Consider the following 62,576-nt stretch of genomic DNA (forward strand, 5'->3'; position numbering starts at 1 on the left):
TCGTCCAGGTTAGTGCTATACAGGCAGGCTGGGGTGGGGGAGTGGAGTATAGGAGGTACTTAGGTGGAATCGGTGCATTGCCATGTGTAGGGGTAGACGTTGAAACCTGCGGCACAGAAAGGGAAATTCACAGTGTGACGTGTGTAGCACAGTAAAAAAAAAGTGTGCGCATAAGTAGTCACTCTGCTAGCCGTTTCCGTTGGTATCATTCTGGGCGAGACAAACGCAAGATACCTCAGTTCACGGAGAGATGAAAGGAAGGCAATATTTTAGGTCAAACTAAGACCCATAGGTGTCCTCTCCTTTAGGTTACGAAGGGGGGCAGACAGATAATGGCGCAGTTGAGGTACGGGAGAAGAAAAAAGGATGTTCTCTTCTTTTGCATAATAAAGGCGGTAGTTGGGAAACGTAATGCAGCGATGTAGCAGAGGTAGAGCATCCGCCTCATGTGCAAGATGATCGGGGTTTGAATACCGGCGCAGAGTAATTCTCCACCGGATTTAAAAACAAAATCTCCACATGTCGAAGGAAATGCATAACCAGGTCTGGTGTACAGCCTGATCTCGGTGCCCAGAACCAACAACGCACTCCCTCACTAGGACAGGATTTGGTAATCCTGGGTTTGTACTTGGCCACAACATCCTGTGTGAGTAAGCCAATTTTCCTCGGCCCAAAATTCCCAGCAGCTGAGAAGCAACTGACCATCGCGGCGGTCAGGCGTGTAACGCTGCGGGGAATGTTGAGAACCTCTGGCTTAGGACAAGCCGCCATTGAAAAATTAAACTTCCAACCTTAAACGCTACAACCTTATCCAATGGGGTTTGTCTACCAGTGCTGATTGAAGAAAGAGCGGGTATTAAATGGGATGTCACAAGGCTTAATGAGATTAGGATGTATGAAGCATGTACACTGTTAATGAGTGGGCACGCACTATTCTATTGTGGATTAGCAGACAGGAGTGAACTAGGGGTGCGATCCCCCATCAGTCAGGATTAGCTGCTAACATTGAGGAATTGTATACTCTTAACGAGAGGGTGGTATTTATCGTATTTAGGCTTATTAAGAGATACAAACTGCAGATGGTAAAGGCCTAGGAGCCTAGATTCAGCCATGAAGAGCAAATCGTCGAAAGATTGTATGAAGACTTGGAATCGGCAATTACCAAAGTAAAAAACACAGTAAACTCTACTGATGTACGACTTCCATGCCAAGGTAGAAAAAAAGCAGGCTGGAGGCCAGGGAGTAGGCCACAATGACGTATAGTGTAGGAATTACGGGGTGGAGTTAGTAGTAGAATCCGCAGAAACAGCTTACCTATCATGAATACCTTATTCCGCAAAAGGAAAAACAGGAAGTGGGCACAGAAATATTCCAATGATGAGAGTAAAAAGAAGTAGACTTCATACAATGCGCTCACTATGGCATCGTGCAGTATTTAGAGGTCCTCGAAAAGGTGGTTGTAGCGACGACATGGTGGTAAGGGCTCGAAGGATCCTAGACTTGAACAGGTAACGGAACAAAAGTAGTGAAGCGGAGGCCTATTAAATAGTTAGGTGTGACAGAGAATGTTCAAGAATTCGGGATAGTGGCTTAGAACAGGTATTCGGGTTTAACTGAGGACGACATTATTATTTATGTTATGAATGATAATCTCACTGTTATCATTACTGAGCGAACAACAGAGGTAGGTGGTGCGATGGTTCCACACAGTATAGGCAAGGTCACTTAAAAGATGAAAGATGCATTTAAGAAAGCCGAAGCTTGCAAGCATCAAATCGCACAGACTGAATAGAAGTCGCGGAGCTTTCAAATTTACTCAATAAGCGCTATGTATATAACGTAAAAAAGTTTAATATCGATGCAATTCAGCACGCGCAAAAGAACGAAGGTAGCCTAAAGGTAGGAAAAGGAAAGTAGGCAGAGGAAAAACAGAAATGTGTGCGTTGAGAGAGGAAGAGGGAAATGCCATTAGCAATTTGACTAAGATTCTAAAATTACCGAACAGTACTACGGAAAAATATTGAGTACCAAATGCTATCAAGGCGTTAATGAGGTAGCCAGTGGCGCACAGTAATGGGACATTACGTCTGTGTCGAAAGATTTATGTAAAAAAGCCTTTGGAGCATTTTGCAAAGCTGAAAGCAGCGGCTATGGAGAAGGTAGCAGCAGAACTGTTGAAGGACGGAGGGGAGATTGTGGTACATAAAGTAGCCACCCTGTATGTGCGATGTCTAATGCCCTCAAGCGTACCATAAGCTTGGAAGAAGGCTCAAAAAGTGTTATTGAATAAAAAATTAGATGTAAAGGGCTTCAAAAATTGCAGACCGATCAGCTTAACGTGAGTTGCCTATAAGATATTTACTAAGGTAATCGCTAATTGAACAATGAGAACCTTAGACTTAAATCAGCCAAATAATCCGGGAAGCTTTCGTAAAGGGTACTCGACAATACACAGTATTTACACTGTCATTCAGGTGTACTAATATAACAAATCCAATATAATCAATATACCATATGCATATACCATATACCAACATACATATACTAATATACCATAAATCATAGGGATAGATTGTATTCAGCATATTTCTCTCTCAAAATATTGATAATATGAATGTGGTCTATTGTCGAATATTCTAAAAGTAACCACATTACAATCTTACCATATTATCTCACACGTTTTCCTTGCCCACAGAAAGTTTATGGCCCCATTTTTTGTCCTTTTTTTAAGTCAGAGTCTCCTACTGCGCTTTGGCAGCGAAGGCAAACGCATCAACGATGCTGCAACATTACATGTTCTCTCTGGATTTGATAATCGTTTCACAGCCTACCATCATACTGGGGGCCGCAGCGCATCTCAAGGCTGATCACGGGATTGCTCTTAAACCGCAAAGGGATGATCTTACCGATGGCGGCAGATTCGTTGGGAACGATGTGCTGCTTGGTTTTGGTTTTATGGGTTTTAACAACCCAAAGCGACTCAAGCTATGAGAGACGCCGTAGTGAAGGGATCCGGAAATTTCGGCCACCAGGAGATCATTAACGTGTACTGACGTCGCACAGTGCACGGGCCTCTAGAATTTATCCTCCATCGAAATTCGACCGCCACGACAGGGATGGAACCCTCGTCTTTCGGGTCAGCAGCCGAGCACCATAACTATTGAGTCACCGCGGTAGCCGCGGAACGACATGCTGCACAAGGAAAACTGGGCTACTATGCAGGTGTTTTAGGTAATGCGAACATTGGTGTCAAACGAGTCGAAGCTTTTGCTGTGCCTGTGTTTACGTAGCTTCTTTACCGCAAGTAAGCAAGCAATAAAGCTTATATTTTAGCTCTTGGTGGAGAACTTGGAGAAGTTGTGGCTCTCCGTAAGGTAAGGGGAACCCTTGCTTTCACCTTCCGTGTCCTTTTGAGTGCTGGTGCTCTCTAGAGACTTCTCCACGTGAGTGAGAAGCAAATCGCGCTGCCTGGTTGTTTTTGACAGAAACAGAACACAGCGATGCGTAGGAAGCATACGATTTCTTGAGTCGTCCCGCGCAAGTGATATTACAGTGCCCAGGTGCCTTCCAAACGTCAAGCGGCGTTTGCTTCTAAAGAGTTGAATCCAACAGTTCAGGCTCATTCGTTGGGAAACGCTCCGTAGAAACACTAGCATTTTCAATACTCGCCTCCGTGGTACGATGAATTTCGCGCAAATTACGGCCAAAAGCTTCAGAACATTTCCGACCACGCTACACAAACGCTAGGTCGCCGTGGTAAAACCTGCAACACGCGAATGTGCTTCCGCCCGTTTTTGTTTCGTGGTTCGTGTGCGTAGCAGGACACACATGTTGAACAATGAACGGGTACGTACTTGCTCGAAGAAGACGGAACACAGCAAAGGAACACACACGACATATACAGAGCGCAAACAAGAGTTTTACTTGAACATGTTGAACTAGGGTATAACTAAAGAGGTGCCTTGATAAGATCATTCGGTAGACAGGACGCGCGACAGTATCCATGCAATATTCAGTGATTGTTGTATTCGGGTCAATTTTTCGTCCTAATATCCTCTCCATACGGCGTTGACGGCTCTTCGAAGAATGCGCGGTGGAGGAAGATTCCTCGGACGGAACACCGGGGGGCATTATCTAATCCCGCATGACTCTTTGTGGAGGAGCAAATGATTTGATGGATTGGAGAGGAGCGCTAAGTTGAGGGGTGTTTTTTGAGTACGGGTGTAAGGCCGTGTGCGGTTGAATTGATTACGCACTGTACGACAATTTTCAACGTTTGATGCTTACAAAAAACTCTGCCAAATAAATGTTCTCCATAAACTAATTTACACCCGTTTAACTATTCGTTCTGTTGCCTCTTTTTTAGGGCTCATATGGGCTTGAAAACTCGTGTTTCTGAAGTTGCTCCGTACGGTAGCTTCACATGGTCTAATTCGGAGGATGGTGAGGTCAGCCACATATCGAAAGAAAAGTGCCGAAGTAATCCCGCCTTCTCGAGCACTCAGAAAACGACAGGGTGTGTTAGCGCCTATGACCGGGAGTCGCATACATGTTGAACGTGACATAATCAACGCATGCAGGTCTTATTGTCTGGCGACAACACTATCTAGCTGAGAACACAAAGATACAAGAGCGTAATCTGTAACTCTGCACTATACTAGTAGTTCGGTTGCATTACGGCTGCCTGGCCCGTCGGTCGCTGCTTGGTTGCTTCGCTCCGTCGTTGGTATGGCTGGTGTCATCAGTGGAAGCTACTTATATATGCTAAGACACTGGCGATAATCTAAGAGTGTTCTCAACGTGACTTCCTTAAGCTCAAAGAGGGCAGTTATGCTACAAATATACCCTACATAGGAAGTATTACCAATAATTTATGTTTTAAGAGGAAATAATAATGGCTATGGGCTAGTATCTTCTTGTGCGTAACAAGAGAGAGGGTTTTTAAGCACTGAAGCTTTGGCTGGCTTGCACAGAAAAGATGTAGAACAGTACAGCCGGGTCTGAAAACACTGAGAAAAAATTGATGTTCGCCCACATAGAGAGGCTAGTGCATTCTTAAAACAAATAGGCTAATTAAACTGAAGCTCTTATTAGAATGAAAGTGTCAAATGGAAATTTAGATGTCGCCACCACCCGCTGTTCTAGCATGCCAACTATTCAATCATCACGACAGTTTTCTTTTCGCCGATATCTGACTTTTGGGTAGGCCACCACTGACTTTGAAACGAGGACTAATTCTGATGTTTAAGAGTTCTGGGCAGAGTTTAAATGGAGTGGCAAAAAGAATGCTCCTTTTAAATGCAAAAATCTCAGCAATAAATAACGCTTTTTCCGCCGAAGAATTTTAGTATCAAAAAGAAGAATGGAATAAATTTCTCGAAAAAGCAAAGAATATCTCCAGTGACCTAGTAATGCTGCGCTACCCAGACAAACGAGCCATTTTCGAACATATGGGGGCTTCACTGAAACGTCATACATTGCGTTGTCTGTTTAATTGAATTTTTTTATTACAGATCCCCGATGCAAAAAGAGCCCTCGTGTGATATCGACTCCTGGTTGTCTTCCTTCTGGTTTCCAGTTTGATAGATCTTCGAGAGTGTGCGTGCCTAATTGCAATTCCAAAGCACCTTTTAAATCCCAAACGGATTGCGATGGAGCTTGCCGTAGTAGTAAGTGAAAACATCCTGGCGTCTTTCTTTACGTTTCCGGCGTCTAGAATAGGTATCCAGAATTACTTCTTTTCTTTTGTACCTAATTCTTGTCCCGTTGATTGCAGGAGGGCTCACCTTTCGTTGAATAGGCCCGCACCTTCATAACTATCAAGCTTCCTGGGTCATAATCTGGAAGCCGAAGAAGCTATTTTGGAGAACGGATGCGGTCATTCCACAATAAGAATGCTTCATACACTTGTTGGAGTAATACTGCACAGCCGTTATCGGAGCAATGTTCCGAAACGTGCAATCTTTTGTTTAATCCACTCATGTGTAAGGAAGCATGAAAGATGACGCAGGTGCATTTGGCCACCAACCACGAAGGAAATACAGGAGAGGCGAAAAACCAGGAAATGAGTTGACAGAGAACATGCATATTTCAACACAGTAGGAACATGAGTAGGGGCATTAATTTTAAGCAGCCTTTTCTTAAGAGATGGAAAAAAAAGTGTTAACATCTCTTCTGATGCACGTAAAATGTTTGTGTACTGATCACCACGGCGGACGTGCGGATTATCCTGCGTTGCATCTGGAAAAACAGGGACAGAAAACTGCTGGGCAGTAGCACTCGAACACTTTTAGAGCGACTTCCTCTGCACTGATTTCCGTATTAGTGCTCAGTGGCTGTGTTGAGTACTATAAGGACAGAAAAAACGTCGTTAAAATTTTTCTCATCATTCGGCTTTGAAAGAAGAGGATAGCAGTCAATAGTGATGGGCAATTTTTCCGCAGACCGAACGCTCGCTAGCGTCGTAATGTTAACCCCAAGTCCAAGGATGTTACACGCACGGCTTTGCCCATTTCGTCCCCTAGCAACCTGTTGCATATGGCGCGACCCCCCCCCCCCCCCCCCCCCCCCCGTTCCGTTGCCGCTGCGCTATGAACATGCATAGAGGAATAAAAACACAGAGCAGTTTGATATCGTATTTTCCCAGCACGCTCTATAATAACTGAATCGAGAATAAGCACGAACCTGCATTTCAGAGGTATCTCGGAGGGATGCATGACCGTCCGACATGCTGCCCTATTATAAAGCGCCGTTCTCTATATTTTTCTCTATCTATTGTGTTTAAAAGAAGACATTGTTTATTCAAGGCCCCCCTGAGCTAGGTTAGACAGTCGAAAACTCCATCTTCACTGTTTATTGTAGCTGACAGTTATGACCGCGGTCATTTCAGTTTCTTCCTTCACCATGTAGCTGGAGACAGGAACTTTAAGTTGCGCAATTCCTAGTATCTTTAGGCCGGCCAATAAGCAAAGGCTTAACTGCGAAATACTGCATATTTTCAGCGTTCAATTATCATTTGAAAAAAAATAAATGACGGCAATCAATCCAAATGGCATTCTTTCTTAATTCGTTCTGAGTTTCGCTCAGCTGCGTAGCATCGATTTATTATGCTAGGGAGGTCGTCAGGCGCATTGATAACGCGCGAAGAGAGATTACTCGTAGCGGTGCATACGCTGTAACTCGCACTAAATATAGGCCTCTCTTGTGCGAATTTACACGGCTATAGAAACAGGAGTATTTTTTTTTGTCACACTGACTTCAAATTAGACGAAACGCTATTTTTCGGGCTTAACTATTAAAATAGTGCGCGCTTTTAAATAACCTTTGAGAGTCTGAATTACTTCATTACTTTCTTAATGCGTGGAAGCCCTCTCTGGTTTCTTTTCGTCTTAAGGCCGTGCACTTCGGTTTACTACGCCATCCTGGGAGTCATTAGAGATGAACGACAGCACAGAGAAAATTTTTTAGTGCCTTTTCTATATCTGGGCTTTAAAAGCTAGTATTCTTTATTTCGAAGCGAAAATCACTCATCATAGTAAACTTGTTTACGGTCGAAAGTTGCTCCAGAGATATTTCTGCGAAAAGTCGTGGAAGAATAAAAAAAAAATACTGAGTTATTTAAAAAGTCATAAATTATTGTCAGTGATTTTCCGCATAACGGCTCCTCCGTACACGAGAAAAAAAAAACGTCGCGTGCCATGTGAAGAATATTTCCTAAGCTCATAATTCTTGTCAATTTCAGGAGCCGTTTGCACAGCTCCCCGAGGGGTACCAACGTGTGAGCCGGGTTCCCTACTGACCGTGTTTTATTATGACACGCACAGTAGAAGATGCGTTAAAGACACGACAGCTTGCTCATACGTTGGCAATAATTTTCCATTCAAAAAAGAGTGCCAGGACACTTGTGAAAGCCGTAAGTAATTTTTTTTTATCCTGCAGAAGCTGGGCCTAACTTCTGTGTTGAAGTTTTGCCTTCATACGCGTTAAATAGAGCATGACTTGCACAATATAAAACGGAAACACTGAGAACTGTGCTTTTTTCCAACAACCGTTGCGCAGTGTACACTCACTCTTGCGGTTGCGCTCTATAATCATTCTTAACCGCCACTTTTTCTCTCAGGTCACACATGGTTCGTACCTTTATATAGAAGATATGCTAGCATAGCTCAGAAATAGGAAAGACTACAGATGAAAAGTCTTCGCAAAAATCAACCACTGAGATGGTGGCTATCTTGTACTTCCACAATTTATCAGAAAAAGCCAAGAGCATGGCTTGATTTTTTAAGACTTTCTTGATGTTAACGCTGCATTCATTAAAGCAAATAGCGAGTTGTAATGGAACACAGCCACGGGGGAAATCGTGACGGTGCAATAGGCTGTTTTCGATGGAGGCGTACCTAAGTAATAAATCACACGCTGTCTTGTAAAGGGCAAGAATAGGCTGACAGCGATTGCTGGGAAAGTACTTGAAAAGAGAAGTTGGTACATTATCATTACAAAGCTAACCTTTCCTATATATAACAAATAAAGAGTAGTCACATTGAAGCATGCAGCACTCGTTTTTCGTACCTGAAAATTTAATGCAGAAACATTGTCTTTCTTCCATTTTTTCTCCTTTTCCGTAACACTGATCCAACGTGGCACATAATAAATTTTTGCGAAAAAAGCTGAACAAGAATGCGCAGATTACATGGGTGGAGCAATTTAGGCTTTATTTGCTGCTCCCTGCGAAAAAGGCGTATGCGATAAGATTCACTTGAACGTACGAAGGCAGAGAAGAGTTAAGTGCCAAATAGCTGTGTACCACCACTCAGAACGGCCTGAAAATAGCGCGCCGAGTTTTCTGATTCCGCCGTCTACTAAAGTACTAAGAAATCAAAAAGACTAAATTCTTCTTTGTTCGTCCAGAAACTCTATCAAAGCCAAAAAACTCAATTTATCCACCAGGCCGTGGCCATAAAACCACTCTCACGGAAACATCTTGCTGCTTCTTGCGGTCACAACTTCATGGCCGAAATCTGAAAAAGTATATACCATGTGCCGGACACATATATCATATATTTATATTTATAACGGATAGCTCACTTTTTTGAAGAAAATAGTTGTGAACCTCTGGTATATGGTCCTTTAGTCTAGTTGAGAGACAAAAATAAGAGAAAATGATAAAATCACATAATGTCAACCACTGAGGACAACGCCAAACAAAACATTTTAAAGAACCAATAAACTACGGCAACACATGCGAAAAAACAGCGGCAAGAAAACATTCATCAGATGACATGTAGCGTATAGGACGTGCCAGGCCGTGCTATTTGCAAGTGCTCTGTTGCAAGACAGAAAACTAATCACCGTTTGTCCTGCAATTTACCGTTAAAAAGGCGCTGTCATCTCTATTTCAGGTGTTGTAGGTTGTGTTGTATATATGGCACTATGAAATTTCAGTTTCGCTCTGTTAGGCACTATGTAGGAGCAGAATTTGCAACTTGGGCGCTTGCGAGGCGATTTTAGCCTATTAAACCCAATGCGGCTGATGCCTAGACCTATCTCACACTTGATAAGTCAACTGGGATGTTTTGTTTTTTAGAATCTCTCAGTGGTGCTGATTTCTATTCTGGCGTGCTTGCCCCAGACAATGTCGGCGTATTGTAAGAGTGGCTGCACGAGAGATGTGTATGCTACCAATTTATTCTTTAAGTGCTTAGCCGGTGTTTTGATAATCAGACACTGTTGGACACTGCCTACACTACGGCCTTGATATGTACAGAGGGCAAAACGCATGCCTAGAACAACCAAACTGTGTGTTCCGGAGCTCTCAAAGCCGCTGCGACCAAGAAAGCAAAAAAGGATGATGAAATTCTGTGACTTTAACAGCACATGTTTACATCCAGACCATTTTTAACCAAATCTTATCGCTAGTTATCGCGTGCCGCGCCCGAAATACGCTCTGAGCGTGTTCTAGACATGCGTTTTGCCCTCTGTACGCCTCAGTTACATGGAGATGGTTTGCTCTAGGTTTATGGGTGATAAAGACCCCCAAGCCACCCCGGCTATGAGGTAGGTCTTAGTGAAGGGCCCGTAAAATATACACCAGCTGTGGCTCTTTAACCTGCACTGACATCGTAAAGTACACGGCCGCCTCCCGAATGTCGCCTCCATCGAAATTCGACCGCCGCGGCCAGGGTCGTACCCGCGTCTTTCGGGCACCTTAGCCAATGAGACACCGCGGCGGTTCCAGTTACACAGATATGTTTTATCTGATCATCTAGAGTAATCGGAAGGCAGTTTATTTGGTATGTCTTTTCAAGTCACTTTTGGTTTTAACTCGCAGTCATTTTTCTCGATTTGGAGTGTTCTATGACCATTTTCCAACTGTGCAACCAATTCAACATCGCAATTAGATGGGCGCATAAGTGTGAATGATCTTGTGTCGATGTAATGCTTAGGTATATAACGCAGTCGACGTCTAAGAACCGACCGCTTGCCCGGAAACTTAAGGACGTGTCATTAAAACAAATAACGACGAGAAGCAGACTTACGACGGATGTTTAGGGGATTCCTGAACTTGACTGTTGCTGTTGGGGAGTTAGAATGAGATATCCGAACAAGCTGGTGCAGTTGTGAAATGCGGGATTCTAAGTTTGTAATTGGCCGTTTATTTAACAACAGCTTAAAACTTAACCGCAAGTCAAGAGTACGATAACCGTTCAAACACTGTTTAAATAAAAAAATTAGGTCCTAGTATCTGGCCTGAACTAGTGTCATCATAATTTCATTCGAGATATGAATTAGCTGTGTGGCTGCCGATCGACTCTGTCTAACCTTACGCTGAATGGCCAGAGAAAAGCCGCTGCCCTCAATAAACGCGCCTATCTGCTTGAAGAAAAAAGAAACTTCGGCTACTGCAGTGCAAAAACATAGTGTGGTTTTGTGAATGAGGGTGTGGAGGCTGTCGGTCTCCATGGTGGCCAAGATCGACTCGTGAATGGTATCGTGCAGTCAATATACTATGTACTGCCTAGCGGCGGGCGTGGACCACAAGATGTTGCAGGCCTGGAGTAGACCTAGATCCACGTAAATGTAGGAGGTGACGTCACCATATTGTGTTTGGAGCAGTGATCGCATACGCACAAACCTCGCGTCACGCGCACTGGGGAGTGGGGCGAAAGCGGCCACGAGGGCTGCTGTCCAAGCCGACCAGGTGGAGCAGTTCTGACCATCGTATAGGTGCCAAGCCTGAGCGGCACCACAAAGGCTGTCTTCAGCAATGGCAAGAGTTGCCTCAGAAGACCAGGCAGAACGCCGGGCAGCCGTTTCGATGGCCTCAACCAACTGCACCGGGTCCTCAGGAAAGCCGCAGCATTCCGGCAGCGACGCTGCACGGGGGAAGGCACCGCCGGGCGGCCAGGCGTAGCTGTGACTGAGGTCAAGAGATCGCGCAGCTACTGGCAGATGGCCGCCATGAATTCGGGAAGGCGGGCCGGCGCCGAAGCCGTGAAGGATTCCACCGAGGAGGCACGCACTCTAAAGCTCATATTTTTATCGCAACTCATGCTTCATAATGGAGTGCGCATAACAATAGAAATGAAAATGAAAACCAGGCTACTGTCAGCTCCAGTGTAATTAGCATCACAATATACGTCGATTAACCCTTTCTTCACTGATAAGTGGCGCCATTGCCATTTTGGTGACGTCGCTGAGCTGTGCGCATTGTTTCGTATGGTGCGAAATTTTTTCTTTTGAAAAATACTGTCCGAAATTACGTGGCCGAGGCATGGATTGCATGCATTGAGTTCCGGAATCATGCTGCAGCCAGTATGCATGTAGTTTCAGGGGTAAAAAAAATAATAAAATAAATTCACAAGCAAATCTTTTCAACTAACGCAATGTTTTAAATGTGCCTTTTTTAATGGCTCAGTCGGGACGGCTGTATTCTAACTTGAAGGAAATGTCAGGCTAGCTTAGCTGCTTTACATTAGCTAACTTCCGTAGGTCTCAGCCTACCGCAATCCAAAACTCAAGAGAGAGGGTTTGCTAGTTTTAATGCCAGTCAGTTGCGATGTACTTGAGTCTAGAATTCGTGGGAGTTGCGTAGCGCAATCACCGTTGAACTTCACTTGCCTCATACTTCTGGCCTTGAAATTGTCTTTTTATGCGTCTGTTACTTTGATGTGTGTTTGCAGCAATTATCGCAATGAAGCGTCACTAGATCAACACATGTAAAGAGGAAGGAGCCAGAAAAGTTCGTTTGAGCTCGTGAAAAAATTACGTTTTTTGTTATTCGCGCTGCTGCGAAAACAGGGGCTTGGATAGAATGCGCTGACTGAGGTATGTTAGCGGCTTTGCGCAACTCAGTCTGACATCCACACCCGTAATTTCGCCTAGTTGGAGTACTTGCTCTTCAGACATCATTTTCAATGGATGGAGGATTCATTCTTGGATTGGTTGAGGTGTGCGGTTGCGTTAAGGGCTCTGGGTAGCAGCATAGCTGGCGTCGTAGTGGGCGTCGCTGTTCGTGAGCGAAAATTCTACGAAATATCCAAGAAGTAGTAACCTAAGGGGCAGGTGAGCCACTTTGGTTACATAATCTTGTGACGTCATGTTAACTTGCCACCAGGCTGTGAGCGAATCGCCCATCGTAAGAGGTAGGAACTAAATTAATGATTAGTCACGAGAAGTTTCTCTGAGAAAGCAAACCGGGTCTCACAAGCCCCATCTGTGGGAGCACCTGCAGGGCTGAGGCGCCTCGTTTATCCGCTGCACCACTGCGTCAGGAGGGGTATATGGACTTCCAGGGATCAATGAATGTAAAGTAGATAATTAGAAATTTCTCAAATATGTACATTACACCCATTAACGCTGTGGCGTCATACCCTTAAGGCGGATCCTAAATGTCCCCTTCTGTTTTTTTTTTCTGTAATATAGACTTTCACTGGCTTTGACGCCTTCGTTTTGTAACTGCGGCATGTTTTGTTTTCATTTTTTCAGTTTCACTGGTTCTGCTTGCTTGAACACCAGTGCGAGTATGCCTTCTTAAGACCTCTCCATTCCCTCTCCCTTGAGGGCGCAAATGTGAAAAACGTTTCCTCGCTAAAACGCGCACGACTCTTTGCTTGTAACAAACTCGATTGTCACGTCTGCAACAGCTGTAATGACCACCATCCTTTTCAGCCTCAGCCGTCAGGAACTTCGCTGCGCGGGCTGACGGCGAACTGGTGGCGCGAACTGGTGGCCGCTGCAGTGAGTATCCTACCCAGGGATACCCCTGCCCCCAGGCACGCCCATCGTATCGCTTTTTCTACCACCCAAATACTAACCGGTGCTACTGGTTTCCCTTCTACGGATGCGGGGCCGGACGGAACAACTTCCTGTCCTACGCGAGCTGCCACATGCAGTGTGCGCGCGGTGAGTCGTGAAAACTATATCACAACCACACTTAATTACATATTGCAGCTGAACTTAATGACCTCCCGACTTTTGTTGAAGGTCATCTACTCAGCAGCTACCAATCATGCCAGAGAGATAAAAATCAAAGACGTTTTTCTATCTTCGTGATCACGCTGTTTGTTTACCTCAGCGATTTGAGTAAGATCTCTTGTAACTGGTCGCAAGTGGATTCGGTAGAATAATCTTCGACTGCAAGCATGCCTTCTCTAATCATTACCCAGTATCCTGGACTTCAGTTGTTTCGTTGTAGAGTATAAATCGCCGTGCTTCGATGGCTTATAGTGGCATTTGGCGTGTTCGTCCCCCTCAGGAAAAACAAATAAACACCGTAGTGAAAGCTTCCCCTCCCCTCCCCCAGTGCCTTCAATATTTAAATGCTGCCTGTTTCAAGGCCCATCATATTAAGAAAAGAACAAAGGCGACAATCTCTAGAGCACTGTCCCCTAAAAAACTTGGATGGAGTCAATTTATAGCTTCTGGACACGAAAGTCTTCTGCCAGGGCGCAGTACGGTGTCGACATCTTGTAATGTGCAGAAAGACGCCTCGGAAGCTTTCTCTGCACAGCTTTACTAACAATAGGGCCTACCTTGAATAGCAATCATTGATAATTAGTTGTGCGTAAAAATTTTGACTTCTTAAAAACTATTTCACTTACCGTGTGCATTGCACGTCAGAGCTCCCTGAGCAGTTGGAACGCACTTATCTGTAGTGACTACTTTGCCCCTGCTCTTGCTTCAAAATCCCGGAAAACTGGAACCATGGCCATCTTTGCTTAAATTTGCAGAAAGCGCTTTAGTTGACAAAACTATACTGTGCGCGTGTGATAAAGCTTTGTGATAGACTTTCTCTGTGGCAGAGAGCGTTGGCCGGTAATGTTTGCTTAAGAAGATTGCTATCATGTTTTCTTGGTTCCAGAACACGACGTTGTGGTGATGAGGCTGTCTTAATGAGCGTCCGATAACAGCAGTAGGCACACTTTGCGGTGTGGACATATAGCACTCTCAATGCGTCGGGGCCCGATGCAGTACTCCTTGTCAGTTCTTGGTGCGCGGGAAAAAAAAACGAACGATTGTTTGTGAAATCGGGGACTGTGATGTGTTGTGACCATTTTCACGCCAAGCTTTTCCTTTTTAACTCTAACAACCAAAATAATTCAAGAAAACATACTGTAACTACGAAATTTACATAATTATCACAAATTTTTACATGTAGTCGTAATACATACTGAGATTGTATATTACTTCATTGATGTTTTAATATAATTAACACGAAAATTTTAAAAGTAAAAAGCTGCTTTTGAGGGCGACTATCTGTTAGTGCATGTCATTCATACTAAGAAGTTAGAACGTGCAGAAATTCGCCGTATTTACTTTATCCGGTACGAAGTAGCACACTTCAAATTGCTTGAATTTGCTTCGTCCAAACACAAGCAAAGTTTCAATATTAATAGTGAACGTGCGCTAACCACCGCGTCACAATCGTCTTCGTTGCCGTTGCTCTCGCCGTCATCTAAAAACGCCTGTAGCGAATGTCTGAGTCACTGTCGCCAAAAAATTCTACAGCGACAGTAGCGCTGTTGTTGGAACTGCTCCAAGAAAAAGCGCTTTTTTCTCTGGTCATCGCCGCCACTGGCATTCTTCATGGGTGACGGCATTATGGATTGAGCGTTGCCAGGCTTAAACGAGGCTCTAGAAGGCATGAAACGCGTTTTTTCTTGGGCGGCTACGGTCCTCTAGTTTTGAAAATATCATGTTACGCAATTGGCCACCGTAGCTCTTCTTTGGCAATATCGAGCCAGTACCACAATACTGCAGTCATGAGCCGCACGAGTGTGATTCTTCATGAAGCTATTCGTAGTTTCCGATAACGACTACAGCTCCGAGTTGGCTGTTAAAGGTTTAAGTAGCTATCGTAGAAATGGTTTGGTTTTATGGGGTTTAACGTCCCAAAGCGACTAAGGCTATGAGAGACGCCGTAGTGGAGTGCTCCGGAAATTTTGACCACCTGGAGTTCTTTAACGTGCACTGACATCGCACAGTATACGGGCCTCTAAATTTCTCCTCCAAAGAAATTCAACCGCCGCGCCCGCATCGTACAAATGGGTACCTTCAAAACTTCTATCTGGACAATTTTTGTTACTTATGGACGTCCACAGTTTGATACCTGATTTAAAAGTCAGTTGGCTCTTATTGCTTGATTTCAGTTAGCAATGACTATATGATTCCGTTGATTCCTGTAATAGTAAAGACACAGTAGTACAGGGGAATAATAAAATTTGCTCTAAGAAGTCAGCGCGCAGTCTGCCCGTTGCTAAGGAAATCACATCGGAAAGACCTTATCACGTCGTTATCGTGCATTCGGTAGAAATAAAATATCAAAATTGTCGTATTGGTACTACGCTCTGTAAACGTCAGCACTAGCCATGGCAACGCAAAAAAAAATTCATTTTTGTCAACGGGATTCAGAAAAGAGAAGTGGCGAAATTGGGTTCTCAAAGGTTGTAATTTTGACTTAGCTTAAGTAGGAAAATGCGCCACTTATAGGTTGCAGTTCATGGCGAGTTCACTCCGCAGAGTGGTCTGTTTGCTACAGTTTGATTCACAAAGCAGGTTCTATTATTCTGGGCAGTGTTGACCGTTACCACCGGAATTGAAGGCAAAATCAAGAACAGATGATTCTACACGAAGAAAAAAAGATTACCCAATTGTGTTCACGGTCCCTATCACAGTAGGGAGTTCGAAAACTTTTTCAGACATGCCCAAGTCCTCCCAGCAATCTTCCCGCACATTCACTGTTCAAAATGCCCAACATGAGGACCGTTACGTTTTGTTTTATGTTTGACTCTAAAATCATTTGACGCCTGAGCTCGTGCAATTTTTTTTTGCACATTAATGCTTTTTTCCATTTACATTGAATTGAAACTCTGGCGTTATGCCCGGCGACAAGGTCAGAGGACATTCTATGCCAAAGCGCGATATGTTCGTACCCGACACGGTAACCAAAGCTGGTACTGGTCTCGGCGCCCTGTTTTCTCTGGTACTGTTCAAAAGGCGGGCCTTGCCCTTCGTGTTCGCCTTCGGTTGCGCATTCGGAATGGGCTACCTCAAGTATCAACACACTTTCAACGAACCCGCCGTGCTGCGCAGGTTCCCGCTAAAGGATGTTGTGCCAGCAGCTGACACCTCAAACTGATCGCTTGCTGTTTGTGTAGTATATGGATTATGGAACTTTACTACCTTGTTTCAATACTAAATGATAAAGGCCTCAAGGGGCTTTTATCGAACGAGGAGGATTTAGCGTTTGTTGTCGGCGGAACAAATCACTGGCCCGTCAGTACAACTCTGGTCCAAAACCCTTTTCCCAAGCATCTCATTCTAGAAGAGTCGAGCACCAAGACGGGGGAAATCTTGTATTTATTAGAAAATTGGTGGGCACTCGGTGGCATGGCGGATAGAACCCAAAATCTCCCGAATGAGAGGCGGATACTCTACCACAAGATAATCCCTTCCGGTCGAAGGGCATCGAGCACATCACAGACTCACAGACTTGTAATTGCTGTGTTGCGTGCCGCTAGGAGCCGCTTGTCCCTCCAGAGGCTTATAAGGTGCTAGGAGCCTCGCACGTATTTAATAGGCTAGATACTCGTTTGTTACCGGAATTAGCGAGACAAATCACTCCACCAACTAAGAATGGTCATGCCCCACCAACTGCTGAATGAAGAAAGGCCGCTCAATATTTCGGCCCTTTCTTTTTTGACCTAGTGTATTTTTGACCTATGAATAAACTATGCCCTGCATAGATGATCATAATCATCACCACAACTCTAAGTAACGAAACTTTTCTGACAGACAAAAGCTGTAGAAGATTTTAAAAGCAGTGTCCAAATAAGGCTATTCTTTTGCACCTTCAACATTCGAGCCGAATACAATATTTTATTCTACGTTAGTTTTACCAAACGTTGAACGGATAATGCAGGATTTAATGTTATGCATGACGTCTTAACAGCGATTTTCGCTCTCTAGGTTGCGGATGGTACAAACGAATCTAACGAGTCCTGTGGTTTTCTCTTTCAGGCTGATAAAGACAAAGCAACAGCTGCGTCTATTGAAAACCGCCTTAGGGGAACTACACTTCTTTGTACGTCTTCTCTGTGAGCGCAGTTAAAAATAAAATCGTTGTTAAAATGCATCACTGATATTGCCTTACTATTTCTCTATTGCATACCTGGCGGTAATGTGCTTTCCGTGCACACAGTGCAAAAGATTCCGTGCCACTGCACACTATGATACCGGAAACATTATATTCAGAAACACCCCGAAGCTACATTAAGTAGCAATGGTGTCCCGGCGTAGGCATTAAATTATAGAGAAACTTTTGCAGAATCTTAAAAAATTTTCCTGCGTAAGAGCTCACTCGTCAGACGAAAAGCATCAACCACAAAACTACAAAATCTTAGAGTGTAAACTTGATAAGTTTGTTGATATGCCCAAAGATACGCAGTTCATGCTTCTGAGAGCTTCACAAAGAGCTTCAGCAACGTGGGCACGCTATGGCCATGTTTTCATATTTCCTGATGCGGTCCTTTTTTGATAAGCTACGCACCTTACTATTTCTTCCCAGAGGCTTGTCGTTCCACCAGGTGTCCCTAAATATTGTTGCTGAGTGGGTTAGGCTGGATTTCTGCAGAAGAATTGGTGTATTCGTGAGGATTAGGGGTGGAATGAGGTGGATTAGTTGCGATACTATGGAGATTTCAATTGAATTGCGCTCAGCTGAATTCGACGACTTGGTTGCCCGCATTGATTGTCAAGAAAAAGAAACAAAGTTGCTAAAAGAAAGGGTAAGCATCTTGGATACCAAATGTGATTGGAATGAAGTGCCACAACTAAAGGCTGAGCTCAACGAACTTGAAGGGCGAAGCCGAAGGCTTCATCTAGTAGTTCATGGCATCCCTGAATCAGAAGTTCTTCTGAATTAAGTCATTGAAGTTGGTATGACTGTGAGTCTCAAATCCCTCGTGACGCAAGACGTCACAGCTATTCACACGCTACTGTCAAAACAAGACAAAACAGCCGGCATCATCATTCGTTTTACCCACCATGAGCAAAGAGACAAATGGCTTGAAATGAGACACACTTTGAGTGCTGAGAATATTGATCAGTATATTGTCACGTCGTGGTGACGGCAGTCCAGCGTGAAGGAAGACAGCGAATAGGGCTTCCAAACGGAACTATTTATTATGCTGACTTGCGCCCACAGAGACCTGAATCATTCGGCGGCTGCTAAGAAACAAGCGTGCTCGGTGGTGGTCCAACCGAATGCCTACCGTTCTCAGCTTCAGTGGATGTAAAGCTTATACCGAGCTCTCGAAATAGGGGCGCAAACTTACTACAACATCTTGGAACAATGTACAATCAGCTCTGCCTGCATGCGATCAATGCAGATAAATCCGGTCGCCTCTTGCATCACCAAGCGCTTTTGCAGCATGTCGTCGCCATGAATACCTCAAATTCATGTACAGGTTTGTCTATTCACCTCATTTTTCTTCGCTAGATAGTTATCTCGCATGTTATGAACCGCCATCCTCAAGGAGCCCCCATGTCATAAATATTTAGCCCCTTTATGTCCGAGCTAACTTATTTAAGTACAGCTTCTTCCCTCATGCCATTGAACTTTGGAATTTCTTAGAAAGCAACATCCTATAATTGTCATTACAAGTTTTCTTATCAGCCTATTCCTAAGGTTGTATGCTTGGAAAAGATGGCACCTGGCGAATCATGGTGCCTACAATACAAGCAGGTCGTAGTACGGCTTGATGCGCTGTCATGCACAGTCTCGCGGCCACAGCGGCGGAGATCGGCAGAGGGCGTGAATGGCTTATAGGGATGTACGTAGCTGTGCATGCCCGCTCCAAAACGCGGTGGGGGCCTTTATATTTGGAAATAGGCTTGTTGGAGAGGACGGGAGTACTGGAAGGTATCCACAGCCACGCAGGGAACCGGGTGGGAAGGCCGGTGCAAGCTGATCTTCGTAACGGCTATGTTGTGACGCCCCTGCGTGTCTGTCGTGAGCAACCGATCGATCTGGCGGCAGTGTTCGGCGTGCTGGGGAGCTTCAGAGACAGTTGTACACTCAGACGCGGAAAGGCGCTAGCGAACTGTGTCGATTGGAGCGGTTTGATGGCGGCCTACAGCAGAAAAATGAAGAGAAGCCGATGGTGGACTGTGTAGCAGTGTTTTAAGCATACGTTATATAGGGGAGAACGAGCTCCCACTTCGTGTGGTTGGCAGCAGCGTACATGGCCAGCATGGTCCAAGGGTGCGATTAAAGCATTCGGTTGGATCATTTGTTTGTGGGTGGTAAATGGTACAGGTCCGATGAATTATATTGCGCTCGGCGAGCAGAGCTTCAACGACGTCCGACAAGAAAACGCGTCCTCTGTCACTGGGGAGTTCACGAGGAACACCGTGGCGAAAAATGAAATGCTACATAATGAACGATGCCATATCACGAGCTGTAGCAGCCAGGAGCACAGCGGTGTCAGTTTACCTGGTGAGATGATAAATGGCAATATTGACCCAGCGCCTGCGAGCTCCAGCGTATGGCAGAGGGCCGCATAAATTGATTCCAAATCGGTCGAAGCTGCCAGACGGACAGGATAGTGGCTGTTAGATGGTTAGAATGCTTCCTAACTAACCGCTCTCAGTTCGTGTCAGCCAACGGCTGCACCTCACCTCCTTGCACCATTACGTCAGGCGTAGCTCAAGGCTCTGTTTTAGGTTCTTTACTGTTTCTTATCTATATTAATGACCTTCCTAACGGTATTAACTCTCCTATCAAATTATTTGCTAATGATCGCGTTCTGTACCGAGAAATAATGAGCCCACACGATTTCTGTCTCCTTCAATCTGACCTTAACAGTACCTATAACTGGTATGATAAATGGTTAATGACTCTAAATACTAACAAATGTAAGGCAATGAGAACCTCGCGCTTTTCTAATACCCCTGATTGTAGCGGATACTTCATTAACAGCGATAAATTGGAGCAAGTATCCTCGTACAAATATCTTCGTGTTCACATAACCAATAACCTCTCCTGGAACATGCATATCGATTTCATTATTGCCAATGCCAACCGTACTCTTGGCTATTTATGCCGAAACTTCGCTGAAGCCCCTTTACATCTCAAACTGATAATGTATCAAGCTCTAGTAAGGCCTAAACTTGAATACGCGTCGGAAATATGGCATATAGCTCATACGTCAATTGACCTCATTGAATCTGAGCACAACCGTTCCGCTCGTTTCATTACTTCCAACTACCATCGTACGGCCTGTGTATCCTTAATTAAATCAAATCCTCGGCCCCCAGATTTATCTCTCCGCACGAAATTTGCTAATCTTTTCCTGCTCCATAAAATTTTTTTTTTTTGACCATCACTGAAAAGCGAGCTTCTTTTTCAGCCTTCGTAAGTATCACATTGCATTGATCACCGGTTTAAGGTCGCCATGCCCTGCTGCCGCACCAATGTCCTTTTCAACTAATTTTTACCCAAAACTTGCACAGAATGGAACCGCCTTCTCCCCTCCATTTTCTCAATTGTGGATCCACTCTCTTTCAAATCAGTACTTATTGACTATGTTTTGTAATTGCACCACTCTTATTAACAAATCTGTATGTTGTACTTTTGTATGTGTTTTTTTCTTTCTGCATTGTAACCCCCAACCCCCTCTGTAACGTCCTCGGGCCCTGAGGGCATTGAAATACATAAACAAATGCCCTATGCTTCTGTGTTTCTGTGGCTGTTGGCTTGTGTCAAATATATAACGAGCTCCTCATTTCCCTTCCCTTCATTGCTCAACGAGGACCTCAGTGGTGGCCACCTTGGGGCCATTGGAATTGTAAAAGGGTTCTCACATAGCTCGGCCCTCACCGTTCGATGGTGTTCCACGGCACACCAGCGGTGACACAGGACCTGCTACGTCCGCTGGTTAGGATCGCGGGCGCCGCTGGCAAACTCACAAGGTCAGGACACCCGTAAAAATTGAATTCTCCCGAAAACAAAATAGCTGACAGCCGTTGCAGTAGCTCAGTTGGTACAACACTGGACGCGTAATTCGCAGCTCCTGGATTTGGTTCCCACCGGTCGCATGTGTTTGTTTTTCGTTTTTGTTTCTGCTTTTCTAATCAACATTCTTTACGCGATAAAATATTTACTAGTAATCTCCATTAACCAACAACAAGAATTAAAATAAATGAATGCATAAACAAATAACATGCTGTATGCTCGTCAGAGCCTCCGCCGAAGGCCAGACCCTGGTCGAAACGTTCCATTAAAGTGGTTGTTTTTCTACCGTCTGTCAACCGAATTACGTTTATATATATATATATATATATATATATATATATATATATATATATATATATATATATATATATATATATATATATATATATATATTTATATATATATAGTTTTAGCGGGACTTTAGGGAGAGCGATAACAGCTTTCAAAATTTCTAAATGGCGAATGCGCACTTAGCGCTGTGGTGCAACAAATTCCTTCCTTATGGTAACGTTACACCAAATCCGCGGCTATTGCAACACGAGCCAGCACACGTCATTGAACGACGCACCAAAAAATTAACACATGCATTGCATTTCCATTAGTAAATAAAGATTACCGGCTAAGCGAGCTGTAAGAATCATTGCTCTACACCTGTGTATTGAAGAAGTGCAACAATAGCGATCGATGGCGCTCGGCGAGTCTCAAAGAGTAGCGCAGCACAATAGAAAAGTTTCAAGTCCAGTGCATCGATGACCTGTTTGGGGCACAGGTGTTCCAAGAAAACGGAGACAGCTGCTGGGCTTTTTTAGAAGTATTTAGCTTGAAATTGCCCTCGCTCTTCAATTTGCTCAGAAACAGTTATGTTTCGGGGGACTAAACGAACGGAATGACGCTTGCTGTCCCAAAAAAAAAAGTTTTGTTACCTCCTTCTACCTAAGGCGCATAAGCATAGCGATTATGGAAGTTTTCTACGAAAACAAATTGAGGAGAAATATTAGGCGAGCAAAGCAGAAAAAATAGACGGAGCGTTTTAAATACTTTTGGGCTTGAATTTCGTCGTAATTGTGATGAACAACGCGTACAGTGTCATTTATGCCTTCTGTACTTTTTCCGCATGGCCAGCTTTGCCGAAATAACTTCCTTGCGCTGACCATTGCTGCCATATGGTTTGTGATTTCATGAATAAATGATAGACCTTAGGTAAATATTGACGCATAAAAAGCTCTAGCTTGATTAGGCTGCTATCATTACGGCTAGTTTTCTGATTTGACAGCATATATGAGCCGTTAACACATACCAGGACAGTGGCACACATATATACAGCTTGTTCGCTGTACTTCAAGTGCCGCTGAGCGGAGAGTGCGGCGCATAAGCACCGTATTTTTGCGTGCTGCAGTTAACGAAACTGTCAAAGAAAACTCTTTAGCATGTTTTAATTTTCGATAATGGGTGTCTTCGGTGGTCTGATTGTTTTTACAAGCGCTGTGATTGTTCGTCTGGACCAACTTTGGAACGTAAAAAATTTTGAAAAATATTTAAACCTTCCAGCCCTTTTCAATCGTGAGCTATTAACAATATTTCTTGAAGCAATTTTCACCTGTAATGTAAACCCTTTATACGTATATAAAGAACAGTGCTCAAATACATACCACACATGAGTTCTCGTTGCGACGTTCATGCTACAAATCTCTTCCACCTTTTTCTACAAGGCCAGTGTTCAAAAACGCTGCAAGCAAATGTCATTCAATTTTTTATGTGAATCTGAGCACAATTTTAGCATTTTTAGAAATGTGAGGAACGATGAAAGTTCATGCCTCGCATAGGGCTTAACTGCCTTCGAGAAGCGCATGCCTACTATTATAAGGAATCATGCCTACTATCATATCAGAACTCTTGCATAAGGAAACAAATACCGCCTGTCGAGGTAGAAATACAGACCGCACCATTAACGCTTCTCGGCGTTGGTCTTCACGCCACCTAATTGAAAATCAGGCGGCTTAGGATTCAGCCAGAAATAACTTTGTTTTTGCTTTCCTGTTCACAGATCAAACTTCTTTTTGGTGTTGCACTAAACGCTCTCGGTACATCTGCGGATACATACAGTTGCTGCTAGAACCATAGAGCACGCTTTACTATTGTAACCATTTCTGCGTGTTACGTGGAGAAAGTGAGAAACTGTAATCCGGTTATGACAGGGCGCAGAAGTTGCATCTTTCAGGATTTCAACTGAGTAGGGCCTCACTTGTGCTGACTAGGGCGCAAGCCAACGCTGTTGATTTGGCGCTCAAAAAAGAGCTACTCATATATGAGCACCATCAAGTGTGTGTAGCCTGTTGCAGCTATTGGCGTAATTATTTTTAGAAATAAAATACGCAGACTTTAAAGGTGCCTATTGGAACAATAAGGTTGGTCATCTTTTCGCACTGTCTCTTGCCAGTTCAAGCATTTTTGGTAGTTCATAATTTTTTGAATAAAAATTATTTCTTAGCGCAGAAGTAACATCAAAAACATTAATCAGAAAGCTGTAGACCATCGCAAAATAGCTATTCTCGCTGTATTTTTGAGTACCGAGAGCAATTCATAGTGCGAAGCAAATAGATCCTCTGGCCGCATAGATAAAGACAGATCATGACGCGAATGCCAGCAATGTGAAAATCACGCACTATAGTGGACAAAAGCAAGACACCCCCTCGAAGTTCCGAGCAATGCAACTTTGAGTGGGGGCGCCTTCTGAAAAAGCACTTGTGGTGTAGAGACGGGCCGGCTGCATTGGCCTCGATCACAGAAGTGACAGAAGTTATGTGGCACGTGGCGCCCCCACGCACAGTGGCATTTGTCGGAACTTTGATGGGGGGATGAGGGGGGGGGGGGGGGGGCGTTTTTTTTTCTCTTCCCTTGTCCACTGTGCTCACTGGCGCGTAACAGTCACTGAACGCTGCTCTTGCAATCTCAAGAAATCATTCTCTCAAGTAGGGCTTCAAAAACTGTGCGATTTGTATTCGTTTTAATGTCCTGCATTAGCCGAAGTGAAACGTTTCCTGCATCTGACGAGTTAAGCGGTGTAACTGATAAATTTTGAGATAATAACGTTGTTATCGGAAAAGCCACCGTTTGCGAAAATAAATGCAGAAAATCGAGAATATTTACCTAAATACTACTTTCACTGAACTGGCACCAATTCTCTTGGTGCCTAAAATAACAAAGAATTATCGCCCTGAAAACAATGTAGAGAGCTTCTGCATCAGGATTGCTGGAAGGCAAAATTAAACATCCTTGGGCAATATAGAGTTTGTGATGAGAAATAAATTACGTCAGCCATATTGATAAGTGAAATAGTTAACAGCAGATCACTAACGTTTTACCGCTATACTCTGACACCCCATATTGCTGAGATATCCAGAATCATCGGTTCGACAAGTTGCATATAAGTGCTTGGATATGTAGAAATTCGGTGTTTTACCAGAGCGTAGTGCAGAAACAATGTTAGGCTGTATCAAACGAAATAAATCTTCAATATACTCAAGGGTGGAACGCGATTTATACGAACACTTCTCCCGTTCAACACTGAAAGCCGAAAAGGAAAGACAAAAGCTGAGAGATACCATATAGGCGTGAGGATGGCACTGTTGTTAGATAATCACATTGCTTGCAAGTACGAATATACACTGGCATAAAGAGATTCATCGTATATGTCCCACGACAGCATTCATAACAGGCGTCAAGGCAGTTTTTAAAATTTGAAAAAAAGCTAGAAAATTACTTCTGACGCATACCGGTCTTCGTAACGCTTAGCGCACTCTTAAAAAGAAATCTATGCTAAAAGAGCAACAAGAAAGGCCACTCAAGATAAGCGTGCGCTTGGCGAATACAAAAAAAAAAAACAGCCCCAGACTGCATGAGAAGCTATTCCCAAAGGAAACTGAAGAATACCGAATGGCGCTTCCTTGCGTGGCAGAATGGAAATGCGTGAGCGGTCGCCTCTATGAACTACGCTCAATGACCCGGACACCGATTTCTCTTTGCTCCACTTTATTTTTGTTCTTGGGTTTTCCGTCTTCACCTGAAGCTAATATCGTCGACTCTTTCCGATTACTTTCCGCTGTAAACGCTCTGCGATGGTGATCGGTATGGTGCTGCTTACGTGAAAAACGCAGGACTTTTGTGAAAGTGAGCGGCGTTTTGAAAGGAACATGAGGTTGTAACATTACACACAACAGTAAAAAAGTGTAATAAACAGTATGTGCCTTCAAAAACAGAACGTCCATGTTTTCACATAGTGGGCACCGAAATATGAAGTGACTGACATCCTACCACTCTTGCCCGTATTCTCAACATATTCATTTATAAAATAAAACCTATAACCATTTATTTGCCCGACGTGCTCAGCGACCTGCACACACTGATGGGCTGAGTTCAGAAGATTTTATGCGAAGCATATTAACGTAGGTTTCGGGCCTTCGCGCGACGCCCGGCGGTGGCCACCATTGACCTTAAAGTGAGATCACATGATGTGACGTCATGTGATGACGTCACACCGGCTGCAGATGGGGCCTCATATCGCGCCGTCGGACGTCGCCCGGCGGAGGCCTCCACGCTTCGGTTCGCGCCGTCGCGCGCGACGCGGCGGCGCCACCATCGCTACATCACGTGATATGTGACGTCACGCCAGGGATGAAGCGGCGCGCGCCCGCCGTCGCGTCAGTCTCTGTGCCCGCAACCGCGTCAGCGACTTTGCGCCGGGCGTGTAGGCGGTCAAGATGCCTCCAAACGCTAAGGACGTTAATAATAAGAATGCAAAACAAAGGCTGCTTCGCATCCACTGGGCTTAACCTTGATAAGCCTCCAACTTTTTGAGTTCAAATTAGCAGCCGTGGAAACCGATTATCAGGAACTGCTGACGATAAGAAGGAACGCCGACCCAACAAACACAAAACCTCCTCAGAAACTCCAAAAACGGATGGAATGTCGCAGTCCCAGTACAGCATTTATCAAACGTTTCCAGACCATAGAGGCAAGACATAGAAACACAAGAAAAAAGGCAGTGCTCCCACATTTGCTTGCAGCGTTTTTGAACACTGGCCTTGTAGAAAAAAGTGGAAGAGATTTGTAGCATGAACGTCGCAACGAGAACTCATGTGTGGTATGTATTTGAGCACTGTTCTTTATATACGTATAAAGGGTTTACATTACAGGTGAAAATTGCTTCAAGAAATATTGTTAATAGCTCACGATTGAAAAGGGTTGGAAGGTTTAAATGTTTTTTCCAAATTTTTTACGTTCCAAAGTTGGTCCGGCGAACAATCACAGCGCTTGTAAAAACACTCAGACCACCGAAGACACCCATTATCGAAAATTAAAACATGCTAAAGAGTTTTCCTTGACAGTTTCGTTCACTGCAGCACGCAAAAATAGGGTGCTTATGCGCCGCACTCTCCGCTCAGCGGCACTTGGAGTACAGCGAACAAGCTGTATATATGTGTGCCACTTTCCTGTTATGTGTTAACGGCTCATATATGCTGTCAAATCAGAAAACGAGCCGTAATGATAGCAGCCTAATCAAGCTAGAGCTTTTTATGCGTCAATATTTACTTAAGGTCTATCATTTATTCATGAAATCACAAACCATATGGCAGCAATGGTCAGCGCAAGGAAGTTATTTCGGCAAAGCTGGCCATGCGGAAAAAGTACACAAGGCATAAATGACACTGTACGCGTTGTTCATCACAATTACGACGAAATTCAACCCCAAAAGTCTTTAAAACGCTCCGTCTATTTTTTCTGCTTTGCTCGCCTAATATTTCTCCTCAATTGTTTTTCTCAGAAAACTTCCATAATCGCTATGCTTATGCGCCTTAGGTAGAAGGGGGTAACAAAACTTTTTTTTTTAGGACAGCAAGCGTCATTCCGTTCGTTTACCTTCCCAGGTCTAGAAACGTTTTTTTCGAGAGTTTTAAGCAGCAACAAAAAAGAATTAATGCATTTTGGTCCCAGAATGGTAACTGGGTATAACGTGTTCGGGACCAATGGTTTTCAACAAGAAATACAAATTGACAGCTCGCTCTCTTTTCTCTCTCCCTCGCGCCACAAGTGGCGGGGAGAGAAGGTTTTCCTCTTCCACTCGCCGTTTTGAGAGATGAAACAGCAGTTTCATTCGACCAGCCGAAGGAAACGGTAAACCCCGCATCTCTCTCGGCGCATGCGTTTCTCGCACGTGGGCCGTCGGCTCCACGCTGCAGGCAGGCGGTGGTCGTCTACATTTTCATCGCGCCGCCGGCAGCGGCAGTCACCAGCTTGCGCCCACCTTCAATATTATGTGGTGGTCCCTCCAGGCGTCTCCGACTATCGGCACTACTCGCTGCGCCGCTGTCTAGCAGAAGTGCAGTAATGGCCTCCCGTCGCTCGCCCGGCTTTCTCGCTGGACGGACGCCATTTTGCGCGCGCTTATTCGCGCTGTGTTCGAGCACAAGCCCCAGCCCGCGGCAGTTCTTGCTCTCGTCACTGCGCCAACTGGGCTGTCGTGTACTTCGAAGCTACGGATTCACGGAAGTTTTCCCGAGCACCTCTGAGTGCCCACACCATTCCTATTGGAACTGATGCCGCGGCGGCGCATCGCAAGTCCTTTGCGCAACTCCACGGCCCTACTGATGCCGCTGTTCGAGGCGGCGTTCGCGGCAGGGGAGTTCGTGGCAATAGGTGACTCCTCGCACGCACCCTGCATTCCTCAGCGCCTCCGACGACTGCAGCACGTTGGTGGTGGCATCGTGGCCGTCTACTACGGTCTGAGGCGGGAAGAACCTGCGGACACCCACCACTCTTTTTCTGCGAGTGCCCATGTGCTCTACCTACTTCGCCACCGCGCAGCCATCCTGCCGCAGCGGTATAGTTTGTGCAGTGTTCGCGTGGTCATATTGACTCTCTCCCACTGGATTAATCGTGCCTTGATCTCGACTCCCAAGCTGTACTGTGCCGCATGCGCGGTCTGCCGCACCATGGATGCAGCGCGCCACCGCACGTACTACCTGAGCACGTTCACCTTCCCGCCTGGCTCCAAGCAGTCTTATCCCCACACTTAGTCACAAGAAAATAAAACTCCCAGGATCGTTACGAGGGTGTAACGCGTATGTTTGAGCGCTCGCTGGGCTGTGAGAAGGCGCAGGACAGAAGCCTGCGTTTAATTTATGGTTTCAGCTGTTGCAGCCTTGCATTTCAACCCTGGGTTTCCGTAGGCAACGTCGTCAAGGTATGTTGGTTTATTTTAATAATTTTATTTATTTCTTTATTTATTTAAGCATACTGCAGGCCCTTTTCGCACTTTTTTTATTTGCTAGTAGAACTAATATTTTTTTTATGTTTTGATAACACGTCGCTGAAGCTAGCTCCGAGTCTCTAAGCGTGAGGGGGGTTTCAACTTGAAGAAAATCCGTGACCTGAAACTGCGTGTCTGCAGAGTACGCCCATCTCGTCTTTTCTTTTGTCACCCAAGTTGCTCTTTACATACGTTTGCTTTTGCGTGTGCATATCTGCTTTTGTAGGCCTAAGAATGCTCGTTTAAGGTGCATCAACTTTCAGCCTGTATTCTGTTTTACTTGCTTCATATTGCAGATTTCTCAGGGCTGGAGAAAAAAGTGGCCATCATTATATGCATGGCGCCGTAGTGTTATGTACACTTGTGTATTAAATGGTGCATACGTTTGCGTCTGCTGTTTGTATTCATTCAGATTTGCGCCGTTGAACGTAAGTAATTTGTTCGGCACGGACTTTCAATTCGGTCTGTATTGTTTTTCTTTGACTGAAACATGAATGCATTTTGATTGTGGTGGTGTATGGTGCGGTCGCCGGCATGGACGACAGGATGCAATTCGTGCTAAGAGCTCAGCTAGTAAACTGAAATTACTTCTGTATGGCGCTGCTATTTGCTCTTATATGGGCGAAATCGGGTGACTTTTTGAGTTCATATTTCTTTTGTGTGCAAAATGCTAGGACATTTCACGTAAACGGATAAGTGCAGAACGGCCGAGCCAGCACGCATTCAGATGAGTGGAAAAGTGGGTTACACCACCTGTAACGTAAGTATGCACCTGAAATTTGGCACATATGTGCGCTTGAATGCTTGCAGGCTGCATAAAAAGGAGGAATTACTTTATTGAACCAGAGTCGACAAATCGAGCATTAACCTTTTGGAGCTTTCCATTTGGCGCACAACTTTTTGGACATTGCTAGTTGTGGGGACGTTTTTTAGATGTGTTCGGGAAAAATTAGCACCTCCTGGGGAGATTCCAGATGTCCCGATGGGTCATTTTTGGGAGATTTTGCGGAGGTTTTGTGTTTGTTGGGAAGAAAAAACAAAAAACAAAAACAAACGTCTCGGCTCCCGTTCGGGTGCCTTGTTCACACTGAAATGAAGCAAGCAGCTCAGTGGCATTACATATGCTTGAAAAGAGGGAGCAGGTAGCGTGCGTAGATTAGGTTAAGATTTCCATCGTTGCGGTTGAGGGTGTGACTAGCAGTTTGGATGATTAATGATTCCAAGTGCAGGTGAGGGCGTCGCTTCTTTTCCGTTGAAAGCACGTGTGCCCGACCCCCAGTCGATGTCATGGCCTGTAGATACTGCGCGCTCGGCGATAGCATTGGAATCCACTTTTTATGCGAAGCATATTACTCGCACAACGGAGCTCTTCCTTGCTGCGCCGCGCACGGCCGCGTAGCTACCACTTGACCTTCATCGGCGCACCACGTGATATTACGTCACAAGAGCTGTGAAAGCTGGGGCCTCGTGCGCTCGCTTGCGGACGCGCAGCCTCCGCCGGCGGCCTAACTCCCGCTCCTACCGCTAGGAGATACTGACGTCACGCAAAAGGCGACGCACTCGTTGAGTCAGTTGAGCAGCGAGATGTCGGCCAGGGAGAGGGCGGCTCGCCAGACCGCAAAGCGCAAGTTACAAAGAGCCACGGGAACGGGAGAAGAACGAGAAGTACTCTTAGCTTTTCTTTGCATTCCAGTATCTTGGCCTGAAGGAGTGACCGTTCGGCTTTGGCGACAACGCTCAGACCAATGTGTGTACAGACTGGACGGATCTAACGGAGGGACCGTGGAATAACAGAATAGGACTGGCATGTCAGTTTTTGTTTTTTGTTTCTTCTTTGGTCGGCGTTCCTTCTTTATCGTCAATATGTTTGTCCTCGACCATACGAGTTTTCGTCGAACTCTTGACTTCATTATCAAGAACAGAAATTCGTGCCACTTAAGAAGTTTTCAAGACATTTCCGATTCCGAACACTGCAGCATCTTTCGTCGTATATAAAAGAGTACTACTGCTATTGCCAACAGCAACTTCTGCCATTCTTCACGCGCATTTGCTTGCCCGCCGCGGCAACATGGTGATTTTTCGACTGCTGATTTCAAGGTGGCGAGCTCAATCCCGACCGCAGCGGCCTAAGTTCGACGGAGTGGATATAAAACTCGGCAGAGCTGTGAGGCTTGAGCGTATGTTGAAAAAGACCATGTGGTCTAAATTAGTCTGGAGCCTACCACTGCGGCCCCTCTTATAGCCGATGCGTAACTTCGGGGCGTTGAACGCCACAATTTTTAAATTGTTGCATATATGCTTTCAGATATATAGGAGGCGAAATCAGGTGTGCACAGAAGGGCAGTGCCTTTGATTCTGTATGGGTAACTGGTCACGACGCTAATGGTTCTCCGAGTTTGGAGGCTGTGTCGGGCGCCAGATTAAAAAAACAATGCTGGAAGTATACGTACAAAATTGCGAGTCGTAGTGAATCTGCAACCGTTATGATAGAAACGCGGCTATTCAAAGCGGTAGCACTGTTCTAACTGCATCAGTCTCAGAAAGTTCGAGCCTTGCTTTATTATCTTCTCTCAATTCTCCCTCTCGCACACTCGCACATCACTAAACCCGCGTTCGGGGCGCCGGCACATAACGAAGGCTTGCCTCATCTTAAACACCTGTGACTGCCGCTAGTTGTTTCTTAATATGGAACTGGAGAGCGATTGTTCTTTAGTTTTTTCTTTGGTCAAGGTAGAAAGCATAAATTTGGTGAGCGTGGAAGTGTGCGCCGTGCGTGAAGAGATAAAATTTTTCAGCCATTGTTAAGTTTGTGAAATAAGAAGTAGCAAATATTCACAGGTATATTTTTCGATTATTCTCAATAATAGAAAGAATACTTCTATTGAAGGGTTATGTGAAATGTATAAAACGCCAGGCTGTTGAAAAGAATTGCTAGGTGTAGTCCATACAAAGAAAACAAGTTGTAGGGCATTTAAATCATCGTCAAAAAAATCTAAGAAGGCGTTGGCAAAGACAGGCATATTGATATTATTAGTGAACTGCACTACCCCGATAATAAAGTTTTCTATACCAGCCTAAACGATCTGCGAGGGACCCCAGCAGTCGTCGTCTCAGCTTTCTAAAAATGCGATGCAGATTAAAATCGCGAATTTAAAGAGCGCTGAGGCGGGAAACAACGAGCATAAAATTGCAGCCATGAGCTGCTTAATAGTAAAAATCGTAGGACGCACTTTCATAACAGTGATCATAGGGAGGAAATGAAATAAGCTATACGCAACCCTTGGTTACCGGGAAAAGGAAATGCCCTTTTCATAACCAATAAATGCTTAGCCGTGCTCGATAACACGTGGCCAGCAGGCAGAGGAACTGGTCCGCCATTCTAGACGAGGAGCCCATTGTACTTAGTGGCACGGGATGGGAGACTTTCATAATAAGGCGTAAGCCTTACTTGCCCCTTGAGCTAAATCTAGGCTCTGTGACCACGTGTGTGTGTTGACACTTGATGGTACGCATGAACGATCACGTCCTCGTGCAACCTCGCAGCTGGTAGTTAAATTCATCATTGGTCACGGGAGGTTGCTCAGGAAGAGCAACCTGGATCGCACAAGTCTTACCGGTGACAGTACTTGCCATCCCAGTGCACTGGCGCGCCGCTTAATCGCTGCACCACTGCGCCAGGAGTGGTATGAGGACTCCGAGAAATCTATAAATGTTAATTAGAGACAGACCAATTATGCATATATGGGCATTAACACACTAGCTATCACATCATACCCTTAATGTGGAGCGGGCCGCTGTCGGGTGGCGAACTGCATTCACAAAGTTAGCGCGCAGAACAGGAGGGGTGCTGCAGCGGTGCCGCAGAGGCTACGTAGAGCCGTGCAGAGGTAGAATTGCCACCTGCGTGGCATCGGGTTACATCACGCCGCGCAAAGACGGCATGCTCGTCTCGCACTCCGAAGACCGGGGTTCGATTCCCGAGCTCGTCAAATTTCCTACTCGGTTTTATTTATTTATCTGGCCTGACTAGAAGGGTTAATTAGACTAATTGGGCAATTAAGCAATTAACTAAACTCAGTCACACTTACTTGGAGCATCACTATACGATCCCTTTAATTGGTTGCATGGCTACTAGCCAATTTATCTGGCCTGACTAGAAGGGTTAATTAGACTAATTGGGCAATTAAGCAATTAACTAAACTCAGTCACACTTACTTGGAGCATCACTATACGATCCCTTTAATTGGTTGCATGGCTACTAGCCAAAGTACAACTGGCCCCGTTTGAAATTCGCGCACTGTGACGTCACGACCGATTCGACCAATTGAAAAGCGTGACAGTTCTGTCGACAGCTCCTGCTTACAACGATGAGGCATTAAAGGCTTCCGCCTTAATACTGACTTTTTCACGTAAGTATATTCCTTTAGTATAGAAAGAAGTACTAAATGAAGTCGCTGGTAACGACAAGCAGCTACTGAAGTGGCGTGGTGTCCTGTGCATAACTCCAATAGCATATGCGATTTGCGTATAAGTTGATTTGTCAGCGAGGGTAAAGCATTTCTGACAGCTTCAGAAATACCTTGTTAAGACACCGTCTGTGCACTTTAGGACGCAAGGTTGGGAATATGAATTGTTGCCTGGGATGTGTTGCTGAGGAAGCAGGCCAGTCCGGGAGCACAGTCTTTCAGTGACACTGTTAATGCTTCAGTGCTGTTATTACACAGTTCCTTCATCTAGCTGCATCTGTCCAGTGTTTTCTGAGTGCGCAGAAAATAGTGTGTTAGGTAGACCTATGCTTTAAAGATGTACCATCTTAACCAAGAGTAACCGGGAACAGTGGTTTGTTTCTTCGCCGCGTAGCGAATCACTTATTGCAGCCCTTAAGCTGAGAATATCCATAAAGTGAGATGAACCCATGTCCTCACGTTTTGACACCTTTCGGTGTTTGGTGGTGCCGTAATGGCTGCGTTCTGCGGTTCAGAAGCAAAAACCTTATGCTCGGTTACTTTTGGCAAAGAATGGGTACCATCTTTCTGAAAAACAACACATTTAGCCGTTATGTTGTGACCCGTACTGTGCCATATGAGCAATGAAGTTTTTTCTCGCACTATCTTAAAGTTTGATGCTGTGGGGTCAATGTGAAAATGCCTCGTCTCCTGTCATAACTTAGGTATGTGTTAGAAAACCTACAAGCATGTGGACAGCTGACAGTTGCTCGTTCAGTAAAAAAGGAAGGACGGAACAACTGTCTCTTTCAGCACGATAAATTGCTGCAAGATCACAAGGGTATAGCTTTGAAGGCAAAGGAGCGTGACGCTCCTGGGGAATTGAGAATGATGGTCACTTTCGCATATTGCCTTTCAAAATATTACTAGGATAAAGGGCAGGCGAGAAACCAGTCGGCTCTCGTTGTTTCTTGTGTTTAAGTTGGTTTTGTTTTCCATATCCCAAATGTGCTGCGAAGAGCTTCACTATAACGACACCTCGTTGCGCTACTCCTGGCTGGCAGTTTAATCAAAACTCAAGGACATGCGTATCCACGTGCAATCCAGCTGCGCCGTTTAAACACAAAACACTGTGCGATGCAACTTGCCGAAGCAGTAAGTAAACACAGATTAGAACCAAATAGTTCATTCTTTTGCGCGCATTTTCACGGCTTGACATCATTAACATTTACTTTGATTTACAGACTTCAGCACTAATTTTATGGAGCTGCGAAGCATCGCTAGTTGGAGCCTTGGAGCTAAAATCTTTCCTTTATTCCGCTTCTAAGCTTTCCATGTATCTGTTACACCATGTTTGTTTCGCAGTGTGAAGGTCAGAGGGGAAAAGTTATCAGCAACATTCCTCTAACACAGTAGCATGTAGGAAAGGCCCGATGTACGAGGATATCATGAGTGATAAGCAAGAAAGCTGTTATAGTGAATGCTCTTTTTCGCTATGCGGAAAAAAGCACGGTCCGGCGTATATATTAAGGAACCTACTTTTTTTGCAAAAAGCGAATAGGCTTCGCATGAGCCTCATCGTGACAACTTGTCTTGGAAACATCATACGTGTTTCATCCAGCCTATGACCGAAATAATTCCTCCAGAAGTACCTCATACAGCGGCTCATATCTAAAACATCGCATACGTGACTTACGCCTGCCTATCCGATTATTGTAAATTAGACGTACAATTTAAACTTTCAACATATAACTACACCTTCTGGCAGCAGTAGTGTCTCTCGGGGTGTAGAGAGGTTGATATAAATTTTAAATTGTTAGGTCAGTAATTAAACTGACATATCTGCAAAACAGACAAAGTGTTTATGAGAAGCAGACTCGTCGTATTCGAGGTTGCATATTCAGAAAGGAGTCCTTGTAATTTTATCTGCAAGAACAACACACCGGCACCAGAAAAAAAATACTCACAAAATTTAATCAAATTTTATGACTTGATCTACGCCTCCTTGCGGCAACCAAGTCCTAGCGGTAATGAGGATAAAAAAATGCTCTTAAAGAAAGCAACTATAATCTCTATAGGCTCAAAAAACTAAGCTATCACCTTGACCAAAGTACTGACTGCCAACCAAAGAGCCTAATTTTTATGATGTAATCGAGACTTGCCGCAAATTGAGTACAGTAGGCTCAACCACTGTCTTTCTCATTGTGCACAGTTTTGCCCTAAGTTCCATTCTTTCCCGGCACAATCACTGACACCAGTGGCAGTAGTACAGCCAGCGCACTTTGCACTATGCGGGGGAAATCATCGGCTGTGTTTTATCCCTTCGCCAGCCATGTTATCCCACGACACTTGTGGTTGCAATGGTTGTTGAAAACTGTGCCCTTTAGAGCTACCCCTGGTTCTTCTCATATAATCTGGATTTTTGTGAATAGCTTCGTTGCGTATTATTTTTAAATGCCGTAATCGTTTCATCAACACCATCATCATCAGCCTGACTACTCCCACTGCAGGGAAAAGGGCTCTCCATGCCTCTCCAATTAACGTTGTCCTTCGCCAGTTGCGACCACCGTATTCCCGCAAATTTCCTAATCTCATCCGCCCACCTAACTTTCTGCCGCCCCCTGCTACGCTTGCCCTCTCTTGGAATCCACTCCGTTACCCTTGAGAGAGAGAGAAACAACTTTATTGCCATAGATTGGAGGGATTTAGGGCAGGTGGGCTTGGTGTGGCCCCCAGGTGGGGGCGACTTCCTGGGCCCACGAAATGAGTGCCAGTTGGATGCTCTTGTCTGGCCTTTTGAGGAGTTGGTTCCATCCTTCTTCGGAGGGAGCTGGCAGTAAGGTTCGAGGGGGCGGATTTCCCGCGCAACCCCAGAGGATGTGTGCCTGGGTGGCGATTTCTCCCTGGTAACAATTTTGGCAGACGTGGTCATATTCCCGGGGTGATGACTGAACGTCTAGAATGGCTAAGGATGGAGTGCGTCTGCAACCTGCGGAGCAAGCTGGCTTGCGCTCGATTCAAGTCGGGGTGTGGAGGCGGGAACTGGCGTCTCATCTCTCTGTAGAGGTTGGTAATTTCGGCAAAGGTCCGGGGAGCCTCGGCAAGAGCGTCTGGATCCGTGGGGCCGGCCGCCCGGTTGGTTAGTCCTCGGGCTAGTCGGTCGACCCCTTCGTTTCCAGAGTTTCCCGCGTGGGCGGGTACCCAGACCAGGTTGATCTTATGGTCGAGAGTGCAGCCGCGAAGGATGCGTGCAGCGGGGTGGCAGATAAAACCTGCCGAGTAATTTTGTATCGCTCTTTTGGAGTCGCTTAGGACTGTGCGCGTACGTGGGTCAGCGATGGCCAGCGCGATGGCGGTTTCTTCTGCCGCTGTCGGAGAGTGAGCTACTACTGTGGCGGCGGTGACGAGAGTAGATTGTGGCGTGGTTGCACAAGCCACGTATGTGTTTGCACTTTGCCGTGCAGCATCTACGTATATTGCGTGTTCGTCGGCAAGGTATGTGGCATCTAGTGATTGGGCTTTCAGCTGACGGCGCGTATCATGGCGGCCAGGTAACATGTTTTTGGGGATTGGTTTTATAACTAGGCGGCTATAGACCCCTATCGGAATGGGCGTCGTGGGGTGGACGTCGCCTATGGGGTTGATGTTGAGACGGTCAAGTATGAGCCGCCCGTGTTTAGTGCGGGAGAGGCGGTGGATTTGGGCGGTCTTGTGTGCCTCTATGAGTTCTGTGAGCGTGTTGTAGATGCCGAGTTGGAGGAGGTGCTGTGTGCTGGCGTACTGAGGTGCCGCTTTGTACGCTGAACGTATAATGCTGTTCACAGCTTCCTCGTCCTTCCGGCGGAGGTGATAGTAGGGGTAGGAGTAGGCTATCCTGCTAATGAGGAAAGCTTGCGTGAGCCGACAGAGGTCATCCTCCTTCATACCTCTGCGGCGGGTGCTGATGCGGCGGGTAAGGCCGTTGATCTGATTGGCTGTGGTGCGGAGGCGCTGAATGGCCTCCGAGTTTTGCGTGTTGTTCTGTATTAACATACCCAGAACGCGGATGGTGCGGACCGGCGGTATGGGATGTGTGTCGACTTCAAGCACAATAGGTTCTTGCGGGTCGGGGACTGGCAAGCGAACTCGTCTGTCCCTGATGACTAGTAATTCTGACTTCGTGGAGGAGCATGTGAGCCCGTTCGCCTGTACAAAGGAGTGTACTTTATCGATTGCTGTTTGGAGGGAGTTTTGGATTTCCCCGTCCGAGCCAGAGTTGGTCCACAGGGTAATGTCGTCGGCATATATTGAGTGTTTAATGTGAGGTATCTCTTCCAGGAGCGGAGGGAGGCCTCTCATTGTAGTGTTGAAAAGGAACGGAGATAGGACTGCTCCTTGTGTTGTTCCTCGGGTGCCTAGTGTGATCTTCTCGCTGTGGAGGTCTGCAATGTGAAGTTCTGCTGTACGGTTATGAAGAAAGTCGGCGATGTAGTTGTATGTGCGAGTGCCTACATTCATTTGTGAGAGGTTTGCCAGGATGGAAGCATGTGACACGTTGTCGAAAGCCTTGCTGACATCTAGGCTTAGGATAGTTCGTGTAGCTCGGATGGGTCTCGGATCGAGGATGTCGTGTTGGATTTGCCACATAATGTCTTGAGTGGAGAGGCCGGTCCTGAAGCCGATCATAGTGGGGGGAAAAAGGTCCTCTTGGTCTACGTGAGTGTGTAGTCTATTGAGTATGACGTGTTCCATGACCTTTCCCAGGCAGGACGTGAGCGAGATGGGCCTAAGGTTGCCCAGCTCGAGTCGTTTGCCTGGCTTAGGTATGAAAATCACTTTGCCATGCTTCCAAGTGTCTGGAAGGCGACCCTCATGCCAGTGTTGGTTGAAGAGGTCCGTGAGTGCCTCGACGGACTGATCTTCGAGGTTACGAAGCATCTTGTTGGTTATGTGGTCGTCGCCAGCGGCTGCGGTGGTTTTAATCTGGTTGAGGGCGGCGCGGACTTCTCCTGCCGTGATGTCGGCGTCCATTTTGGTGTTATGAGCACCCGTGTACCCTGAAGGGATGGGAATTTCAGTGGAAGTATTGGTGTATTTGTCTTTCAGGGTAGCGAGGAGTTCCTCATTTGTGCCCTGAAAAGCGTGTATGACACGGGTGAGGTACCCTTGAGGACCAGCAGTTATGTTGCCTTCGCCTTACATGCCCTGTCCAAGCCCATTTCTTCGTCTTGATTTCGACTAGAATGTCATTAACCCGCGTTTGTTCTCTCGCCCACTCCGCCCGCTTCCGATCACTTTGCGTTACACCTATCATTTTTCTTTCTATAGCTCGCTGCGTTGTCCTTAACTTAAGCTGAACCCTTTTTGTTAGTTCTGAGTTCTTTCCTCCTTTCGCTTTGATTGCATGCATGTGTCTTCATCGCCACGCAACTGCGGCGCCGCGTCGCGTTCGCTCTTATCTCGGAGCGGAAGCGACAAGGGCGCGCCGAAAATGACGACGTGCACATAACACGAGGAGTGAGGCACTGGTTCAGCACTCTGATTCGGCACGTCATTCAACGTGAGCGCCTTACAGATGAGTCTACACCGATTACCGCAAACCGCGTAACGAAGCTAACAAAACTACCACTGTAAAAGCAGTGTACAGAGGAAAAAAATTATCGACGATTACGTTACTTCCTAATGCGAAATTTGAGCGCAGCAAATAAGCTGTTTCACCTTTTCGATAGTGAGTCAACCCCAGCTGCGGAGTTGGTTTCAGGGACAACGCCGCCGATGCCGACACAAACAATATGATACCCTCGCTTCCGCAGCGCTAAGAACCAGGTCTAGCCGTGGGAAGGTGGTCACGTATTCGTCGACGTGCCGGGGCCTACGTGAAATAACCGGCGCGTCGGCAACTGAAGAACACCCTATCCGCCACACAAGAACAGGGGGGGGGGACCCTTTCCTCCTCTTTCTGCATGGCGGCGACCGTGTTCTATGCAGTCACGTTATCTTGACTCTCTAGCGGCGTCAGCGGCATCCAGCGGTATCAGTCGGTCGTTATCAGTCGGTCGCTGCTAGCGCTGGGGGGATGAAAGGGGGGCGGAGCTGGTTACGAGGCCGACGCCGACGACGACGCGAAACCCAGGAACGGACGCCAAAGAGCTGCACTCTAAAATTAGGAGTCACTTTGGCGACTAAAGTGGTGCAAGGCGAAAGCCTTAGTACAGCATTCTGTCACGAATGTGGTTGTGAATGATGAATCAAGTGCTGCCAGCGAATGACGCGTCCATTGGCTGTCTGCGTGTGTTACTGATGTGTGGTTAACATGTTAAGCTTCGCCTGTAAGAGTGGAACGCGACAGCGTCTTGCAGCGCTGCCAGGGAGTCCACAGAACGCCATCGCCAATTCGGCTGTACGCCTTGCTGGACGGTAAATTTATTTTTTGAGGAAAGGAAATGTATCTCTCTCGCATATCTGGGTGGACACCTGCACCTCGCCGTAAGGGAAAGGGGGAAGATGGGAGTGAACGAAGACGCCGTATTAGCTAGACGCGCCTTTGTTCATTCCAAACCATTCAGCTGGCATTACGGAGTGGCTAGCGTGCTCGTATCGCACTCCGGAGACCCTGGTTCGATTCCCCAACTCGACCAATTTCGTTCTCGGTTTTATTGATTTATGCGGTCTAACTAGAAAGGTTAATTAGGCTATTTCATATTTATATTATTGTATTTCTATCCATCGTGTTCTCTCATTAACCTGTCAATTGTTGGAACTGTCTAGGATGTTCGACACAACGTATTGAAACGAGCAACGTCTTACTGAGTGGGGAAGTGCGTGGTGGTGGAGGGAACGCGGCTTCGTATCTGTTTTTTCAGCAGCGTCTCCTTCCGCGGACGCTGTTGTCGCTGCGGCGCGCGTCTTTTTCTTTTCTTCTGACCTCTTCATTCTCCTCTATATTAATTAGGCTAATTGATTAATTAAGTAATCAACTAAACTCAGTCCAACTTAGTTGCAGCATCACTATACGATCCCTTTGATTGGTTGCATGGTTACTAGCCAAAGTACAATTGGCCCCATTTGAAATTCGCGCACTGTGACGTCACGAGCATTTCGACCAATTGAAAAGCGTGACATTGGGGGCGGAGCTGGTTACGAGGCCGACGACGACGCGAAACCCAGGAACGGACGCCAAAGAGCTGCGCTCTAAAACATAGACGGTTTAGCATGGCTAACCAAGCAATGTCGTGCAGTACACCTATTTACTGCGGCTATCTAAATACCTTACGCGCTGTTAAAGCGAAAACACCCTTTGGCTCAAAGGGCTTTACACTAAAGTCTTTAGCCATAAAAGCTTAGACATTTAGCCCTTTAACAATGGCCTTTACCCGGAAGGCATTTACCATGAAAGCTTTTACCCTAAAGGTCTTTCCCATAACGCCTTTACACTCAATATATTTACCTTGAAGAACTCTCAGTGCTAAGTGTCCACAGCTGACGGGTTGTTGGCTACCCGAGGGGCAGGTGAGAGAGCTAGAGAATAAAAATTTATTTGTAAAAAGGAGTCTGGAGCGGATTCCGGGTCGAGTCCTCAGTCTAAGACTCCAGTGGCTTCCACCGATGGAGCCATCTTTCACAAAGCTGACTTCAAGGACGGACGTATGTCCGAATTCGGTAAATGCGCCAAGGAGTGCTACTGCAATAAAACAATCATTTATATTCGTTTCGAACTGCCCGACAATCTTCCGTACACTCTTTTCAAACAAAGCGGGACAATATTGGGGCACAAAATCACACTGCGTACTAGTAAAGGCGCACCACTCAAAGCGTAAAAGCTTGATTTCAAATTTCGCTAAATTGAAACTCTTACCTTAGCAATCTTTCTTGAGGTCTAAGTCGAATAAAAATGTTCCCAAATTCAACCAGCTTGCATACCGTTCAATATAACCCGCGCACTGCGTAATGATTTCGTGGATGAAGGAAGTTCTCTCTAATACGTGTATGACATTGGAAAGACATCGTTTTATTTTCCATTTCAGGAGACGTTTGAACAGCTCCCCGAGCTGTAACTGGAGGTGTGGCTGGTTCCCAAGTGGAAGTCTTCAACTTTGATCCCCAATCCCAAACTTGCCTTTGTGACGTAGCCTGCGGCTACACCGGCAATAACTCCAACCGCTGCGAAATGCGTCAGGACTTGCGGCGGCCGTAAGCTAATTCTCTTTATTACGCTGCCTCAAAGCCAATCCCAAACGCGCATATTACTCATAAACAATCATATGCGCCTTCTTGTACGCTATTTCCAGCTGAACAGATGCAGCAGAGTGGAGACTATGTTGAATACAGTCGGCTATGTTTAATGCGGATGGCTACTTAGAGGGCTCGTATTGATACACAGGTATCGAAAAGGGAACTGCTTAGCTGCACAGGTTTTACTCTATTGCTTTGACTAGTAGATGGGATTCATTGATGGTGCTTGAAAGAGAAATCTGAATTATATATTACGCGCTGCGTGAAGAGTTTGTATATACAATGTCCGATGTTTAGGCGAATCGCCGAGTAGAGTAGATTTCAAATGCGGGAGTAATGTCATCAGCATCCACCCAAGCACAGCCATACGACCCCAAAGGAAAACTATGAGGCTGTAATGACCACCAGAGTAGTTGGCGTTACACATTAGGGGCTAATGCATATACATTCATCCAGCCCACTAAAATGACCGCCGTTCTGGCGCTCTTGCGTTCCTTCTCTTCGAGTGGTTCGCAGAAATCTGACGTTTGAAGCAAAGTAAGGCGAAGCTTTTGTCTTATTGCAGGCGCGAGCTGCGTCAACATGTGTAAGTGTACAGGACGCAAGATATGCCCGCTCGGCTGGGCAAACTTCGTTAAGAAGTTATAATGCTGGCTCTGCGTTCCCCAGCCACTGCTACTACCCGTCTCCACCCCTGATTGTAATGCTGTTCTATGACTTAAAACATTAAAACGGGTTTTTTTGCGAGTCTTGGTTGATTTCTTGTCTCTATAGGATCACAATGCGAAACCATGGCACTCCATTTGCTTACCTTACTATTTTCCTCGATTCCTTATTTAACATATTGAAAGCCACGAAGCGCTTTCAAGAATAAAAGTGATAGGCAGCAGAGTAATTGCCGTGACGCCTAAGGGGCTATACCGTTTGAAAGCAATGAGGCATGAAGTCAGCGTGAAGCCACGATGATCAGACATCGAAAAGAGTGCTTTCTGTAATGTAAATTATTGTTAAGAATGCTGGTCAAAATTTATTCTCAGACCTGCATTACGGCAAATATTTTAGTCAAATGTTTTCACCTTTCACCTTAATCCCTTCAAATTAAGGGCGGTTCAAGTGTCCACCAATATTCGGAATACAATCTTTGCATCATAAAATGTATGCAAACATTTCCATCAGCTTTTACTGTAGTCTTTTACATTATTTTTTTCACGGTTATTTTTTCAGTCTCTTTCTGATGAGAAGCCAAGGCACTGACTTCCGAACACTGTGTAAACCAGTAATGCAACTTAGCACATTCTGTAGATTTTATTGTTTACGAATATAGCACTAGGGTTCAGTACGCAGCTACCCAGGAATTTCGCGCCACTAATGTGGTGGTGGTCGCGGCTACGTACGCTAAAAATCAGTTTTTCTGGTGCAAACTTTTTCCGGTGAGCAAGAACAGGTGCCCTTACCTGAGAGAGGCGTATACGAGGTCTGTTAGAAAAGTATCCGACTTTATTTTTTTTTTTGCGAACACCTGATGGATATGGAACAAGCGCGCTTACAGCAGTCAACCTTGAACCCTCGGGCGCATGCACGAATTTTTTCCCGCCTGCCGATAGCGTCAGTCGCTGGCAAGCAGCGTTTGAGTGAGGCAGTGCGCAGTGCTCTCGTCGGTTTTTTGTTGCAAGGAAAATGGCGGAGCGAGAGGAGCAGCGCTACTACCTCAAATTTTGCCAGAAACTTGGCGATAGCCAAGTGGAAACCATTCGAAATGTTCAGACGGCTTTCGGTGACGATGCTATGAGCAGCAAAGAGATTAAGCAGTGGTGCAACTGGTTTAAAGACGGCCGCACATCCGTGCAGAGAGAGCCACGCTCCGGTCGGCCATCAACATGCCGAAATGACCAGGTAATTGCCGAAGTGAACGCTGTGGTGATGCGGGACTGTTGTGTGACTATCCGAGAAATTGCGGGAGAGGGGGACATCAGCAACTTTTCTGCACATTCCATTATCACCGAAGATTTGGCCATGAAGAGAGTGGCAGCGAAATTCGTGCCGAAGCTGCTGACAGTGGCGAAAAAGCAGCTTCGTGTTGAAGTCTCAAAGGAGATGCTGGATTCCACAAACAGTTACCCTAACTTCACTGACGCCGTAATCACTAGTGACGAGCCTTGGGTGTACGGGTACGACCCGGAAACCAAATCACAGTCGTCACAGAGGACGCACTCCACGTCATCAAGACCAAAGAAGGCCCGCCAAGTGCGTAGGAATCTCAAAGTGATGCTGACTGCTTTTTTGACTCCCTCTGTGTGGCACACCACGAGTACGCACCCCACATGGTCAAAGAATGACTAAAGAGTAACAGAGATGTCCTCCATCGCATCGCCTCCGTGGCGCTGTGCGGCGCAAGAGACTGGAATTGAGGTCAACAAGAAATTGGCGCATCCCTCGCGGCATTGCTCCTGCACATTCCTCGCATTTGATTCAGACTTTTCTGGCGAAAAATCAGACTCCTGTAGTTCAACAGGCTCCTTACTCTCCTGATATGTCCCCCTACGACTTCTGGCTGTTTCCTAAAATCAAGAGGCCATTGAAATGAGCGCGATTTCAGAAAAGAAAGGACATTATGGCTGCAACGGCAGCAGAGCTAAATTCCATTCCGAAAAGGGCCTTTTCGGAATACTTCCAACAATGGCAGCACCGCTGGGAGATGTATATGGAGCCCCAAGGAGACTAATTTGAAGGTTATTAGGTTTCTAACGCTCCAGTTATGCCAGTTTTTTTTTCTTCGGCCAAAGGTCGGATACTTTTCTAACAGACCTCGTATATGCTTAATGTTCGCTGGGACATGTTCCGGCTTTCAGAGCCCGAATTTTTCCATTTGGTATTAGCGTTCGTGCTCCATTCCAATACCCCTTAGAGTTTTTTCGTCACACAGATTCAGAAAACTTGTAGTAAAGGACGTCTTGAAATGCGCTGCGTGGCGAACAATTATCACAACGTCCTGCGATCAGTAGGAATTAGCCAAAGCACGCGCGAGCATCGCAGCGTTCAGTGGTTGTCGTCGTCTTGGCAGAACGCCAGCCTGTGGAGTTACCGGAGCCGAAAGTCTCTCTTGCAACTACACTCGGGCGAAAATTCACAAGCATCAGGTCGGTGTCGCAAGATTGCGTCTATTTTGTGCAAGATGTCTCATGGCTGTAGAAATGAAGGTATGGAGAGAATGCGGAGGTGGCTTCTGTAGCAGAGTTGTAAGCATAGGTGGCAAAAGGTAAAACGCCGCGTCTGTTGCAGTGATTCTATGTGTCTATTCTATGTGTCTGCGGATGGTAAGCGAAGGTGGTGCTGTGGACGATGTTGCATTCCCGAAGGACAGCTTCTACAGCTTTAGAAATGAAGGTGTGAGTACTTTAACTACGCAACTCTTTGAGAGCACTATGAAGGGGAATGTTATAATGGAGGAGGAAGTATGCAATGCCGTGGACTGTTTCTGATTTTTAAAGCGACGTTTCGGCGTAGCGCGTTAGATGCTCGATAGCAGCGATGATCCAGCTATCCAGAGGATTCAGAGGGCCGTGCAGGTCAACGCCAACGCGCTCGAAGGGCTGGGCTGGGCAGGGCAGCAGCGAGCTCGCGAGGTGGGTTTCCGGGGCGCTGAATGTTCGGGAGCCGAAGGTGTGTTTCACAAGCATGTGTTTTTTTCGAGGATGTCTATTCTCTTACTGTCTTATCTGGCACGTTTTATAATACCGACTTTTTGCTGGTTCAGAAACCTGTGCCAAAATTTATTAGCACGATTATCAACACGTTTTTTTAGAGCGCAGCTCTTTGGCGTCCGTTCCTGGGTTTCGCGTCGGCGTCGGCGTCGGCGTCGGCGTCGGCCTCGTAACCAGCTCCGCCCCCAATGACACGCTTTTCAATTGGTCGAAATGCTCGTGACGTCACAGTGCGCGAATTTCAAATGGGGCCAATTGTACTTTGGCTAGTAACCATGCAACCAATCAAAGGGATCGTATAGTGATGCTGCAACTAAGTTGGACTGAGTTTAGTTAATTGCTTAATTAATCAATTAGCCTAATTAATATAGAGGAGAATGAAGAGGTCAGAAGAAAAGAAAAGACGCGCGCCGCAGCGACAACAGCGTCAGCGGAAGGAGACGCTGCTGAAAAAAAACATAAGTACGAAGCCGCGTTCCCTCCACCACCACGCACTTCCCCACTCAGTAAGACGTTGCTCGTTTCATATACGTTGTGTCGAACATCCTAGACAGTTCCAACAATTGACAGGTTAATGACAGAACACGATGGATAGAAATACAATAATATAAATATGAAATAGCCTAATTAACCTTTCTAGTTAGACCGCATAAATCAATAAAACCGAGAACGAAATTGGTCGAGTTGGGGAATCGAACCAGGGTCTCCGGAGTGCGATACGAGCACGCTAGCCACTCCGTAATGCCAGCTGAATGGTTTGGAATGAACAAAGGCGCGTCTAGCTAATACGGCGTCTTCGTTCACTCCCATCTTCCCCCTTTCCCTTACGGCGAGGTGCAGGTGTCCACCCAGATATGCGAGAGAGAGAGAGATACCATTTCCTTTCCTCAAAAAATAAATTTACCGTCCAGCAAGGCGTACAGCCGAATTGGCGATGGCGTTCTGTGGACTCCCTGGCAGCGTTGCAAGACGCTGTCGCGTTCCACTCTTACAGGCGAAGCTTAACATGTTAACCACACATCAGTAACACACGGAGACAGCCAATGGACGCGTCATTCGCTGGCAGCACTTGATTCATCATTCACAACCACATTCTTAACGTACGCTCCCTTGCCGCACATGCCAAGGACGTACACCACGATCACATTCTGCGCCATTCCTCTGTACTTTGCTTTGCTGAAACCTGGATGGATCCCGAAGAGCCTCTCGAAATCATACATTTCCTATACTGCTGTGGTGCTCGCAGAGACCACAACAGAGCGGCGGGAGTCGCTATCTACTTGCGCACAGGTCTCTCTGCAATACCAGTCGAAATGTTTGGCACATCACATGAAGTTGGCGAACTGTGCGCCGCAAAGTTGCCCAACGGCTTGCTGGTAGTAGCTGCCTACTTCGCCCCTACCGCACTCACGAAAGACGGCGTGCACTTCCTGCAACTCGCATTAACCGTCCATCGATCCACACCGATGTTAGTAGTGGGGGACTTTAATGTTGACATAAAGACAAACAGCAATTTCCTAACACTTATGCGGGAGAACATCTCGTTCCTCTCGCTCGTAACGCGTCCCACGGCTGTGACAACCTCGCGAGGCACTTGTATAGATCTCGTCTTTGACAATCAAGCATCGGTGTACCAAGTCGAACATATATCAGTCTATTTCTCCGACCACAAAGCTTCCTTCATGACTGTCAAGAACTGTTAGTGGAATCTTTGTTAAAGGAATACGTGTGAAAAATAAAAAAAAAAACTCTGTGATAGCGCATACATGTGTTGCTCGATTTCTTTGCCTCAATCTATCGAAAAGGTGAAACAGGTTATTTGCTGCGCTCAAATTTCGCATTAGGAAGTAACGTAATCGTCGGTAAATTTTTTTTCAGGTGTTGGGCAACCCGCATACTGTAGAGAGCCTGCAAATCAAGGATACACCTGCGATGGAGCAACTGGATCATATCGTTACTACTACAACGTTGGCGCAAGACAATGCCAATGGTTTCCTTACTATGGGTGCGGGGGGGGGGGACAGAACAATTTCTTGACCTACGAGCAGTGCCATAAGCACTGTATGCAAGGTGAGTCAATGCATTAAGAGTACCGCGACATAGCAGAGAAAGTTTTTTTTCTCCTGCAGCCTCACATCTCAAACAGATCTCGTCATGATGTAGAGTTTTCGGGGAACGTCCGCCTACTCGTGAGAGAGGAAGGTCTTCTGAGAATGAAAGAGGAAATTCAGTCAGAATTGTGTTTTCAAGGTTTAGGATGCGAAAATCTAGGTACTGAAACACAACTGGACAATTGCTGCAACTTTCGGTTCTCTACTGGGGAATGTTGAATACGAAAAAGATAGGAAGATTCCGTTGCACAGAAGAAAACTGTACCTTTCGTCACTCTCATGTGTGCTGAAGTGTTGAGCTTACTTTGTTACGAGAGCTAATAGATGCGTAAACGTAATTTTAAACCTCCATAATATTCCATCCCTCTGCTTACTTTTTGTTTCGCTTCATAATGTGCTAACATTGAGTCCTAGATTTCCGAGAGCTCCGGAAGAGGGGTACAATAATGAGACTTGGGTTATATTCCCTACATCAAAAATACAGGTTTTATATTCATTAGAGAAAAAGCTTAATACGGCAGAGAGCTTTTTCTATGACAACCTCACCTGTATTTTGCATTCCCAGCTATCGAACTATGCATTACGTAACGTAATGAAAACAATTTCGGGGTCACATGTCCGACAATTAGTCCGTACGTCAGAAGAATAGCCCCCTCGATGAATTATTTGATATTCGCTTAAAAATGAGGAAACAAGCGTGTTATTGCAACATCTCCTTACTGTGCTCGAAATCACCCCTCCTCAAGGGGCGATCGTACAGTAGCGCTATTAGTCGCAGACACTGTTAGCAGTGCAGAAGTGGTGAATTCCACATGAGGTTCGGCTGGACTTCGTTGTCACGCCCCCTTTCGTTAAGCCTTGTGTACAGACGGGCGAGAAGGTGGCCGTTTTATCTAGAGGCATATCACCTGACCCGTTTGTATCCATAGGGCACGTGCCGAAGAAAAAATAGACTGAATGGTGTCGCTAGAACAGCGAGCCACGCGACTAGAGGAAGTACACTACTCTTTTATTCCGACATTACTGAAGCTGTGTAAAACGAATTAGAACACTTTTGCTCGCTAGGCGTAACTAGGCATGGCCTCATAGCCAGAGTGGCTGAATAACGATATCTCGGGTTATGCGAGAGAGACAGAGAGATACATTTAATGAAAGGAAAGGTGCAGAGGTCGACAGGGGGTAAGATGGCCCTCGCCTGCTACTGCATACTGAGAATGGCGGAAAGGGGGAGCAAAATGAGTGTTAGGGTGCGAATCGACGATGAGAACGTCGTAATACAATGAAATTCTTGGAGTGCTCTGGGTTAGAGGAGACTGGGTGGCACCCATCGCGCAAAACATGTAGCACATGGAGCGTATGTCTTCCTCATGCATCATATGCATTGCACACACCCGCACACACACATAGCGCACGGTTGCAGAGAAGGGTTTTGTACACTTTCACATCCAGGCTCAAACGGGTGTGCACTCTTATTTATTTATTTTTTTATTTATTATTCCTCAAAGGTCCCTTTCGGGACATTACATGAGAGGTGGGGATAACACAGGAAAAAAAAATATTATACATTAATAAAAATGGACAAAAATTACATTGATGAATGGGCTTCCTCGATGGTGGTCTTGAACAGTCGATGATTCATGACGGTGGCCACTTCAGCAGGGAGGTCATTCCAGTCACGGGCAGTCTTTAAGAAAAATGATTGCTGGAATGTGGTGGTATGTGCACGTTCAGGGTGAACATCGTTCGGGTGGTTATGGCTGGAAATGCGATGCACACGTGGAATTAATTGGTTGGCTTCTGTAAAGTTGTGGCTGAGCCACTCGGGACAAGAACTGCAACGCATGATCAATCAGCTAAACAGGCAGAGTAGAACGGTGGGGCTAAGAATTAACATGCAGAAAACCAAAGTAATGTTCAATAGCCTTTCAAGGGAACAGCCGTTCGAAATTGGTAGCGAGGTGCTGGAAGTCGTAAGAGAATATGTCTACTTAGGGCAGGTAGTGACCGCAAATCCGGATCATGAGAGGGAAATAACTAGAAGAATAAGAATGGGGTGGAGCGCGTATGGCAGGTTCTCTCCGGTCATGAATGGTAGCTGACCAATATCCCCGAAGAGAAAAGTATATAACAGCTGTATCCTACCGGTACTCACCTGTGAGACAGAAACGTGGAGGCTAACAAAGAGGGTTCAGCTTAAGTTAACAATAACGCAGCGAGCTATGGAAAGGAAAATGATAGGTGTAACGTTAAGAGATCGGAGGAGGGCGGAGTGGGTGAAGGAACAAACGCGCGTTAATGACATCCTAGTTGAAATCAAGAAGAAGAAATGGGCTTGGGCAGGGCATGTAATGCGAAGGCAAGATAACCGCTGGTCCTTAAGGGTAACGGAGTGGATTCCAAGAGAAAGCAAATGTAGCAGGGGACGGCAGAAAGTTAGGTGGGCGGATGAGATTAAGAAGTTTGCAGGGATACAGTGGCGGCAACTAGCAAAGGACAAGGTTAATTGGAGGGACATGGGAGAGGCCTTTGCCCTGCAGTGGGTGTAGTCAGGCTGATGATGATGATGAAAGTTGTGGAAGAACTTGTGAAATAAGCAGAGACGTGCTGCGTTCCGACGGGTGACTAGCGTAGGCAATTGCAATCGTGATTTCAGACCTGAGATGCTGGTATGATAGCAGTAGTCAGATGAGATGAACCTCGCGGCACGATTCTGAACAGACTCAATGGTATTAATTAGGTTAGTCTGATGGGGATCCCAGATAGAATCAGCATATTCAAGTTTAGGTCTGACAAAAGTCTTGTAAGCGAGCGATTTGAGAGAACTTGGTGCTAGAGCAAGGTTGCGCCGAAGATACCCAAGGATACTGTTTGCGGAGTTAGTTATATTGGTGATATGGAGAGTCCAAGTTAGATCACGAGAGATATGGACGCCTAAGTATTTGTAATGATTGACCGAAGAAAGTGGGCAGTTATTAATAGTGTACACTGGCGCGATGAAGTTGGGGGGACGGCGAAAAGAAATCAGTGCGGTCTTTGAAATAGTAAGACATGAGCCACGTGTTACACCAATGTTGCACTTGTGAAAGGTCTTCTTGAAGAGCGACGATATCTGAAGAATTTGTTATTGGGTGATATATGACGCAATCATCAGCAAACAGTCGGACGTTGGAAGAAAGACTAAGTGGAAGATCAATAATATATGTTAGGAAAAGAAAGGGACCTAGTACACTTCCCTGTGGGACTCCAGACTTCACAGGTGAAAGAGATGATGAGCGACAATTAACATAGACGAAGTGATGACGGTCAATTAAAAAGGCACGAATACAATTAACGATGAAGGGGTGCAGATTCAGACGGGAGAGTTTGTGTATTAAGTCACCATGAGAAACTTTATCGAAAGCCTTTTCGAAATCAAGGAACACAGCGTCACAGTGAATATTACGGTCTAAGTACTAGCGTAAATTGTGTACGAAAAGGGCAAGCTGTGTCTCACATAAGCGGCCTTTAAGGAATCCATGTTGATTAGGATGGAAGAAATTTACAGAAGTTAAAAAGGCAGCAACATGCGAGCACAAAATATGCTCCATGATTTTGCAGCAAACGCAGGTGAGTGAAATCGGGCGATAATTTAACGGGGATGAACGGTTACCTTTTTGAACACTGGAATGATTTTGCCGATCCGCCAGTCACGTGGTAAAGATCCTGATGATAGCGATTGCTGAAAAATGAGCGACAAGATCACACTGCTAATATCTTTAGTATTCTTGAGAACTTTTGAATTTATGGCGTCGATACCAGAGGACGAAGTATTGGTTAGCGAGTCAATAATTTTTGCAATGCCTTGAGGTTCAAATGATATGTTTTCCATGAGTGGATGATCCAACAATGGGACATCGGGAAGGTTATCGGCAAGTTCATTAGTGAACACAGAAGAAAACGCAGAGTTAAGGACACTCGCCACATCAGATTCATTAATCGGAAGTCCCGAATTATCACAGAGCGTAATGACAGAAGGTTCATGAGGCATAATGGTTTGCCAAAATCGCTTGGGGTTATTTTGTAGCATTGATGACAAAGTGTTGGAGAAGAAGGTACGTTTTGCTTGCGCTGTTTGCGTGTTGTAGTGTTTTTCGGCGCTGTAATACTTCGTCCATGCTAGGGGAGAGTTAGTGAGCTTAGCCTTTCGAAATAAGCGTTTTTTCTTGGTATTTAGTCGTTTTAACGATACGTTAAACCATGGGGAACCAGCCCGCTCGGTTATTTCTATGCTTGGTATATGTAGCTTTAAGAGACGCTGAAATTCCGATTTGAAAAGTATCCAGTTTGATTCCACGCAGCGAGAAGGAAACCACGGTGTAATTTTATCTAAGAAGGTTGTTAAGTCGCGATTTATGCTTACGTAATTGCCTTTATCATAAAGTGTAATTGTCTTTTTAATTCTTTTGTGATTAATCATGCTGCAAGAGAAGGTAGTGTGAACTGCCAAATGATCACTCAGGCCATGCATACAAGTTATGGAGAAAACATTCTCTTGATTAGTTGTTGGAACAAGGTCCAAAATGTTGGCGGAGTGATCTGTTACACGCGTAGGAGTGGTAACTAACCGTGTTAAACCGAACGTAAGGCATGTGTTTAGGAATTCGCTTGGTAGTGTACATTTGGTTAGCATGGACGCTGTATCAGACCAGTTTATTGACGGAAAGTTGAAATCACCAAAGAGCATGATAGGAGTGTTTTGGTGTGCGGTGGTGATGGTGATGGTGCTCATCGCGTCATGGAAGAGAGATACAAAGGAACTATCATAAGTGGGCGGGCGGTAGCAGACACCAACGATGACGTTTGGAAAAATTTCAGTGCAAATGAGCCAAATCATTTCAAGCGGGGATGAGATATCTAAGCGGGAACAACGCAGTTCCGATTTCGCAGCTATAAGGACACCACCACCGCGCGTGCTGTCATCTCTGTCTTTGCGAAAAACGTCAAAACCTGATAGTGAAGGTAGAATCTCAGAGTCACGAATGTTTGAATTAAGCCACGTTTGAACTATGTTTGAACTAAGCCACTCACATTGCCCACTGCTGCTGAACAAGCGGAAAGTGTACAGGAATAGGAGCATTCTGTTAGGCCAAAAGGGCTAAGAGATGCCGGGTCATTGAAACATAAGGCATTGTGGGGCCCAACAAATATGAAGCACTGAGAGGTATTTGCAATTGAATAATGGTGCCAGGTCTTCGTGTAGGGAATGCTGTTTTGTGCCTATGGACAGAAGCTTAGTCGAGATAAGAAATAAATTAGAGAGCTGTTAAAAGATTAGTACTAGGTGTCCACGGCAAAGCCAGTGAATCGGAAGTGCAAGCTGATACCGGCAGCGGATCATTCGAAACACGAAAAGTTCTGGGTAAAATACTATATGAAGGATGCCTCAGGAAATTGAACGATAACAGACATGTAGTAAAGATGTTTAAATAGTTATAGGGAAGAGCGTTGACGCACAATGGCAAAAAGCCCAATGGCGGTCTGATTTATGCAACAGTTCCTCTCATCGTGAAGAAGACACGTTATTGTTTATTTATTTATTTCTTGCAAGTACCCACTGCGCCCATGAGGCATTATTGTAGGGTGGATATTGCTACATACAATAACACATGCGAAGAAGATATTGGGAAACAAGTCAGCAAGGATAACAACATACTAAAAGAAGACTAAATGACTTCACAAGTGGTTGGTTATTATTATTGGTTATTATTGGTCGTCAGATGATGAATTCATTTAAGAGCAAAAGAAAATTTCCTCCACATGGGCCTAACCAGCAAAATGAAAACAGCATGTGCAAAAGAGGTCACTAAATAGAAGAGTTAAATTTAACCAGCCGTCCTAAGTGCTTACGTGGCATTTGTGGCACGCAGTTTCGATTATGCTGTGCTGCAGCTCTTTTCGTCATTTCTATAAAACACGTTGTACGCAGCATTCAGGAGAAACATTTTGCAAAACGATTTTTTTTTGTCAGCTCTTCTTTTACCTAACTCCAAATAAGTAATTGTCAAAATATACTGCCTGCGGAATTTAGTCACCGGTGGTACGACCTTTGATGCTACAAAGAACAGCTCTCAGCTTATTTCAATCCTTAGTCTTTCAGTCTTTGGGAGAAACATGAACGCTGGTCTCTCTTTCAGGGTCAAGGTCGTAAGCTGGATCATTGGAGAACTGGGACAAGAGAATGCTGCAAGGATGCAGCAGTTCTGTGCTGGTTGCTGCTAAAAATAAAAACTTCCTGAAAAAATGTACGTGACCTCAATATTTTTAGTTCATTTAAAAACATGAAACCCTTTGTACTTGAGAACATTGCAGGAACTGACAACAAAGAATCATAAGACTGCACAAAGGTATGGACGTAAGTGCGCTCAACTACTGACCACTATAGGACATAACCCCTTTCTTCCATGACCCAGCGTCACCGCTCCTGATCCCAAGGACGTTTTCTTAATCCTGGTCGCCGCGGTCGCGTTTCGACGGGGGTTAAATGCAATGCCGACGAGTGTTCTGAAATGTCATTGCATATTAAATAACGGCATGTGGTCGAAATTAATGCAGTTGGCTACACTGCGGCGTACATTAGAGCCAATAGCCCGTTTTCTGCTTTTGAATGTCAAATACAGAATACCAATCCCAATTCCTTCCTTCAATGGCCCCACAAATTCAGGTGCAAGGTCTGAGGGCACAAACTATCAATTGCAGATCCATGCAGGCGGTTGTGATGCCTGAGGCAGAAATAAATGTTAAGTAAAAGTAAAATCTTTATCCTTGTACCGAAAAAATATATCTATCTCCCGGTAGTACCTAAGTTTCACACGCTTTAGTTTGATAAAGTAACCTCCGCTGCGAGGAACTTAGCATACATGTCGGCGTTGAACGCACAATGACGCTTAGAGTAATGGCGCTAATGGAAATAAAAACGTTTCCACCTTTGCAGACTGCATACTGACCAGGGTTGAGCATTGTTTTGTAAATTCGTTTAGCAGCAAACGACCAAAGGAATGAACAACAATGTCGGGTGGGACGTGGTAGGACCTGAAATTGACAAGACTACTTGCTTTTGTGTGCAGCTGTGAAGCCGACGCCAGCCACTTCCCGCCATATTCCCAGAAACTCTGTCCGAGCACATTGTTTTGATAGGATGTTGTTATAAACACAATGTTTTCGCATGTCGTAAGATGGCGCCATAAAAATCAATATACAGATGTCGGTCAAGACGTAACGAGCAATCTACTATAGCTCGGTAATCGAAAGCACTGCGAAAACAAAGTTTTGCGGGTGAACCACTAAAGCTTTGTTCTTTGCAAATTCGACTAAATATTTACCTACATGTTTTATTTCTTAGATTAACACTCCATACCTCCTTTGTTATACACAATTTGGTAGAATGTTGCGTTATGAATGGCGCTGTTACCACGACGTGTGATTAAGCAGCGCTTCAAATTACCTAATCTGAGCTGTGCTTTCTCTTTTACCCCGTTTATGCTTATGCCCTCAGCAGGGTAAACCCGCCACGATGGCTCAGTGGAATACGCGACTTCGATCACAGCAGCGGCGGCCGTGCATCGATAAAGGCGAAACGCAAAAAGGCGCCCGTGTGCTGTGCGATGTCAGTGCACGTTTAAGATACCCAGGTGGTCGAAATTATTCCGGAGACCTCCCCTACGGCACCTCTTTCTCTCTTCTTTCAATCCCACCTTCTTTCCTTCCCTCACGGCGCGGGTGAGATGTCCGTGAGAAAGTGAGAGAACTAGTGCTCCATTTCCTTTCCTCAAAAATTATTAATAGCCAACAAAGCATCGCCTCGCTAACCTTCCCTCCCCCCTCCCTTTTCAATATTTCTCCTCTAGCAGGGCTTCAAAATTTGTTGAATGGTGTTCTAGATGGTCACTCAGCCAAAGACATAAGTACTGAAAAATATATTGTCAAGTGTCTGTTTCCTGCCTCCTTAATCACAAATAACTTTTGTGCCGCACTTGCACCGAGTTTGCGTAATATGTCTAAATTTTTTTTAAATCTGGATGCCTATTTAGGGAGTTTATTTTTGTGTCCTTTCTCACTCGCTTCACCCCAGAAGCTAATAAAACCTCACGGCTCCTTGATCCTCATGATCCCACCGGGGACAGCGAAGACAAGATAAATGACTTATAAAACGCCTGCCATATCTCCATCCGCCGTTTTTGCTCACTTGTTAGCCCGCTTTTGCGATGAATCCGGGGACAAATCTCGGCCACTTAGACTGCGGTTCGATGGGGACGAAACGCAAACGGTGCCAGTGTGCTGTGGGATGTCAGTACGCGAAAAAATCCGCATGTGGTTGAAATCATTCCCGAGCTCTCCAAGGCAGAGCCCCTTTCTCTGTTCCTTCGCTCGCTCCTTTCACACGGTGCACTGACAGCGGTTCCGCGCTGCTCTCTCACCATGCACAGCTCTCTCGACCATTGTGCAGGCGCTGACAAAATCGTGAGCCCAGTCACCACGCTACCTGCGAAGAACTTGCCGGACATGAGTGATGTTGCACTAGGATGTGCCCGGACTGGAGTCCGAATAGCGCAGGATGACCTGTAATATCATCATCATCCTTCTGGATACGCCCATTGCAGGGCAAATGCCCCTCCCATATCTCTCCAGTTAACCCTGTCATTTGCCAGCTGCAGCCATCCTATCACCGCATATTTCTTAATCTCCTCCGCCCACCTAACTTTCTCCTGGCCCCTTCTACGTTAGCCCTCTCTTGGAATCCATTGTGTTGCTCTTAAGGACCGTCCGTTATTTTGCCTTCGCATTGCGACTTACTGTGCTGTCAATTCCTTTCTTTATTTATTTGCTTTTTTTTGATGGTGTATATATGCTTCGTGTTTTGTGGCCTTTGTCCCGCAAGAAATTTTTCCTTCTGCTACAGCACCTGGGACTACTGTAGGTCTCAAATAACTGATAAAATTCAATTCTGATTCAATTCAAGCTGGTTCCAGCAAGCAAATGCCCACTAGCCTAACTTAATGTTCCAACGATGCAAACTCTTGTTTCGTATTCTTTGCCCACGCGACTTCTTAACAGGATATCTGTAGTTTTGTCGTGCTATCAGTGAGTTTACAATAATTATAATTTTTATTGCAAGAACAGCTACAAGCCTGCTGCCTGAAATTCTATCAAAAAATATGTTTACTAGGCAGCGGCGTTACGTCAGTGAGTGACAACTATTAAGAAGCAGTATTCGGCACGCAAAAATATCACCTTCGCAGAAATTACCTTAACGTATCGCTAGGCCGAACGAAGGTATGTTCATATTGGAATCTGGAAAGCAAAAAAATATACTAGTCAGACAATGTCTTCCTTTGCGAAAAAGTTTAAATATTTGTTTCTCAGATGGGCCACGGGGTGGGTTCATTTTCTACACTCAATTTTCGTTAACTGCTACGCAGATTGATTCACAGACACAAATTAAGAAGTAAGCTGGTTACTTAATATGATGTGTTAAACGTACGGCTTCACATCCTTTTTATAGTGCCAGTGAGGACAAATTGAGTTGTCGAGATCCCTGCTTTTCAGTGGCGAAGACAGTACTGTCCCTGAGAGTGGATCTTTGATAAGCTGTAAAAAAATAAACTACGGATGCCCCTTCAAGCGGCCGTTTGTGCAATCAAACTGTATTGCGTCCCGACAGTGGTTGGGTTGCGGATCTTTTAAAACAGTCTGCGAAGACATTGACTTTCAAGAGGCGGCCACAGCATCCTTCCTGTTCTGGACGCCGTGAGTTTGACCACATTAGCCGAAGAAGTTTAAAATGATTCATCACTACAATAAATATGTTTTTTGCTACCGAGTGAAACATGTAAATAAGCCGGAAAGAGACGTAAAAGCGGTTTTTACTCAGAACAAGACTCAGATGAAGTTGTCTCCTGTGACTATTTAGTTTTTTCCTTCAACTAGGTGCAGCTCATGGGACATGCCCAGGTAATATTTACAGGGCTTTTGTCTTAACTTGCATAATATGTCAGGATGTCTAAGATTGCCTTCAGCCACACGAAACCATCGGACCCCCCAAAACTTCTATGTTTACGAGCGGTCGGAAGAAGCAACCTGCTTATGTACAGCGGCCACCAACCACTCCGTTTTGGAAGAGAACAAAGGATGCGTCGAAACATCCACTTTACTGTCATCCAATCGCGAGCTCTCGCAGCATGAGCTCTTGGAATATAGAGAACATATGTGCAGCTGCTTTCGTTCTGTAGAGCACAGCCTGCCCAGATGGCGGTGGCAACTAGCGCAAACAACTGCGGCGGAAGCGTTGTCATAGATCTTACCATTGTTTCGCCTAAGATATGTCATGGCTACTCTCAAGTAACGTAGCGTCATGGCTTCCCAGATCCGAGTGAGAACGTTCCTGCTGGGGCGGGCGTTAATTCCTTGCTTTCTGTTTTGTTTACTGCATTCAGTTGACAAAATGTTTTCTGGGCGGTGGAGCCAAACCTTCCTTTCGGAGTGCACCTCAAGAGGAGCTTCGCGCTGGAAGGGGGCCAGTTGTTGTACTTACATTATTTCATTTGGCCATATATGTACACAAAAATAAACGTATGCAAATATATCTAGCTAATTACGAACTTGTTAATTGAGCTGCATGCTAAGTATATACCGACGGCCTTCTAACACACGCTTCTAACCAGCAAGTATATTGGGCTTCTGCGCATAGGCATATAACAGAATATCAATGCGCATTCACGGCAAATTTATTCGTGGTAACTCCTCGATTGTGGAAAGTACGTTTAAGATTCCGAATCGAAATATGGGCTTTCCGGGGTTCAGGGGTGGAATGTGAAGGGCTCTGGATTATTGACACCGCCAGGGGTTCCTTAACGTAAGCTCACACTGCAGAGCTCACGGGCGTTCGTGTACTTTGCCTCCATCAGAATACGACCGCCGGGCTCGGACCGAACTTGCAACCATGGTACAGCAGCCAGACGCCGCAACCTTTAAGCCATTGGGCCAGGTATCTGCGATTATAATTTCGCATAACGCGCTTGAACAGCGCAGCTCCGTCGGACATTTGAGACTTGTGGTCTTCGAGCGCGAAATGCGTGACATCATCCTGGCGTCCTATGCGCCCTTGAATATCTTTTTTACCTTGTCCTGAATTATTCTTATTTCATAAAAGTGGCCAACGTGAATAGTCTTCAACCAATCAAAAGCTTAGATTTGTTTATTTAATGAATGAACTGGCAGCGCACTTGACGGGTGCAGTCTTGCGGCGGCAGCACGACGTAGCGTCGACGTTAATCGCTCGATGGTCTTCAACGCGGATGGCGCTTACGCCGGATTATTCAGAATTCTCGACAGACAGCTGAGTTGTAGGAAATTTAATCAACAGTATATGAAAGGACGGGAAACACAGTGATAATTGTGGGATTCGCCTCCTTCACTTGCGAATATTTATTTATATATTTGTTTATTTGCAAATTCCTTACAGGCCTCCGGAGAGGCAGTGTGTAAGAGGGGTCAAATAGAGAAGTTTCTGTAAAAAACGGGTTAGAAATAAAGAGCCTAGTAAAAGTGCAGCAAAACAGACAAAATCAACTGAGCTCAGATAACATATCCCAGTTCACAAAAATTGGTAAATGTACAAGGCTACTATGCGTCATGGAACAAAAATGGGCTAGTTGCACAAAGAGTTACAAAAAAGTAACAGAAAATATTTTAGGCATACATAAGGGTAGCCTGAAGCGTGGTCACAAAAATTTATATTTGATGTAAACACGTAAATATAGAAGATGCAAGCATAAAATTCATTGCAATAAAGGCGTCTCATGGAAGGTGGTAGCTACACTTCTGTCTTTAGGCGCCCTCCGCCTCTTTTCTTCGTTGAACGCCGCACTCGGCGTGCTTTGCCCCTTTCACGAGAAGGAACTCTAGGATCATCGCGTAGGCCGAGCAGCGCGTGCCACGCCACCCATTTTGTTGGACACATGTTCCTCTCTTGCCTCACGGCGTTGCTGAGGGGTCCAGCGAGAACCGCTTTAGTGACATGATGCGGCTTATTTTTCCTCAAAACAAATTTTTCGCGGAGCAGTACGAACTAATCAAACACAAAAAAGCAGAATAAAAATTATTCAGTAAGGGCTCATTGGCAGCCTTAGTCTACGGCCTCTTGTAAATTTTTATGCTTTTCTTCCTGTTTTTTTTCTCGCTGCATACCAACTTATAGCTGTGGAGTCCCTATATCTCGTGCCTTTGAACGAGGTGCACGGCGAATGATCACGTTCTCGTTTTTCTAGGGGGAAAGCCGTGAGTATTGTCAGTGTGCTGGGTGATCTGGTAGAGCAACCAATTAATGTCAGAAATGTTCAGGAAGAATGTGCTGACGCACTTTCGAGGCTATGGACAGAGCGGCTTCGGCCGCTCATTTCGACAGGGTGAGTGCACATGCTCCGTTCATTCAGAACGCGCTTATTTAACCATCTCTACAGCGTCATGAAACTCACGTGACCCTAAAGATAATATTAAAATATTGCATAATTGATCTTAGCTAATGGTCTAATTGAACGAAATATAAAATATAGTCTGGGAATCGTCACACGACGGCTAAAAGTATGACTTTGGTTTGATCCAGCTGCACTGCGCCCCTTTCTTTAAATCCTTGGTTCAAGTTACGTGAAACCGGCTGTATAGTCAATCAGTCAATCAAGTGACACAGAAAGCTGTTAGCATGTTGGTGATAATGGTACTTATTCGCTTAGCCATGAGAATGGTAAAGTAAAGTAGGCTTCTGTTGGCTGCTCCCATATTTATAACGAGCCCCTCATTTCCCTTCCATTGTTTGCTTAATAACGTAGGAAGGGTCAGGCAAAGTATTTGTTACGTGAATCTGAAACGTTGTAGGCCGTCCGGCCCGCGAGCGCGCTTATGAAGCAGCACTTGAAAAGCAGAGACGCGGCACATGCGCAGAGGCGGCCGAGGGGAGTGTAGCCCTGGCTTTAAAAGGAACACGGAAGGGAAGGTGAGGAGCTTTTCTGCGGGGAGAGGACGACTGGCGGCGGGAGTGCTTACCCGATTGCTTCATAATGCAAGAGTGTGCTCAGACGCTTGAGCCCAATTGCCTAGCCTAGGCGCGTCTTTTTTTTTTCTCAGACTCTCGTAGGTGTGGGCGTTTGTGTCGCGCTTTGTTTTGCGTTGCCATAATAAAGGCATCTTTTCTTGAACCTGCGTTGCTTGTCGGGTGATTAGCCGTTCCCAAACTTACGTGGATCAGAAGGCATGGCCTTCAACGGGGGGGTGGGGAGGGGGAATTTTTCACATTTAATTACTATGCGTATTGTATTGCCGTATTAAAGGAGTGAAGTTTTCTAGTGTGCTCAGCGATTCACCTGATTCTTATTTATACCTTTTTTCTTCAATATAGTAGAAGTACATAACGCGCGGAAACAATCTTATGTTTATTGAAGACCTCAGGTCTCTGTGTACGATAACGAACATTTCTTATACAAAAGAGCGTTCTTTTCTGCACAGCATGTATACGATTTATGTGACTAAGATAGGTTTCTTTTACACCACACCAAAGACATTAATTGATATATGGAAGGAATATTTCATGGTAAATATGTAATTTAACTACCAGAGGCAAGTACGAGTTAAATTTATTTAGGATTCACTACTTTCTTTATCTGCACAGCCACGTGGCTAATGCCCATGTCCCAAGACATATTTTGTAAAAGTAAACACAAAGAAATTGAAGTCTACAACTCGTCTACAACTATAATAGTCAATATTTTATTCCCCTACACCTGATGAGTGTTATGGCCTTTTCATAACATAACAGAAGAGGCCCGATCGATGAAACAATCGGGCACCTCCTCTGTGACTGTCCTCGCTTTCAGCGAGAGCGCGGTTTTCTGACTCCTACTCTCTACCACTTGGATTCGCGTCCTCTGGGGCCTTGGACACAACCTTCCATACAAAGTTAAGTGGTGAAAGCACTCCTAACACTCTTAAAGGACTCGGGTTGTATTCCCGTCTATAATCTTTAAATTTTTAGTGCGCGCCCTCTGTCCCCTTGACATAGCGGTCGATGGACACTTGAAAAACACATTTCATTGCCACTCTTTTTCCTTTTTTCCCTTTGTTCCCCTCTCTAAGTGTAGGGTAGCCTACTGGGCATCGCCTGGTTAACCTCCCTACCTTTCCGTGAATTTCCCACTCTTTTTTTTTTACTAATGCTCTCCTTTGAAGAAAAAAAATTAAAAGCCTTAAATTCTTAGAGCCATGGGTTAATTCTCTCCATCTTAAGAAGAACAACCGTAAAAGTAGCTTTTGAAACATTTTCTGTGCAACCGTGAGCCTGTAGACCTAGCTGCGCTTAAACGGTATCGGAATAACTTAAGTAATATCTTAGCGCCAAACAAGGGATACCGAAAATGTTTACTTGAAAACAATAAAGGTGATGCGGAATCTCGAGACATTGGAAAAGTGTGAAAAAAATCTTTCTAAAAAAAAAATGCGGAAATACACACGTGGGAAAGCCAACAATCGATACCAAGCGCTTATATAGTTCTTCTCGCGCGGACGAATTCAACTTTTTCACTGACTTTATTCTAATGGGAAGTTCTTGGTTTGGTTGGTTGGTTGGTTTATGGGGTTTAACGTCCCAAAGCTACTAAGGCAATGAGAGCCGCCGCAGTGGAGGGATCCGGAAATTTCGACCACCTGGGGTTCTTTAACGTGCACCGACATCGCACAGTACTCGGGCCTCTAGAATTTCTCCTCCAAAGAAATTCCAGCCGCCGCGACCGGGATCGAACTCGCGTCTTTTGGGTCAGCAGCCGAGCACCATAACCACTGAGCCACCGCGGCGGCTAATGGGAAGTTCTGATGCAGCTCTCAGTTTCTTGACCAACTCCACCAGACACTCTATCGCCTTCTATCCTACAGACTCTGAGGAACTGTTTTTCACCTTAATGAACCTTAAATAAACAGCCTTAAATAACGGCCTCCACATAAGACCGATAAAATTTTCAGCAGTCATCAGTGTGCATTATTTGGCGCATACTTTCATCTTCTCAATATCTTCTGCCAATTTCCCCACAATAATGAAAAATGTCAAGGTTTCAGTTATTTTTAAGGGACCAAGCAAGAACCATCATGTAGTTACAATCCCTCAGGCAAGCCAACTCACGGTTCGAGGTCGCCCAAGGGGCCCAGCCATTGTCAAGACGTAGACCGTCGGCCTGCGCTCCACCGTTTTCGTCTACGGGCCCCATTCACCGC

The 62,576-nt window shown here is 45.4% G+C and overlaps 1 pseudogene; it reads left to right on the forward strand.

Moving 5' to 3' along the window:
- The first annotated feature begins 21,385 nt into the window (after positions 1-21,385).
- LOC149327416 (uncharacterized) lies at positions 21,386-55,889 on the forward strand (annotated as a pseudogene).
- Positions 55,890-62,576: the final 6,687 nt, after the last annotated feature.

This window comes from Amblyomma mixtum, chromosome 10 (assembly GCF_055824585.1).
Source record: "Amblyomma mixtum isolate Tamu chromosome 10, ASM5582458v1, whole genome shotgun sequence".
Taxonomy (NCBI): domain Eukaryota; kingdom Metazoa; phylum Arthropoda; class Arachnida; order Ixodida; family Ixodidae; genus Amblyomma; species Amblyomma mixtum.